Source organism: Musa acuminata, chromosome BXJ3-3 (genome assembly GCF_036884655.1).
Source record: "Musa acuminata AAA Group cultivar baxijiao chromosome BXJ3-3, Cavendish_Baxijiao_AAA, whole genome shotgun sequence".
Taxonomy (NCBI): domain Eukaryota; kingdom Viridiplantae; phylum Streptophyta; class Magnoliopsida; order Zingiberales; family Musaceae; genus Musa; species Musa acuminata.
Genome location: NC_088351.1, coordinates 12,301,452 through 12,373,540, shown reverse-complemented (window position 1 = coordinate 12,373,540; position 72,089 = coordinate 12,301,452). Strand labels below are relative to the sequence as shown.

General features: G+C 40.0%; 2 protein-coding genes and 1 long non-coding RNA gene across 4 annotated transcripts; 2 read left to right on the top strand and 1 right to left on the bottom strand.

Annotated features, from left to right (window-relative positions):
* The first annotated feature begins 37,875 nt into the window (after window positions 1–37,875).
* Window positions 37,876–47,337, top strand: LOC135633078 (SPX domain-containing membrane protein OsI_17046-like). 2 transcript variants are annotated; one of them, XM_065142151.1, is made up of 11 exons: window positions 37,876–37,928; window positions 38,792–38,912; window positions 39,383–39,694; window positions 39,855–39,959; window positions 41,365–41,819; window positions 43,002–43,307; window positions 44,468–44,481; window positions 44,702–44,865; window positions 45,005–45,195; window positions 45,500–45,633; window positions 47,089–47,337. In XM_065142151.1, exons 1-11 carry the CDS (start codon window positions 37,876–37,878, stop codon window positions 47,325–47,327), a joined length of 2,094 nt encoding a protein of 697 aa, XP_064998223.1. In that variant the 3' UTR covers window positions 47,328–47,337. The 2 variants fall into 2 exon arrangements, with proteins under 2 accessions (XP_064998223.1, XP_064998222.1); XM_065142150.1 differs by lacking the exon at window positions 44,468–44,481 and having other exon boundaries at window positions 43,002–43,303; window positions 44,684–44,865.
* A 3,375-nt stretch (window positions 47,338–50,712) lies between these two features.
* LOC135632829 (alpha-L-fucosidase 1-like) lies at window positions 50,713–52,648 on the top strand. Its single transcript, XM_065141639.1, has 3 exons — window positions 50,713–51,360; window positions 51,428–51,667; window positions 51,781–52,648. The coding sequence occupies exons 1-3, from the start codon at window positions 50,834–50,836 to the stop codon at window positions 52,481–52,483; spliced, it is 1,470 nt and encodes a 489-aa protein (XP_064997711.1). The 5' UTR covers window positions 50,713–50,833; the 3' UTR covers window positions 52,484–52,648.
* Window positions 51,450–53,129, bottom strand: LOC135632830 (uncharacterized). Its single transcript, XR_010494800.1, has 2 exons — window positions 52,979–53,129; window positions 51,450–51,688 (listed from the first exon to the last, which is right to left on the bottom strand). It is a non-coding gene; the product is annotated as an uncharacterized LOC135632830 (long non-coding RNA).
* Between the last annotated feature and the right edge of the window lie 18,960 nt (window positions 53,130–72,089).

Sequence of the window (72,089 nt, the reverse complement as noted above, 5' to 3'; positions counted from 1 at the left end):
ACCCATTCAGCACTGAAAAGATACAGACCTATACCGAAATTGTGATCTTTTCTGTGATTCTAAAGAGCTCAAAAGTGTTGTAAAGCCTTTAAGTCTCCTCCTTCTGTTCTTCAAGTTTTCAATTGTAAAGTGAGGAGAGAAAGGTCTGTAAAGGTTGTCTCCTAAGCCTGCCAAAAGGAGAGAAACTGTAAGAGGGAAGTTTGGCCTTCGCCCATTGAAGGAAGGCACCTAGTTGACGTCGGCAACCTCATCGGTGGAGGAAGCCAAAAGTGGAGTAGGTCAAGGCTGACCGAACCACTCTAAATCTCTGGTTTGCATTTACTTTCGAGCACTTTATCATTACTGCAAACCTCCCTCATCACTACTGCTCTCTGCGCTTTCACGAACAAGTTCTAAGTGCTGTTCTTCCAAATCTGCATTCAGACGTAAACTCGTATTTTCATACATTACAGTTTACGTTTACGTTTGATTCTGCAGAACTGTTTTCCGTGTTTTTACGAACGAGCTTCCTTGAAGTTTACGCTTACATTTTAATCCTATTGATAACTGCAATCTGTCCTCTACGATTTTACGAACGAGTTTCAACATTTAGACGTAAAACTACATTCAGACGTAAATCGGCTTTCTTCGCTCAATCATCATATTTCAGTTCACGTTTACGTCTTGGTTTGAACTGCATACTGCCTTCTGCGAGTATACAAACGAGTTTCAAAGTTTAGACGTAAATCTGCGTCTAACTGCGTTTAGACGTAAATCTGCGTTTAGACGTAAAACTGCGTTTAGACGTAAAACTGCGTTTAGACGTAAAACTGCGTTTAGACGTAAATCTGCGTTTAGACGCAAAACTGCGCTTAGACGCAAAACTGCGCTTAGACGCAATCTGCGCTTAGACGCAAAACTGCGCTTAGACGCAATCTGCGCTTAGACGCAAACTGCACTTAGATACAAACTGAGAATTTGCTTTTGCATCATAATAGTTTTTGAACGAACGCAGCTTTTGGTTTTTAATTTATTATAAGATTTCCGCTGCACTAATTCACCCCCCCCCCCCCTCTTAGTGCTCTCGATCCTAACAATTGGTATCAGAGCAAGGTTAACTCTCTAAAGGATTAAAACCCAAGAGAGATGGCATACGCCGGAAACCAAGAGGGGCATTCGATTACACGTCCACCCATGTTCAGTGGAACGGACTACACTTACTGGAAGACCCGAATGAGGATCTTTCTTATTTCTATGGATTTTGAACTGTGGAACCTTGTTGAAAATGGATTTTCAAAATCTTCTCTTCCAATGATCGATTGGAACGATTTGGAGAAGAAGGCTTTCGCTCTTAATGCAAAGGCTATGAATGCCTTATTTTGCGCTCTTGATAAAAACGAGTTTAATCGTGTTTCAACTTGCGAAACTGCTTTTGATATTTGGCACACACTTGAAGTGACCCACGAGGGCACAAGTAGAGTGAAAGAGTCAAAAATCAATCTGTTGCTGCATTCTTTTGAACTTTTCCGAATGAAACCGAGTGAAACCATTGGCGACATGTTTACCCGTTTCACGGATGTCGTCAACGGTCTAAAAGGACTCGGAAAGAGCTTTTCGGATTTTGAGCTTGTTAATAAGATACTAAGATCCCTTCCTAAGAGTTGGGATCCTAAAGTCACCGCCATTCAAGAGGCAAAAGATCTGCAAAATTTCCCTCTTGAAGAACTAATCGGGTCATTAATGACCTACGAAATGACCTGCAAAGCTCATGAAGAGCAAGAAGACATCCTTCCAAAGAACAGGAAGGATATGGCACTTAAAACTTCTGAATGCCACTTGAGAGAAAACTCAAGTGATGAGGATTGTGACGATGACTTGGCACTTTTGACAAGAAAGTTTAAGAAATTCTTCAAAAGAAACAAGTTTAAAAACGATATGAAAAATAAACTTGAATCAAAGAAGGACCAAGTGATCTGTTACGAGTGTAAAAAGCCGGGACACTACAAAAGTGATTGTCCCCAAGTCAAGAAAAGAACAACAAAGAAGAAGGCGCTCCAAGCAACATGGGACGATTCGAGCGCATCTGAGGAAGAGGAGTCCAACACCGAGCAAGTTGCTCATTACGCCTTTATGGCCATCGAAGAGGAGGTAACGGATTTATTAGATGCTGATTTATCTTTCGATGAATTACTAAATGCCTTCCATGATTTATTTGATGAATGCAAAGTTATAAATAGAAAATACAAGTTGCTAAAAAAGGTACATGATAATCTTACTTGTGAGTTTGATAAATTAAAAATCGAACATCATGATAGTTTAAAGTCATGTATCAAATGTCATGAGTTAGAAACTATACAAAAAGAGAACTTGCTACTTAAGGACACCTTGAAGAAATTCGAGGTTGGTAGCAAGTCATTAAACATGATCCTTACAAACAAGGGTCATGCTCCCAAAAGAAGTGGGATTGGATTTGTGAGGAGTCCTCACCGAAATCCAACTACCTTTGTAAAAGGCCCCATCTTACATATGCAAAACCAAACCAAGTGCAACTTTTGTTGCAAATCTGGACACAAGACACATTGTTGTCCATTCAAGAAAATAAGTCCAAACAAATTGATTTGGGTTCCTAAAGGAACCATGATAAACTCTATGCAACATGATAGAAAATGTAGATCTATTTATGAGGCACCCAAAAGCAAATGGGCACCTAAACGTCATCCTTTCTTGTAGAAAACTAAACAATCGCAAGCTAGGAGCAAGAAATGGTACCTTGATAGTGGATGCTCAAGGCATATGACCGGAGATCCATCTCAATTCTCTAAGCTCTCTAGCATAGACGAAGGATATGTCACCTTCGGAGACAACAACAAGGGTAAAATCATTGGCAAAGGAACCATAGGTAACAAATCCAACCTCTCTATTGAAGATGTTTTACTAGTTGATGGTTTAAAACATAACCTCTTGAGCATTAGTCAATTATGTGATAAATGATATATTATAAGATTTGAATCTAATGCCTGCATCATTGAAAAACCACACAAAAATGTATCTATGATTGCATTAAAACAAAACAACGTATACACTATTGACATCAATGACTTATGTAATGAAATGTGCTTTGCCATTATGAATGAGGATGCTTGGCTATGGCATAGAAGATTAGGTCATGCTAGCATGAAACTAATCAATCAAGTATCATCTAGAGAACTTGTAAGAGGAATTCCTCATATCAAGTTCATCAAAGATAATGTATGTGATGCTTGCCAATTAGGTAAGCAAATTAGGGGTAGCTTCAAAGCTAAGAATCAAACAAGCACCTCTAGGCCCTTACAATTGATCCATATGGACTTGTTCGGACCAATCTCTACATCGAGTCTAGGAGGTAGCAAATACGCCTTTGTCATTATTGATGACTACAGCAGATATACATGGACCTACTTCTTAAAACAAAAAAATGAATGCTTTAGACATTTTACCAAGTTTTGTAAACTTGTTCAAAATGAGAAGGAATCTATGATTTCGTCAATTAGAAGTGATCACGGTGGAGAATTTCAAAACCAAGACTTCCAAGAATTCTGTGAACTCAACGGATACAACCATAACTTCTCTACTCCAAGAAATCCTCAACAAAATGGGGTAGTAGAAAGAAAAAATCGAAATTTGCAAGAAATGGCAAGAACCATGTTGAATGAACATAGCCTACCCAAATATTTTTGGGCCGAAGCTGTAAACACTGCATGTTATATTTTAAATAGAGTCCTAGTAAGACCCTTACTCACCAAAACTCCTTATGAGTTATGGAATAACAAAAAACCCAATGTCTCATATTTTAAAGTCTTTGGGTGTAAGTGTTTTATCTTGAATGAAAAGGATAACTTAGGAAAATTCGATGCTAAATCTGATGAAGGAATCTTTCTTGGTTATTCTTCGGTTTCTAAAGCTTTTCGCATCTTCAATAAAAGAACCTTAATTATTGAAGAATCCATCCATGTTGTTTTCAATGAGATTTCAGAAATTAAGAAAAATGATCTTGATGATGATATTAATTTTGATTCCTTGAATTTAAATGAAACCCCGTCTCCAACTAGCAACTTGGTTGCATCCACTTCCAAAACATCCTTACCCAAGGATTGGAAGTATATAGATGCTCATCCTAAGGAGCTAATCCTAGGAGACACATCAAAGGGGGTTCAAACACGATCTTCTTTTAAAAACTTTTGTGCCAACGCCGCTTTTCTCTCCCAAATTGAACCCAAATGTGTTGATGAAGCCATGAAAGATGATTCATGGATTATCGCAATGCAAGATGAGTTAAATCAATTTGAGAGAAATGAGGTGTGGACGCTTGTTCCTAGGCCAAATGACCATTTAGTAATTGGTACTAAATGGGTCTTTAGAAACAAGCAAGATGAAAATGGTATCGTGGTTAGAAACAAGGCTAGATTAGTGGCCAAAGGTTTCAACCAAGAAGAAGGTATCGATTACGAAGAAACCTTCGCACCTGTGGCTCGATTGGAAGCCATAAGGATGCTCCTTGCCTACGCTAGTTGCAATAATTTTAAGTTATTTCAAATGGATGTTAAAAGCGCTTTTCTAAATGGTTTCATTTCCGAAGAAGTTTATGTTGAACAACCTCCTGGATTTGAAAATAATGGCTACCCTAATCATGTGTTTAGATTAACTAAAGCTCTCTATGGTTTAAAACAAGCCCCAAGGGCTTGGTATGAGAGACTTAGCTCTTTTCTGATTGAAAATAATTTCATGAAAGGCAAGGTTGATACCACATTGTTTATCAAAAATTTTGAAAATGATTTTCTCATTATTCAGATTTATGTTGATGATATTATCTTTGGTTCTACAAATGAATCTCTTTGTGAATCCTTTGCGAAAACTATGAGTCATGAATTCGAAATGAGTCTAATGGGAGAGTTAACATTCTTCTTAGGCCTACAAATTAAACAACTAAGCAATGGCATCTTTATTAGTCAAACCAAATATGCTGTGAGTTTGCTAAAGAAGTTCAAAATGAATAATTCAAAAGCCATTGACACTCCTATGAGCACCTCCACTAAGTTAGAAATTGATGAGAATGGAGAAAGCTTCGATCAAAAAACCTATAGGGGTATGATAGGAAGTTTACTTTACCTCACTGCCACCAGACCAGACATCATGTTCAGTGTAGGACTTTGTGCTAGATTTCAATCAGACCCTAAGATATCTCATCTCAAAGCAGTAAAAAGAATACTCAGATATCTTAATGGAACTACCAATCTAGGATTATGGTACCCAAAATCAGCAAATTTTGAATTAACAGCCTATGCTGATGCGGACTTCGCTGGCTGTAAACTAGACAGAAAAAGCACATCAGGATCATGTCAATTTTTAGGACATGCCCTTGTATCCTGGTCATCTAAGAAACAAAACTCGGTTGCCCTATCAACAACCGAAGCTGAATACATTGCAGCAAGTGCATGCTGTGCACAAGTTGTATGGATGAAAAACACTTTAGAAGATTACAAAGTGAATCTCAAAGATATTCCCATTAAATGTGATAACACGAGTGCAATATGCTTAACTAAAAATCCTATACAACACTCAAGAACAAAACACATTGATATTAGACATCACTTTATACGAGATCATGTCTCTAATCATGATGTAACCATAGAGTTTATTGATACCAAACATCAACTGGCTGATATCTTCACAAAACCCCTATGTGAAGAACAATTTGATTACATAAGAAGAGAATTAGGAATGTTGAATTGTCCGAATACTTTAACTAGTTAAAATTGTTTTTCGGATGTTATTACTATTACATGCCTTGACAACGCTTGCAAATTATGTAACAAATATTTTTAACCAAATGCATGTAAGAAGTTCATTTTTCGGGTTGTATGCTAAAAATGGGATGTTCCCGTACACTCTTATGAAAACTCTTTGGAAAATGACTTTCCTCCGTCAAGCAAAAACAATAAAGTGATATATGTGTCATGACTTCCTTTATATGCTTGATAATGCTATCATGCTTTTTGTTGATGACAAAGGGGGAGAAAAATATGAATTGATAAACACTATGTCATAGCTGAACTGCCATAATCATATCTATGTCATAGTTACAAATACTTGAGTGATGCCATAAACAATGTTATGCCATCCTTGCATCACCAAGAGATATGTGAACATGTACTATAGTTTGCATCATATCTTGATTTGATATTGTGAAGAAAATGCAAACTTACTAGAAAATCTCAAATGTGAGCATCATGTAAAAAGTCCTTCGTAGCTTTATATGATTACATGATGAATGGTTACAAACACTATCATACAAACTTGATGATGTATGTCATGCCTTGACATAATTCTTGAAGAGATACATCATGATAGGCATCATGATGGGAGCATTGATAAGTTTAACTGATCTAACTTATCAATACGTCACTTGAATTCTTAGGTCTTGAATTCAAGGTTGACTTATCTCAACTATGGCATATAGATAGGGGGAGTTAAGGATAACTCCTTTATCAATTGATTGTCATCATCAAAAAGGGGGAGATTGTTGAATCTCGGATTTTGATGATGAAGTCAATTGTCATTTGTTATCTAATCTATGTGTTGAGATAAGTGTGAAGGATTAACTACGATGAGAGTAAGACAAGCAGCAGGAGTTGCGCCGGAGTCAAGATCATGATCACGTTGGGAGTTCGAGAGTTCGACGGAAGTTCGGACGGTCGTCGGAGGTTCAGAGAGAACAGATCCGAGAAGTCCAGAAGCTTGCCAAGCGAAGCTCGTCGGAACTCGCCAAGTGGATCGTCGCAAAGTCCAGGAGTATGCCGGATGTCCGCAGAAGGATCACCGAGGGTTATCGGTTGATCGACGGAAGTTGGCAGGAAACTCGCCGGAAGAAGCGATTGACGCATCGGAGCAAGCTGCAGAAGTTGTCTTAGAGATAATCGTAGTTAGCACGATGATTAAGCATGAAAATGGGAGGTGATCCCATTAGCTTAATCTTGGGGCAATTGGGCCCCTGAAAAGATTCAAAGTGGGTCGAATGGAGTGAACCATTCGGACCCTGATTGCACCAGGAGGTGCAACCGCCCCAGCCAGGAGGTGCAACCGCCTGGGCTGTGGGGTTGAGAGGTGCAACCGCCCCAGCCAGGAGGTGCAACCGCCTGGGCTGTGGGGCTGGGAGGTGCAACCGCCCCAGCCAGGAGGTGCAACCGCCAGGGCTGCACGGCTGGGAGGTGCAACCGCCCCAGCCAAGAGGTTGCACCGCTAGAGCTCAAGTTCCGAGCTCTGCCAGGCGATGCAACCACCAAGCTCAGTCTTCGAGCTTTGGCAGAGAGGTGCATCAGCCTGAGCTCAGTCTCGAGCTCTGCCAGGTGATGCATTCACCAAGCTCAGTCTTCGAGCTCTGGCAGAGAGGTGGATCAGCCTGAGCTCAGCTTGGAGCTCTGCCAGGTGATGCAACCACCGAGCTCTGTTTCGAGCTCTGCCAGGTGATGCAATCACCAAGCTCAGTCTTCAAGCTCTGCCAGGTGATGCAACCATCGAGCTCAGTCTTCGAGCTCTGGCAGAGAGGAGCAATCGGCAGAGCTCAGTCTTCGAGCTCTGCCAGGCGGTGCCACCTCTCCAGTCGAGAGGTGCAACCGCCTGATCCCAGAAATTCTGGGATTTGATCGATTTGATCGTTTTGAGCTCGAATTTTGAATTGGGTTGGGGCCTATAAATACCCCACCCATTCAGCACTGAAAAGATACAGACCTATACCGAAATTGTGATCTTTTCTGTGATTCTAAAGAGCTCAAAAGTGTTGTAAAGCCTTTAAGTCTCCTCCTTCTGTTCTTCAAGTTTTCAATTATAAAGTGAGGAGAGAAAGGTCTGTAAAGGTTGTCTCCTAAGCCTGCCAAAAGGAGAGAAACTGTAAGAGGGAAGTTTGGTCTTCGCCCATTGAAGGAAGGCACCTAGTTGACGTCGGCAACCTCATCGGTGGAGGAAGCCAAAAGTGGAGTAGGTCAAGGCTGACCGAACCACTCTAAATCTCTGGTTTGCATTTACTTTCGAGCACTTTATCATTACTGCAAACCTCCCTCATCACTACTGCTCTCTGCGCTTTCACGAACAAGTTCTAAGTGCTGTTCTTCCAAATCTGCATTCAGACGTAAACTCGTATTTTCATACATTACAGTTTACGTTTACGTTTGATTCTGCAGAACTGTTTTCCGTGTTTTTACGAACGAGCTTCCTTGAAGTTTACGCTTACATTTTAATCCTATTGATAACTGCAATCTGTCCTCTACGATTTTACGAACGAGTTTCAACATTTAGACGTAAAACTACATTCAGACGTAAATCGGCTTTCTTCGCTCAATCATCATATTTCAGTTCACGTTTACGTCTTGGTTTGAACTGCATACTGCCTTCTGCGAGTATACAAACGAGTTTCAAAGTTTAGACGTAAATCTGCGTCTAACTGCGTTTAGACGTAAATCTGCGTTTAGACGTAAAACTGCGTTTAGACGTAAAACTGCGTTTAGACGTAAAACTGCGTTTAGACGTAAATCTGCGTTTAGACGCAAAACTGCGCTTAGACGCAAAACTGCGCTTAGACGCAATCTGCGCTTAGACGCAAAACTGCGCTTAGACGCAATCTGCGCTTAGACGCAAACTGCACTTAGATACAAACTGAGAATTTGCTTTTGCATCATAATAGTTTTTGAACGAACGCAGCTTTTGGTTTTTAATTTATTATAAGATTTCCGCTGCACTAATTCACCCCCCCCCCTCTTAGTGCTCTCGATCCTAACACAAGTTGTATGGATGAAAAACACTTTAGAATATTACAAAGTTAATCTTAAAGATATTCCCATTAAATGTGATAACACGAGTGCAATATGCTTAACTAAGAATCCTATACAACACTCAAGAACAAAATATATTGATATTAGACATCACTTTATACGAGATCATGTCACTAATCATGACGTAACCATAGAGTTCATTGATACTAAACATTAACTAGCTGACATTTTTACAAAACCTCTAAGTGAAGAACAATTTGATTTTATTCGAAGAGAATTAGAAATGTTGATGTGTCCGAATAGATAAATTTGTTAAAATTATTTTTCGGACTATATTGAATGATCAAATCACTTGATTGTCATGTTTCTATGATTATATGTGAAAATCTGCAACAAAATCTTGTCCGAATTTATTCGAATGCTATAAAACAGATTTTCTCGTACACTTTCATGAAAAATAAGTTTCTAAAATAGATTTGATGAAGTGATTCATGTGTATGTATTCCATCCTGCAAAATCTTTACATAGACAATGGATTATAACAAAAAGGGGAAGACGTATTTAAAGCAATCTATGTAAAATTCCTCTATAAGCTTGCTATTTTCCTGGTATCATAATTACTATGCTTTTTGTTGATGACAAAGGGGAAGATATATGAATTGATAAACATTGCCATGATTAGAAATACTATGAGTGATGCTATAAACACTGCTATGATTATGTCATCCTTGCATCACCAAGAGATATATTAACATGTGCTAAAGTTTGCCTTATGCCCTGAGTTGATATCTTATCATGTGAAGAAAATGCAAAACTTGCTAGAATATTTCAAATGTGTGCATCATGTAATAGTGCTTCACAGCTTTATATGATAATGTTCAAACTACATGATGAATAGTTACAAACACAATCATACAAACTTGATGATGTATGTCAAGCCTTGACATCATCTTTGAAGAGATACATCATGATGAGTATCATGATGGGAGTATTGATAAGTTTAACTGATCTAACTTATCAATACGTCACTTGAATTCTTAGGTCTTGAATTCAAGGTTGACTTATCTCAACTATGGCATATAGACAGGGGGAGTTAAAGATAACTCCATTATCAATTGATTGTCATCATCAAAAAGGGGGAGATTGTTGAATCTCGGATTTTGATAATGAAGTCAATTGTCATTTGTTGTCTAATCTATGTGTTGAGATAAGTGTGCAGGATTAACTACGATAAAAGTTAGACAAGCAGCAGGAGTTGCGCCGGAGTCAAGTTCATGATCACGTTGGGAGTTCGAGAGTTCGACGGAAGTTCGGACGGTCGTCGGAGGTTCTACGAGAACAGATCCGAGAAGTCCAGAAGCTTGCCAAGCGAAGCTCATCGGAACTCGCCAAGTGGATCGTCGCAAAGTCCAGGAGTTTGCCAGAAGTCCGCAGGAGCATCACCGAGGGTTCATCGGATGATCGACGGAAGTTCGCCGGAAACTCGCCGGAAGAAGCGATTGACGCACCGAAGCAAAGCTGCAGAAATTGTCTTAGATCTAATCGTAGTTAGCACGTTGATTAAGCTAGAAAATGGGAGGTGATCCCATTAGCTTAATCTTGGGGCAATTGGGCCCCTGAAAGACTGAAATTGGGCCGAATGGAGCTAACCATTCGGACCCTGATTGCATCAGGAGGTGCAACTGCCTAGGCCAGGAGGTGGCACCGCCTGGGCTAAGTCTCCCAGCGAGACTGGGCGGTGCAACCACCCCAGCCAGGAGGTGGCATCGCCTGAGCTCAGTCTTCGAGCTAGACTGGGCGGTGCAACCTCCCTGACAGAGAGGTGGCACCGCCTGAGCTCGGTCTTCGAGCTCTGGCAGAGAGGTGCAACCGCCCCTAACACAGAGGTGCAACCGCCTGGGCTCAGTCTTCGAGCTCTACTAGGCGGTGCAACCTCTCCAGTCAGGAGGTGCAACCGCCTGGTCCCGGAATTTCGGGATTTGATCGTTTTGAGCTCCAAATTTGAATTGGGTTGGGGCCTATAAATACCCCACCCATTCAACACTGAAAAGATACAGATCTACACCGAATTCTTGATCTTTTCTGTGATTCTAAGAGCTCAAATTTGTGTAAAGTCCTAAAGTTCTCCTCTTTCTGTTCTTCAAGTCTTGAGTTGTAAAGAGAGGAGAGAAAGGTCCTGTAAGCGTTGTCTCCTGAGCCCATCAAAAGGAGTGAATCTGTAAAAGGGCAGTTGGCCTTCGCCTATTGAAGGAAGGCCTCTAGTTGACGTCAGTGACCTCGTCGGTGGAGGAAGCCAAAAGTGGAGTAGGTCAAGACTGACCGAACCACTCTAAATCTCTGGTTTGCGTTTATTTTGAGCACTTTATCATTACTGCAAACCTCCTACATAGCTACTGCTCTCTGCACCTTTACGAACAAGTTTCTAAGTGCTGATCTTTTCGAATCTGCATTCAGACGTAAATCGGTGTTTTCATACATTACAGTTTACGTTTACGTTTTGATTTTGCAAAACTGTCTTCTGCGCTTTTACGAACAAGTTTCTAAGTGCTGATCTTTCCGAATCTGTATTCAGACGCAAATCGATGTTTTCATACATTACAGTTTACGTTTACGTTTTGATTCTGCAAAACTGTCTTCTAAGCTTTTACGAACGAAGTTTCTAAGTTCATATCCCTTTAAAACTGCGTTTAGACGTAAACTATGCAAACTGTGTTTAGACGTAAAACTATGTTTTAGACGTAAACTACTTTTAAACGCAAAACTATGTTTAGACGTAAAATTGCGTTTAGACGCAAACTGCGTTTAGACGTAAAACTACGTTTAGACGTAAAACTATGTTTAGACGTAAAACTGCGTTTAGACGCAAACTGCACTGCGCTTAGATGCAATCTGATCTTAGACGCAAACTGCGCTTAGATGCAAACTGCGCTTAGACGCAATCTGCGTTTAGACGCAAACTGCACTGCGCTTAGACGCAATCTGATCTTAGACGCAAACTGCGCTTAGACGCAAACTGTGCTTAGACGCAATCTGCATTTAGACGTAAACTACATTTAGACGCAAACTATGTAAACTAGGCTTAGACGCAAATTGTGTTTTGACGTAAACTGCACTTAATCATAAGTATTCTTAGAATCGACTTTTGCATCAAAATAGTTTTATCAAACGAACGCAGCTTTCGTTTTTAATCGCTGAAAGATTTCCGCTGCACTAATTCACCCCCCCCCCCCTCTTAGTGCTCTCGATCCTAACACAACAAGCATCCACCCAGTTCAACAGCATGAGGCATTTGAGAGACTGGCACAGTAAGGATGGTCTTTTCCTTCATTTGGAGGATCCACAGGAATCAACAAGGATCAACACAACTCAGCCAACCCCACACTAGAGTCAAAGTCATTGGTGAGTTGAAGCAGCATGGCGGATCAAAGGTTCAACTACTAAAAAATAACAACGGAGAGCAGTTGGGAGCCAAGAGACGCATTGCAGCTGGAGCAGAAGATTGAAGACTCAGCAAAGGCGAGGAGTTGCAGTGTTGACAAAGGCTTTGACGAGGACGTCGAAGGAATAAGTGGGGGAGAATGTCACGGACAAACTTCTAAACAAGATGTTTGATGTAATGCTTATGTATGTCTGTGTCTTTTGGTATGTTCATGCCTTGTACAGCATGTAGAGGGATGACTAAAGGTTTAATAGTCTCATTTTAGTTGGGTTGGTGGCCTCTTCAGGCTTGTAAATAAAGGTTGTGTCATGTGGACACGTGTGAGAGATTTTCGATCTATAATGGACCATTTTACCCTTTGTTGTGCAATTGTTCAAAGCTTGTAAAGTCTGTTTGTAATTTGCATTGTCTATGAAGTGTTTTTCGGAGATGTTTGCTTGTGGATCCCGATTGAGGCATTTTCTCTAACCCGTTCTCTCTTTCATGGGTCCTAAGGGACATAGGAGGCTTCGGGGAGGTTGACCTTTATGGACGGACACGCAAGGGTGCCGCACGACTTAGGCAAAACCAGCTAAGTCCGTGACACCGCGGGGGCGCCCAGTTGCAGGGGCAGCGTCGCTAGTGGGCATGCTGCCTGCAGGCGAGGGCAGCGACCCCGCCCTCCGCCGCACAGCCCGCCATCGGCAGGATGGCGGCGGTGGCGGCAATGGCAATAGCAGGAGAGGGAGAGGGGCTTAGGGCTTTTTTGCAAAATGATAGTTTTACCCTTGTGAATTTGAGAAATTCTAGTTTCTGTCTTTTATCTAAATTATAAAAATACCCCCTAGGAATTATGAAATTCTCTATATGTCCCTGATTTCATAAATTACTAATTAATTAAAAATTTTAGTTTATTATTATTTTTATTATTATCTAGTAGTCTTACATGATGATGATTATTTATACATGTGATGTGCGGACGGATGATCATGGACCGTGTAATGTGTGTACTTATGATTATTATTATTAAGGTATGCGAGCCTCTATTATATTTCTCGTTTATTGTCGGGCCTGCGTGCCTATGATTAAGTTGTAATCACATGAGGAGGCGTAGCGGGAGAGTGGATACGATAGTGGGACCCACGAGACGGACGATCGCGATGCATGAAGATGCATCAAAATGTCGACGGAACCGAGGAGGACGAGATGGAAGATCACAGGGCATAGAGATGCACCGTTGCACACATAGATCTTGATGTGAGTGATTAGGCCTACTAGCTCGGGCCTAATCACATTAGATTGTGGTCCATGATCATCTGATGTGATTTCTTATACACATACTAGATATGTATATATATTTGTATGCGATGTAGATATATATTAAATATGTATATGTGTGACATGTTATATTAGGAGACCAAATCATAGAAACATCTCTCTCAATAATATTAAGTCGGTAAACGTGAGGCAATTAGATTGACCCACGTGGCCTTCCATCGTTATAAGTAGGAACCGATTTCTAGTGTAGGTTGAGTTGGTCGAGTCCCTCGAGACTCACTTATATCGCGATTCGCTATCTTGCTTATGACATAGAGATGTCACCGGTGACCTGAGGACATGGTTGTTGAATCTCGGATTTTGATGATGAAGTCAATTGTCATTTGTTATCTAATCTATGTGTTGAGATAAGTGTGCAGGATTAACTACGATGAGAGTAAGACAAGCAGCAGGTGTTGCGCCGGAGTCAAGATCATGATCACGTTGGGAGTTCGAGAGTTCGACGGAAGTTCGGACGGTCGTCGGAGGTTCAGCGAGAACAGATCCGAGAAGTCCAGAAGCTTGCCAAGCGAAGCTCGTCGGAACTCGCCAAGTGGATCGTCGCAAAGTCCAGGAGTATGCCAGATGTCCGCAGAAGGATCACCGAGGGTTTATCGGATGATCGACGGAAGTTCGCCGGAAACTCGCCGGAAGAAGCGATTGACACATCGGAGCAAAGCTGCAGAAGTTGTCTTAGAGTTAATCGTAGTTAGCACGATGATTAAGCTTGAAAATGGGAGGTGATCCCATTAGCTTAATCTTGGGGCAATTGGGCCCCTGAAAAGATTCAAATTGGGCCGAATGAAGCGAACCATTCGGACCCTGATTGCACCAGGAGGTGCAACCGCCAGGGCTGGGAGGCTGGGCGGTGCAACCGCCCCAGCCAGGAGGTGCAACCGCCAGGGCTGCGAGGCCGGGCGGTGCAACCGCCCCAGCCAAGAGGTGCAACCGCCCAGAGCTCAGTCTTCGAGCTAGACTGGGCGGTGCAACCTCCTCTGTCAAGAGGTAGCACCGCTAGAGCTCAAGTTTCGAGCTCTGCCAGGCGGTGCAACCACCGAGCTCAGTCTTCGAGCTCTGGCAGAGAGGTGCATCAGCCTGAGCTCAGTCTCGAGCTCTGCCAGGTGATGCAACCACCGAGCTCAGTCTTCGAGCTCTGGCAGAGAGGTGCATCAGCCTGAGCTCAGTTTCGAGCTCTGCCAGGTGATGCAACCACCGAGCTCAGACTTCGAGCTCTGCCAGGCGGTGCAACCACCGAGCTCAGTCTTCGAGCTCTGCCAGGCGATGCAACCATCGAGCTCAGTCTTCGAGCTCTGGCAGAGAGGTGCAATCGCCTGAGCTCAGTCGTCGAGCTCTGCCAGGCGGTGCCACCTCTCCAGTCAAGAGGTGCAACCGCCTGATCCCAGAATTCTGGGATTTGATCGATTTGATCGTTTTGAGCTCCAAATTTGAACTGGGTTGGGGCCTATAAATACCCCACCCATTCAGCACTGAAAAGATACAGATCCACACCGAATTCTTGATCTTTTCAGTGATTCTAAGAGCTCAAATTTGTGTAAAGTCCTAAAGTTCTCCTCCTTCTGTTCTTCAAGTCTTGAGTTGTAAAGAGAGGAGAGAAAGGATCTATAAAGGTTGTCTCCTGAGCCTGTCAAAAGGAGAGAAACTGTAAAAGGGCAGTTAGCCTTCGCCCATTGAAGGAAGGCAGCTAGTTGACGTCGGTGACCTCGTCGGAGGAGGAAGCCAAAAGTGGAGTAGGTCAAGACTGACCGAACCACTCTAAATCTCTGGTTTGCTTTTACCTTGAGCACTTTATCATTACTGCAAACCTCCTACATTGCTACTGCCCTCTGCGCCTTTACGAACGAGTTTCTAAGCTCTGATCTTTCAGAATCTGCATTCAAACGTAAATCGTGTTTTCGTACGATCTTCACACTGCAGTTTACGCTTACATTCGGATTCCATTTATAACTACAAATTGCTTTCTACGTAAAACGCTTTTCAAGGTTCAAAACTGCTTTTAGACGCAGAACTACATTTAGACGTAAAATTACGTTTAGACGTAAAACTGCGTTTAGACGCAAAACTGCGTTTAGACGTAAAACTGCGTTTAGACGTAAAACTGCGTTTAGACGCAAAACTGCGTTTAGACGCAAAACTGAGTTTAGACGTAAAACTACGTTTAGACGTAAAACTGCGTTTAGACGTAAAACTGCGTTTTAACGTAAAACTGCGTTTGAACGTAAAACTGTGTTTAGACGCAAAACTGCGTTTAGACGCAAACTGCGCTTAGACGCAAACTGTGCTTAGACGCAAACTGCGCTTAGACGCAAACTGTGTTTAGACGCAAACTGTGTTTAGACGCAAACTGTGTTTAGACGCAAACTGCGCTTAGACGCAAACTGTGCTTAGACGCAAACTGCGCTTAGACGCAAACTGTGTTTAGACGCAAACTGTGTTTAGACGCAAACTGCGCTTAGACGCAAAACTGCGCTTAGACGCAAACTGCACTGTGATTCTACTTTTATATCGAAATCACTTTTTATTGGACGAACGCAGCTTTAGCTTTTAAATTACTGTAAGATTTCCGCTGCACTAATTCACCCCCCCCCTCTTAGTGCTCTTGATCCTAACAATGGTATGCTTCGTCGAGTCCCTCGAGCGTATATCATCAAATCAGACTCATCTTGTAACGAAGGTGTTGATTTAACCGAGCATCATGGTTGGTCGAGTCCCTCGAGACCATGGTGATTCGGAGGCTAGACAGGACGGGAATCACAAGGAGTTGTGATCGGCAAGAGTTGCCTACCTTTTTGGCTTAGTGTGATTGGTCGAGTCCCTTGAGGTTACACTAAGACGTTGATTGGATCCTGATCCCCACTAGAAGTCTGTCGGAAACTTTCGTTTCACATGCTGAGGGTGTCGCATGACTCGTTAGTAAAATAATGGGTGCATATTAAGATAGAAGTCCATATCTTGATAGTTTATTTCTTGCAAAATCTGCATGTTATTCATTTCTGCTGCATCTTTATTTTAGAAAATGTCGCTTTCAAATCCTTTACGTGGCATACTTGATGTCAACCGCCTCACTGGTCCAAATTATATGGATTAGCTCCGTAACTTGAGAATTGTTCTCACGGCGGAGAAAATCATATACGTCCTTGATACAGTGATGCCTATGCCCAAAGAAGAGGCAAGCGAGGATGAGATGGCTCGCTACGTGAAGTACATTGATGACTCCACTCTTGCTCAGTGATATATGTTGGGCTCTATGACTCCTGAGTTACAGAGACAACATGAAAAGATGGATGTCAAATCCATTCTCCTACATGTCCGCAAATTGTTTGAGGAATAGGGAAGGACTCAGCGATATGAGATATCCAAGAGCCTCTTCCGTGCTAGGATGACTGAGGGGACACCGGTTCAGAACCATGTCCTAAAGATGATTGAGTGGATAGAGAAACTCACAGGTCTAGGAATGGTCTTAGAGGATAACTTGTGTGTGGACATTGTGCTTCAGTCCCTACTAGATTCCTTGTCACAGTTCATAATAAATTTTAATATAAACAAGCTTGAGGTGACTCTCCCAGAGCTCCTCAATATGTTGAGGGAGGTAGAGAGTACTATTAAGAAAGAGAAGCCAGTTCTCTATACTGGTGAGACCAGAAAGAAAAGGAAAGCAGAAAAGTCCCTTAAGAAGGGAAAGGGCAAGGGCAAACTAGGTAAAGCAAAGATTGCTAAGAAAGACACAGCAAAGGACAAAGGCCAGTGCTTCCACTATGGTAAAGATGGGCACTAGAAGAGGAACTGCAAAGAGTACCTTGCAGAAAGAGCGAAACAAAAGCTTGATGAAGCTTCAGGTATATTCATGAATGTAAATGTCTCCAAGAGGAAACGAGATGAGATGAACAGTGCATACCTATGGCATTGTAGACTAGGTCACATCCATGAAAGAAGGATTCAAAAGTTGCTAAATGATGGATATCTAGATCCGTTCGACTATGTGTCATATGCAACTTGCGAGCCTTGCATTCGTAGAAAACTGACTAACTCTCCATTTAGTGGAACTAGAGAGAGAGCCACTGAGCTGTTGGAACTCATACATAGTGATGTATATGGACCCATGTCAACTCATGCCATTGGTGGTTACTCCTACTTCATTACCTTTACTAATGATTTCTCAAGGTATGGATATGTGTACTTAATGAAGTACAAGTCCGAGGCCTTTGAGAAATTCAGAGAGTATAAAAATGAGGTGGAGAATCAGACTGGAAAGAGTATCAAAACTCTTCGATCAGATCGAGGAGGTGAGTACTTAAGTACAGAGTTTACTCAGTTCCTCAAGGACCATGGGATATTATCCCAATGGACACCTCCTTATACACCTCAGCTCAATATTGTCTGTGAAAGGAGAAATCATATGCTATTAGACATGGTACGGTCCATGATGAGTTTCGCTGACCTACCCATCTCATTCTGGGGATATGCCCTAGAGACCGCAGCTTACCTTCTGAATAGAGTTCCAACTAAGTCGGTAGTGTCTATACCATATGAGATATGGAAAGGGAAGAAGCCTGATCTTAAGGTTGTTAAGATTTGGGGCTGCCCTGCCCACGTTAAAAGACACAACCCTGATAAGTTAGAATTAAGGACAGAGCGATGCAAATTTGTGGGATACCCCAAGGAAACTTGTGGGTATTATTTCTATCATCTCGAGGACCAAAAGGTCTTTGTAGCTAAGAGAGCAGTGTTCCTTGAGAAGGAACATTCTTGGCAGAGATAGTGGGAGAATGATAGAGTTGAGCAAGGTTGGAGAACCAAGCTCAAGTACCACTCTATAGCCCGAGTCTGTTCAGGTACCTAATACACAAGTTTTAACTTTACGTAGGTCTGATAGAGTATCTCATCCTCCTGAGAGATATGTGGGACATATTAGAGGAGAGGATGTTGAGGATATTGATCCTCAGACCTACGATGAGGCTATTATGAGTATAGACTCCGGGAAGTGGCAAGAAGCCATGAATTCTAAGATGGATTCTATATACTCCAACAAGGTTTGGAACCTAGTTGATGCGCCCGAAGGTATTGTACCCATCGGTTGCAAGTGGATCTTTAAGAAAAAGATCGGAGTAGATGGAAAGGTAGAGACCTATAAAGAAGGCTAGTGGCTAAGGGGTATCGTCAAAGGCAAGGTGTTGACTACGACGAAACCTTCTCACCCGTAGCAATGCTAAAATCCATCAGAATTCTATTGGCTATTGCAGCACACTATGATTATGAGATCTGGCAGATAGATGTGAAAACTGCATTCCTCAATGGGAACTTCGAGGAGGAGGTGTATATGATGCAACTTGAGGGATTCGTGTCCAATAACTGCCCATATAAGGTGTGTAGGTTGCTTAGATCCATTTATGGACTAAAGCAAGCTTCCCGAAGTTGGAACATAAGATTTGATAAGGCAATCAGATCTTATGACTTCGTTAAGAATGAAGATGAGCCTTGTGTGTACAGGAAGGTAAGTGGGAGCGCTATCACCTTTTTGGTGTTATATGTGGATGACATCCTGATCATTGGGAATGACGTAGGAATGCTATCCATAGTAAAGGCTTGGTTATCTAGACACTTCTCCATGAAGGACTTAGGGGAAGCATCCTATATCTTGGGGATTAGAATCTATAGAGATAGATCCAAGAGGATGCTTGGCTTGTCCTAGTCCAGGTATATAGAAACCATTATCAAAAGGTTTGGCATGGAAAATTCCAAGAGAGGTCTCATACCGATGAGACATGGGATATCGCTTTCTACGAGTATGTCCCCAAAGACTCTAGAAGAAAGGGCGAACATGGATATGATACCTTATGCCTCAGCAATAGGGTATATCATATATGTCATGCTATGTACTAGGCCTGATATAGCGCATGCTCTGAGTGTCACGAGTAAGTATCAGGCGGATCCAGGCTTGGAGCACTGGAAAGTAGTAAAGTGTATCCTTAAGTACTTGAGAAAGACTAAGGATCTTTTACTAGTATATGGAGGTAATAGCCTTAAGGTTGAAGGCTACACAGACTCAAGTTTTCAATCTGATGTCGATGATAGCAAGTCGAATTCAGGGTATGTGTACACCTTGAATGAAGGAGTAGTGTGCTGGAAGAGTTCCAAGCAAGATACTACTGCTGACTTGACCACAGAGGTGGAGTATATTGCTACATCAGATGCAGCGAAGGAGGGAGTCTGGTTGAAGAAATTCATCACAGATTTGGGAGTCATGCCGAGTAGCGAGGAGCCAATCTCCTTATATTGCGATAACAACGGGAAGATTGCTCAAGCAAAGGAACCTAGGTCTCATCAGAAATCTAAGCATATTCTGAGGAGGTTCCACCTTATCAGAGAAATCATAACCCGAGGAGATGTAGTAGTGGAAAGAGTTCCATCCGAAGATAACATTGCAGATACATTGACAAAGCCGTTGTCTCAAATTGTCTTTGAGCGTCACAGGGGTCTGATGGGGATCAGACACATAGGTAATTGGCTTTAGGTCAAGTGGGAGATTGCTAGTCATAGGTGCCCAGCAAGCCGATCACGTGAGTGATGACACGTGTGACTTGATATAGAATCTTTTTGCTTATTATATTTTGACATATATCACTTTATAACTATTACATATATGCATATATACATTGTGATGTCCTTGGATTTGTACAATGGGAATCAGATCGTGATGAGATCACGATAATGAGATCGATTCACCTTTAAACACAGATCCTAAATAATCCCGGTCATAGGTTACTCGAGAGGGACATCGTGATAACCGAATAGTCTAGTGTGCTGTATACCCATCTATATGATGGTTGTAGCTGGTCTCATAGCTGCTCGTGTAGGGACACTAGGGATACAGTATAGGTGCTCATTGGAGAATGAATTCATTGATTGATCCACTTATGGAATGCTGGATGGTTGATGATGACTATTGTCAAACAGTGATTCCATAGTCCTAGTGGTGTATCTGATCCTTAGACTTGAGACACCAAGGATGTCCTGTATGAGTGCTCCACTCTTTGATACCAGACTTATAGGTTTGACTGTCCCAGATCTAGTACAACTAGTCATTGGGAGTGGTAGTCGACCTTACGAGGGCTATTAAGTGTTGATAGAGGATCATCCACTCTCAGCGTCATGAGAGGAATATCCATGTGTTCTTGCTTAGACAAATCCTAGGCCAGGGTCATTCGGGTTGAGAGAGAAAGGTTTCTCCGGGAGAATCCGAATAGAGCGAGACTCGAGTAGAAACTGTATGGGTCTGACAGCACCATTCTCGATATACGGTCTTTGGGATATTAGATAGATGAGGGACTATAGATACATGGTAATTGAGGACAGACAGGTCCAATGGATTGGATTCCCTTGTATCGTTTGGGGACTATGGCGTAGTGGCCTAGTACGTCCATAGTCGATGAGTCGAGTGAATTATTACAGAGATAATAATTCACTAAGTTAGAAGGAGTTCTGACAGGTATGAGTCATGGCCAACTCGATATTGGGCCTAGAGGGTCACACATATATGGTAGGCATTACGATGAGTAGAGGTTCAGATATGAAATATCCGACGGAGCCCTTATCTTATTGGATGCAGATCCAATACCTACTAGGGGAGGATCCATTAGGGTTTGACAGGGGATTTCTATAAATAGGAGGGATTCAGAGCCTCATAGCCTAGAGCCTTTGCTTGCCTCTCCTATTCTCATTCCCCTCTCCACCTCAAAGCAGGCTTGGAGTTTTGAGGAGCGTCGTCGCAGCCCTGCTATGTGGATCACTGCTAGAGAGGAGGATGCTTGACCTCCTTCACCCTCTCCTAAAGATCTGCAAGGAAACAGGAATATACGATCTCCCTAGGTAACACAATCTACTCTATACACATTTTTAAGTTTTACGGATTTTGCGCACCAATCTTCGCACGACGACGAACATTTCTTTGGGAATCAGGGATTTTGTTTTCTTGTTCTTCCACTGCGCATATGATATGGCCCCCAAGATTACCAACAGATGCCCCCAAGATTTCCCAACACAACTATATCCCATAGGATTGGCAATAGGCTTTGAACTTGGTGTTGTTAAACTGGGCTTCGTTGTCGGTGATGATGGCCTTCGGGATCCCGAACCGGGTGATGATGTTCCTCCATGTGAAGCCTTAGACTTGTTTTTCCGTAATGGATGCTAGGGGTTCAGTCTCGACCCACTTCTTGAAGTAGTCGACCCTGACGATGAGGAAGCGTCGTTGCCCCGAAGTTGGGGGGAAGGGCCTGAGGAGGTCAAGACCCCATTGGGCAAAGGGCCAGGCTGCGTCCATCGGAGTGAGGGGGACCGCGGGCTAGTGCTGTAGCCGAGCATGTCTTTGACATTGTTGGCAGTGCTGCATGTACGATAGGGCGTCTTGGCGCATGGTTGGCCAATAGTATCCTTGTTTGAGGATCTTGAAGGCTAATGTTCGGTCACCGATGTGTTCCCCACAGATTCCCTCGTAGAGCTCAGTGAGGACCGTCTTGGCCTCAGGCAATGCGAGGCAATGTATGAGGGGTTGAGAGAAAGCTCTTCGGTACAACTTTACACCAATCTCGCAGTACTAGGCTTGGGTACGTCTTAATCGTCATGCGACTATCGGGTCGTCAGGTTGTGTCCCATCCCTCTTGAAGTGGAGGATTTCCTCCATCCAATTTGGCAAGACCTCGATCCGGCGACGTTGGGGTCGGTACTATCGGCGTCATGATAGATTTGACTACTAGGGCTCCTTCCGGGTTGCAGGCGGAGGCCAGCCTGGCCAAGGCATCTGCTTGCGCGTTCTGGGCATGAGGTATCCTCGTAACCGAGAGGCGATTGAAGCGGCAGGCGAGTCATCTTACTTCTGCTAGGTATAGCACCATGGTTGGGTCTCGAGCTTTGTAGCTTTCGTTGACGTGTTCCACCACTAGTTGAGAGTCGCTGAAGGCCTCGAGGTCGCCCACATGCATTTCTAGGGCAAGGCGTAGTTCATGGAGCAGCGCCTCGTATTCGACTTCGTTGTTGGTGGCCCTGAATCGTAGCCAAAATGCCTATTCATGAGTTTCTCCGGTCGGGCTCTTGAGGATGAGCCCGACCCCTACTCCCTTGGCGGTTACTGACTCGTCCACATATAGGGTCCATGTGCACTTGTTATGTCCTTGTCCAATAGCATGATCTTCAGGGGTTAGTACGGAGATGAAGTCGGCCAATACCTTGGCTTTTTTGGCCGTCCTAGGGGTGTATCGGATGTCAAACTCGTCGAGCTCGACTGACCACCACAGCATCCGACCTGATGCATCGAACTTCAAGAGGATTTGCCGCTGGGGTTAATCAGTTATCACCTTGATTATGTGGGCTTGGAAGTATGGTCGCAGCTTTCGGGCCATCTTTATTAGTGCAAGGACCAACTTCTCGATCGGGAGCTACCGCACCTCGGGTCCGACGAGAATGTGACTGACATAATAGATGAGTTACTATGCCAATGGCACCTCTTGGGTTAACACCGAGCTGACCGCTTGTGCTGAGGCTGCGAGGTAAAGATTGAGGACCTCGCTCGGCTCGGGTGATGTGAGTCAGGGCAATTGGGCGAGGTACGCCTTTAGCTTTTCGAAGGCTGCCTCGTATTCCGAGGTCCAAACGAAGCTGTCGGTCTGCCGGAGAGCTCGGAAGAAGGGAAGGCACTTATCTCCTGAGCGTTGCCAGTTTCTAACAAGGCACTGCACTTCCTTGATCGAGCGGGGAGGCTGCATCTCTATTATGGCCCGAACCTTTTTCGGGTTGGCATCTATTCCTCTCTGGTGGATGACGAACCAAAGGAACTTCCCCAAACAGACCCCGAAGACACACTTCGAAGGGTTTAGGTGCATACCTAACCGCTTGAGGGTCCGTAAGGTGTCTACTAGATCGGTCATATGTGTTCTTGCCAACTTGCTCTTTACGATCATGTCATCGACGTATACCTCCATGTTCCTCCCGAGTTGTTGTTTGAACAACTCATTGACCATTCTTTGGTACGTTGCCCCAACATTTTTCAGGCCGAAAGGCATTACTTTGTAATAATACACTCCCCTATCGGTAATGAAGGCGATGTGCTCTTGGTCTTGTGGTGCCATCCGGATCTGATTATAGCCTGAGAACACATCCATGAATGTGAGAAGTTCATAACCTACTATGGCATCTACCAGCTGATCTATTCTCGGGAGTGGATAGCAGTATTTGGGGCATGCTCAGTTGAGATCAGTATAGTCAACACACATCCTCTAGCTTCCGTTGTGTTTCTTAACAAGGACTACAATTGACAACCACCAAGGGTATTTCACCTCGATTATTAATCCAGCATTTCTAAGGCGGTCTACTTCAGCACCGATTGCCTTTTGCTGGTCGGGGGCAATTTTTCTCGATTTTTGCTTCACAGGTCGTGTCTCGGGGTGGACGTTGAGGTGGTGTTGGGCCACCACTAGATTGATTATGGGCATATCTTTTGAGGACCATGCGAATACTTCAGTGTTTCTCTTTAGGAAATCGATGAGCTAGAGCTGGTTTACTTCAGGGAGTGTCATTCCGACTTTCACGGTCATGTTGGGTCGATCCCTCTTCAAGGGTACTTTGGCGAGTTGTTCATGTGGTTCTAGGTATGTCAGTATCCTAGCTTCCTCTCGTGGATCCGGGGCTTGCTGGGGCCATGACTTCTCTGGAAGAGTGATCGCTATCAGATACCATCGCCTTGATTCTCTACGGTCACTTCGAGATACCCCAACTCCCACTGAGGTCGGAAATTTGATGGCTCAGTGGTAGGTGGAGACCATCGCTTTTAGTTTATTGAGTGTTGGGTGGCTGAGGATGATGTTGTAGGCTAAGGGGAGGTCAACTACCATGAAGGTGGTCATCGTTGTCATGGCCCTCGGTTCCTCCTCGATGGTAATGGGGAGGATGGTGGTCCCAAGCGGGGAGATGGAATCCCCCATGAATCCGGTGAGCGCCAATGCCATAGGGGTGAGGTCCTCATTAGTGAGGCCGAGCTTCCTGAACACGTTGAGGTACAACACATTGGCGAAGCTCCCAGTGTCAACCGTCACTCTCTTCACCTAAACATTGGTGATCCGGATGGAGATCACCAAAGTGTCGTTGTGGTGGGAGCTTTCGACCTCTTCGGCTTCGAAGGTGATTTCGGGATCAAACTTGGGTCTGGGATGCTTCTCCACCATGCTGTCGGTGTAGGCCTTTCTTGTTGTCATGCTATTGCCGCCTACAGCTGATCCACCGATGATGACATCGATTTGCTTCTCAACGGGACCCCTAGGGTGCGACGATGCTTCTCTTGGTTCCTTGAGGTAGAGCTTGAGGTGACCTCTTCGGATCAACTCTTCAATTTGATTTCGGAGGTCGTGGCAGTCTTCCGTGTCGTGGCTGTAATCCCAGTGGAACCTACAATATTTAGATCAATCCTTGTGAGTAGCCTTCAAGGGGTTGGGTTGTCGTAAGAGCCCTTTCTCCTTGATATGGAGAAAAATCTCGATATGAGAAGTGTTTAAAGGCAAAGGCGGGGGGCCTCGGGAGTTGTTGCTCGGGTCGGTCAGGTCTCCTGTGGGGTTGCACTACTAGTGGTCCTAAAGTTATTCCTCGGGCCTATTCCATCCTCAGCCTCTTGTTATCCTTGCACCTCCCTGCCATTAGGGCTTCAGCGATAATGTACTGGTTGGCGCGTTAGAGCATCTCGGGGATGGTTGCGGGCGGCTTCTCGATCAATGACCAATAAAACCTCGAGGGTCTCAGGCCCATAAAAAATGCTTGCATGATCAAAGAGGGATGAGCATCCGGGAACCCCCATATTTCAGCAGCAAATCACGCTGCGAATTAGGAAAGTGATTTGTCTTCGCGTTGAGATAATGTGAGCGACATGGCTATGGCGGGCCTGGGTCGCACGCTAGCAGGAAATTTTGTTCAAACTCTCTCCTTGCGAGCTGATCAAAAGAAGAGACTGAAGACGACTATAATCGTTGGAGCATCGAGGTCGTAAAGGGCCATTTGAGGGACTCTCGGGCTTCTCTTGTCCTGACTTGTTCCTTGTTTGGCCTTTGCGGTGTCGAGTTGGTCGGGGGAACTACTAACTGCACTATCTACGGGATGAGCGGGATGATTGTTTGCATCATTCCCGCCAAGGTTTATACTTGCCTGGCCAGGCTGAGGAATACCTCGGGCGAATCGGTCGGGGGAGCTACTAATTGCACTATATGTGGGATGTCAGCTGGTAGTTCTCCCTCGGGGTGAGCTCCTGCGACATCGACCCTCCTTCTAGCGCTAATATGATAAGGGACAATTTGGTCGGCCGGCCATTGATATGGCCCGTAGCCTTGCGAGGAATTATACGCTTTAGGCGATGGGTGTACCCGTACGGTTTTGTCCTTTTCGGAGCATGTGAGCTCCAAAAAGCACCTTTAAGGGTAAGGGAGACTTGGTGGACTTATAAGCCCTAGGTTCCAATACTCCTCAACCAATGTGGGACTAAATGACTGTTAGGATCGAGAGCACTAAGAGGGGGGGTGAATTAGTGCAGCGGAAATCTTTCAGCGATTTAAAAACGAAAGCTGTGTTCGTCCAATAAAAACGATTTCGATGTAAAAGACGATTCTAAGATTACTTAAGATTAAGCGCAGTTTACGCCTAAGCACAGTTTACGTCTAAACTGAGTTTGCGTCTAAATACAGTTTGCGTCTAAACGCAGTTTTGCGTCTAAACACAGTTTTACGTCTAAACGCAGTTTTGCGTCTAAACTCAGTTTACGTCTAAACGCAGTTTTACGTCTAAACGTAGTTTGCGTCTAAAAGTAGTTTACGTCTAAAACACAGTTTTATGTCTACACACAGTTTACGTAGTTTGCGTCCAAACACAGTTTTGCGTCTAAACTCAGTTTACGTCTAAACGCAGTTTTATGTCTAAACGCAGTTTGCGTCTAAACGCAGTTTTACGTCTAAACGTAGTTTTACGTTTAAAAGAAGTTTACGTCTAAAACACAGTTTTATGTTTAAACATAGTTTACGCAATTTACATTTAAACGCAGTTTTACGTCCAAACGCAGTTTGCGTCTAAACGCAGTTTGCATCTAAACGCAGTTTTACGTCTAAACGTAGTTTGCATCTAAAACAGTTTCAAAGGGATCTAAACTTAGAAGCTAGTTCATAAAAAGTGCAGAAGACAGTTTTGCAGAATCAAAACACAAACGTAAGCTGATCGTACGAAAAACACAGATTTACGTCTGAATGCAGATTCGAAAAGATCAGCACTTAGGACTTGTTCATAAAGGCACAGAGAGCAGTAGTTATGTAGGAGGTTTGTAGTAATGAAAAGGTACTCGAAATAAAAGCAAACCAGAGATTTAGAGTGGTTCGGTCAGTCTTGACCTACTCCACTTTTGGCTTCCTCCTCCGACGAGGTCACCGACGTCAACTAGCTGCCTTCCTTCAATGGGTGAAGGCCAACTGCCCTTTTACAGTTTCACTCCTTTTGATGGGCTCAGGAGACAACCCTTACATAACCTTTCTCTCCTCACTTTTACAATTCAGAAGCTTAAAGAACAGAAGGAGGAGACTTAAAGGCTTTACAAGAATTTTGAGCTCTTAGAATCACAGAAAGAATAAAGATTTTGGTGTCTATCTCTTGCTCTTTCTGTGCTGAATGGGTGGGTATTTATAGGCCCCAACCTAGTTTAAATTTGGAGCTCAAAACGATCAAATCCCGGAATTCTGGGATCAGGCGGTTGCACCTCCTGACTAAAGAGGTTGCACCGCCTGGCAGAGCTCGGAGACTGAGCCCAGGCGGTTGCACCTCTCTGTTAGGGGCGGTTGCACCGCATGAGTCTGGCTCAGAGACTGAGCCCCAGGCGGTGCCACCTCCTGACTGAGGCGGTTGCACCTCTCCTACCAGAGCTCGAAGGCCGAGCCCAGGCGGTGCTACCTCTGTCAGGGGAGGTTGCACCGCCCAATCTCGCTCAGAGACTGAGCCCAGGCGGTGCTACCTCCTGGCTGGAGCGGTTGCACCGCCCAGTCTCCCTGGGAGACTTAACCCAGGTGGTGCCACCTCCTGGTTTGGGCGGTTGCACCTCCTGGTGCAATCAGGGTCCGAATGGTTAGCTCCATTCGGCCCAATTTCAGTTTTTCAAGGGCCCAATTGCCCCTGGATTAAGCTAATGGGATCACCTCCCATTTCTAACTTAATCAATGTGCTAACTATGATTAAATCTAAGACAATTTCTACAGCTTTGCTTCGGTGCGTCAATCGCTTCTTCCGGCGAGTTTCCGGCGAACTTCCGTCGATCATCCGATGAACCCTCGGTGATCCTCCTGCGGACTTCCGGCAAACTCCTGGACTTGCGACGATCCACTTGGTGAGTTCCGACGAGCTTCGCTTGGCAAGCTTTTGGACTTCTCGGATCTGTTCCCGCAGAACCTCCGACGACCGTCCGAACTTTCGTCGAACTCTCTAACTCCCAACGTGATCATGAACTTGACTCCGACGCAACTTCTGCTGCTTGTCTAACTTTCATCGTAGTTAATCCTGCACACTTAAAACAAAACTTCGATCGAGACAATTAATCCTAAGCATTTTAACCAAGTTGTCCGGCATGTCATTAGTCTCTCGACGCTTCGTCCGATTCTTCGGCGCATCGTCCTCTCCTGCAGCCTATTGCCCAATCGGCCAGTTGACTCCGCAACTCCAATATCCTTGGCACAATACCCGCTCTTCTTGGCCCGATGCCCGAGTCCACGGCCCGAAGCCTTCTGTCGATACGTCGACCGATCCACCGGCCCGACGTCCAATCTTCTGACATGTTCCTTCGGCACAACATGATTTTCCTACTTTAATTGTCTCATCCTGATCGAAGCATCCTGCATCACTCAAAACGCAGATTAAATCATATATCAAGTAGTTTCATCATCAAAATACGAGATTCAACAATCTCCCCCTTTTTTTATGATGACAACCACTTGATGACGGAGTTAAACTTAACTCCCGGAGTTTAAACAAAACTCCCCCTATCAATATGCCATATTGATAGAACCTTGAATTCAAACTGAATTCAAGTCATTGCAATATTCATCATGAATACTTGCAACACGTCAACATGAACATATGCATAAACTTATGCATCACATGTCATGTCATCAACATACTTTCATCAACATACTTCTCCCCCTTTGTCATCAACAAAAAGGAGAAGTATCACAATCAATCGTTTGTGATATTGATTCACCTCATTGCATGAAAAACATAGTATCAAGTTTTATCATCATGCAATCTTGGAGCTAGAAGATTTAGCAAGTGTTACATCATGCTTAGAACATTCATGCTTTCAAGTTTTAGATATGCAAGTTTTATATCATTTAAGATAGCACTTTTGGTAATGTTCAAGATAGCAAGTTCTACATCATGCAAGCTAGCAAATTAGAGATGTTCAAGAAGGCAACTCTTGCTTCTTGAAAATTTTGTTCACTTTGCTAGATGCGCAAGTTAGCATTTTTGCCTCTTGAGATAGGCAAGATAGCACATTTGCTTCTTTTGAGATAGCAACTTTTTGCTTCTCTTTAGACCAACAAGCTAGCAATTTTTACGATATACAAGTTTCACAATATATAAGCTAGCAAAAGTTTCGAAAGCAAATGCAAGATAGCTTTCTTGTGTAAGCTCATGATTCTTGCTTCCTATTGCAATGTGCAAATTGCAAGTCTTGCTTCTTGAGATATTCAAGATAGTGATGTTCAAGAAGACAATTTTTCTTCTTGAAATAAGCAAGTTAGCAATCTTTGCTACTTAAGATCGGCAAGCTAGCAATCAAGTTTTTGCATCTTCTTGACTTGTACAAGCTAGCTATCTCCCCCTTTGTCATTGTAAAAAAGAAAGGAAGAATACAGTTTTGTAGTTCTTTTTCCTTTTACAATGATTTCAAAATCATGACAAACGATGAATAATCAAGTCATGAATGTCAAGACAATTTTTCATCATGAATATCATTGCATGCATCGTTATCATAGGTTGAAGTATTACATGCATAATTTCATATCATCATTCATAATTACATTAATGTTTCAATATAGCAATTTTTTCTCAAAGTGTGTAACTTAGCACTCATAGCATTTTAAATCATGATTTACATCATATGCAATACATCATATCATAATTAGAAAGCACAAGTATTGCATGCATAATTGCACATCATAAATGTTTCATATCATGATGGTATCAATTTTGTCAAATTATATCCTACCATGCATGATCAAAACTTCTCCATATTTTATCATTGAAAACAAGAAGAAAGTAGGGGGAAGAGCATAAAAGTGTTAAATATTTCAATCATTTCAAGGCATTTACATCATAGATCAAGTCATGATTTGTGATTCATCATAAAGCAAGTTAGTTTTTAATCATCACATAAGGCATTTAAGGAATTTTTGAAATATAGGAGAATGATTAATTTAAGCATACAATGTTTTAATCCAATTCAAGTCATGAATATCAATGCTTTCATATTGTGAGTATCAATTCATGAATACCACAAGATATTATTTGTGACTTCAATTTTGCAAGATCAAGATTATGATTTAGATAAAACTTATTCAAATCAAATCATTAACTTGAAATTCATAATCAAGTCATTAAAATTAATTTCGAGATTCACAAAATATCATGAAATCATTAATCTCGATCAGATGGGAAAAGCATTTTTTAAGAGATTCTTTTTCATCTAAGCATGCCTTAGTCTTTATATGCCAAATTAAGATAAGCATGAAAGTTCAAGACATAAGGCAAAGAAATCTTGTATTATGAAATATATGATATCAAGGCTCATGATTCATTCGAAAAGATATAGTACAAAGAGCAACTTGAAACATTCTTATCAAGATCACATTTTAAAATATTCCAAGTTTCAAGATATCAATATGACACTTCATTGAATTGCATTTCATTTGAAGAACTCCTTTTTGATAAATGTAGGGAGCATAATGAACGATCTTGATTTATAAAGAGCTTCATGTTATAATTATCAAGATCATGATTATGATTATTCTCTTAAGCAAAGAATCACAAAAGCACTTTATTTTTGCATAAGAAATCTCATTGTATTATGATTTATAAATTCTTTTTCTGCACATGAATCATAGGAGATATGAATGTGAAACAAATCTTCGCAAGCAAAAACACTATCATTCATATTTCAAGATGGAATTTATAAGCAGGAATCATTTCATCAAATCCATTTTAGAAAAATATTTTTCATTAGTGTATGAGAAAATCTGATTGTTAGGATACCAATTGTTAAGTGAATCCGAAAATGAAATTAACACTTTCATATATTCAGACATGATTTTTGCTATAGATCTTGAAATTAAATCAAGAAGATCAAACAAGCTCATGATCATGGATAACTTAAAATCTCATGCATAAAATTGTTAATAACCATTTAATATTACATCTTTATGCATTACTTTAAATCAAACGTGATTTCATTCAACAATGTTAATCAAACATGATACACGTTATTACTTCTTAACCATGATCAAAGTCATTTTGTTTGTTTATCATGCAATATTATCATTTTCGAAATTATCAGCATGATCATAATTTTTGTATTTTTATTTTTAAACATGTAATTTTCAAGAAAATTAATTCTAAACTAAAAAAGAAAATATATCATGAAAGCATCAAGTAATTTTAAAATAAACCAAAGGCATTTTAATTACCTCAATGTCGTAGGCTAGTAAGGCGTAGTTTGCCGCCTCGCTTTTGTTGACTTTCTCGTCTTCAGAGGAGCTCGATTCATCCCAATTTTTGTTCTTCTTCTTGCGTTTAAAGCAAGTAGTTCTATTCTTTTTATTTTTTAATTTTCGTTTCATTTGTAGTTTAAGTTCACCATCACTTGAGCTTATGCTCGAGTGGTCTTCAAATGTTCTATGTCCCAAATCTTTCCTGTTCTTTGGAAGGTTGGTTTGTTCATCATTGTCCTCATCACTTGAGTCATCGCTCAAGTGGCATTCATTTGTTCAGAGTTCCAAATCCTTCCTGTTCTTTGGAAGGTGATTGTGTTCAACATGTTCATCATGTGCATTGTGCACCATTTCATATGTCATCAATGAACCAATTAGTTCTTCAAGTGGTAAGTTGTTTATATTTTTAGCTTCTTATATTGCAGTTACTTTTGAATCCCACTTTTTAGAAAGAGAATGCAAAATTTTGTTTACGAGTTCAAAATCTGAAAAACATTTTCCAAGAGCTCTTAAACTATTGACGACATCCGTGAAACGGGTGTACATGTCGCCTATAGTCTCGCTTGGTTGCATTTGAAAAAGCTCGAAATCATGCAATAAAAAGTTAACTTTCGAGTCTTTGACTCTACTAGTTCCCTCGTGCGTGATTTCAAGTGTTCGCCAAATGTCAAAAGCCGTTTTGCACGTGGAAATCCGATTGAACTCATTTTTGTCCAAAGCGCAAAATAAGACATTCATAGCCTTTGCGTTTAAAGAAAAATACTTCTTCTCCAAATCCGACCATTCGTTCATCGGTTTAGCTGGAAGTTGAAAACCGTTTTCAATGATATTCCATAAATCTAAATTCATAGAAATCAAGAAAACTCTCATTCGAGTTTTCCAATATGTGTAGTCCAATCCGTTAAACAACGGTGGACGAAAGACCAAAAAGCCCTCTTGAAAACCATGAAGAGCCATTTCTCTCGGGTGTAAATCCGAAATGAGAAAAACCGGGCTCTGATACCAATTGTTAGGATCGAGAGCACTAAGAGGGGGGGGTGAATTAGTGCAGCAAAAATCTTTCAGCGATTTAAAAATGAAAGCTGCGTTCGTCCGATAAAAACGATTTCGATGTAAAAGTCGATTCTAAGATTACTTAAGATTAAGCGCAGTTTATGTCTAAGCACAGTTTACATCTAAACTGAGTTTGCATCTAAACACAGTTTTACGTCTAAACGTAATTTTACGTCTAAACTCAGTTTACGTCTAAACGTAATTTGCGTCTAAAAGTAGTTTACGTCTAAAACACAGTTTTATGTCTAAACACAGTTTGCGCAGTTTGCGTCTAAACACAGTTTTGCGTCTAAACTCAGTTTACGTCTAAACGCAGTTTTACGTCTAAACGCAATTTGCGTCTAAACGCAGTTTTACGTCTAAACGTAGTTTTACATTTAAAAGAAGTTTACGTCTAAAACACAGTTTTATGTTTAAGCACAGTTTGCGCAGTTTACGTTTAAACGTAATTTTACGTCTAAACGCAGTTTGCGTCTAAACGCAGTTTTATGTCTAAACGTAGTTTGCGTCTAAAACAATTTCAAAGGGATCTAAACTTAGAAGCTAGTTCATAAAAAGTGCAGAAGACAGTTTTGCATAATCAAAACACAAACGTAAGCTGATCGTACGAAAAACACAGATTTACGTCTGAATGCAGATTCAAAAAGATCAGCACTTAGAACTTGTTCGTAAAGGCGCAGAGAGCAGTAGTTATGTAGGAGGTTTGCAGTAATGATAAGGTACTTGAAATAAAAGCAAACCAGAGATTTAGAGTGGTTCGGTCAGTCTTGACCTACTCCACTTTTGGCTTCCTCCTCCGACGAGGTCACCGACGTCAACTAGCTGCCTTCCTTCAATGGGCGAAGGCCAACTGCCCTTTTACAGTTTCACTCCTTTTGATGGGCTCAGGAGACAACCCTTACATAACCTTTCTCTCCTCACTTTTACAATTCAGAAGCTTAAAGAACAGAAGGAGGAGACTTAAAGGCTTTACAAGAATTTTGAGCTCTTAGAATCACAGAAAGAATCAAGATTTCGGTGTCTATCTCTTGCTCTTTCTGTGCTGAATGGGTGGGTATTTATAGGCCCCAACCCAGTTCAAATTTGGAGCTCAAAACGATCAAATCCTGGAATTCCGGGATCAGGCGGTTGCACCTCCTGACTGGAGAGGTTGCACCGCCTGGCAGAGCTCGGAGACTGAGCCCAAGCGGTTGCACCTCTCTATCAGGGGCGGTTGCACCGCTTGAGTCTGGCTCGGAGACTGAGCCCCAGGCGGTGCCACCTCCTGACTGAGGCGGTTGCACCTCTCCTGCCAAAGCTCGAAGACCGAGCCCAGGCGGTGCTACCTCTGTCAGGGGAGGTTACACCGCCCAGTCTCGCTCGGAGACTGAGCCCAGGCGGTGCTACCTCCTGGTTGGAGCGGTTGCACCGCCCAGTCTCCCTGGGAGACTTAGCCCAGGTGGTGCCACCTCCTGGCTTGGGCGGTTGCACCTCCTGGTGCAATCAGGGTCCGAATGGTTAGCTCCATTCGGCCCAATTTCAGTTTTTCAAGGGCCCAATTGCCCCTGGATTAAGCTAATGGGATCACCTCCCATTTCCAACTTAATCAATGTGCTAACTATGATTAAATCTAAGACAATTTCTACAGCTTTGCTTCGGTGCGTCAATCGCTTCTTCCGGCGAGTTTCCGGCGAACTTCCGTCGATCATCCGATGAACCCTCGGTGATCCTCCTGCGGACTTTCGGCAAACTCCTGGACTTGCGACGATCCACTTGGCGAGTTCCGACGAGCTTCGCTTGGCAAGCTTCTGGACTTCTCGGATCTGTTCCCGTAGAACCTCCGACGACCATCCGAACTTCCGTCGAACTCTCGAACTCCCAACGTGATCATGAACTTGACTCCGGCGCAACTCCTGCTGCTTGTCTAACTTTCATCGTAGTTAATCCTGCACACTTAAAACAAAACTTCGATCGAGACAATTAATCCTAAGCAATTTAACCAAGTTGTCCGGCATGTCATTGGTCTCTCGACGCTTCGTCCGATTCTTCGGCGCATCGTCCTCTCCTGCAGCCTATTGCCCAATCGGCCAGTTGACTCCGCAACTCCGATATCCTTGGCACAATACCCACTCTTCTTGGCCCGATGCCCGAGTCCACGGCCCGAAGCCTTCTGTCGATACGTCGACCGATCCACTAGCCCGACGTCCAATCTTCTGACATGTTCCTTCGGCACAACATGATTTTCCTGCTTTAATTGTCTCATCCTGATCGAAGCATCCTGCGTCACTCAAAACGCAGATTAAATCATATATCAAGTAGTTTCATCATCAAAATACGAGATTCAACAATGACCTTATCAGTGCTCCCTCCCGTAGGAGAGCCAAGGGCTCATAGCCAAGGTGCACGGTTCGGGAGCAAGTTTGCTCGATCGAGGTGCAAGCCTCGGGGCCTCCTTCTAGCACCAAAATGTTGGTGAACTGATGCACCATGACCGATGAGTTAGCACGGCTTGGTCCACGGGACGATGGCGGGAGCTCACGATCGGTTGGAAAAAGTGCTAAAGCTGACTTGTATTGGGAAGGTCGGGATGCTGGCGCCGTTTGAGGGAAGGCGTCTCTAGGTCGGGACACTGACACCATCTTCCGGGAGGGTGTCTCTTGGTCAAGACGCTGATACTATCTTCCGGGAGAGCGTCTCTTGGTCGAGACGCTGACACCGTCTTTGGAGAAGGTGTCTCTTGGTCGGGGCGGTCACGCCTCCAGGGGTGGCTGAGCTCCTACACAGAAGACCCTCATCGGGGGGGTTCCCGACTTTGGTCCCTCGTAGATTAAGTCAGTAGTTGCCTCTTTTCCTCCTCTCTTCTTTTCTCCCCCTAGCCAAATATCGTTCAGGCGCTTTTATACTATTGCACGAGGATCGGTTGTACTCGGATTTGGCACGACGACCGATCCCCGAGTGGCGAGGTGGTACCTTTGTGCGGTCGTCGCCCGAAATGCACGGAATGGTGCCATGCGATGCCGTCCCGAGCTTTCCAAGATAGGACTTGCCAAGGGGTGCCTCGGTATGGATTTTGGCTCGACGCGAGGAAGTACCCCTCATGCTGACTTAGTAGGGGTGTGATGCAATGTGGGTTGTGACGTGGTTGGAGTCCAAAATATGGCTTATCAACTCGTTCTATTCTTAGTTGTGAAATTATTCTTATTCCTCTCTTAATTTTCATCATATATGAGTATTTTCTTAATAGAATCATTCAATTTTAATGTAATAGTGAGTTTGCTAGGAGCACCAGTTAGAACCCTTGCAGATTCTAAACTTAGGGTTGATCTCTTTAAGGGATCGGTCTCCTTGGAACTCTATAGGGGTTTCTCCCTCCAAGTTGCTGCTCAAAGGCTGCAGAAAAGATTCATCTATTGCTTATAAAAAAGAGGAGGAATACATGACTATTTATAGGGCTTCTAAACCCTAACTCCTAATAGGACTCCTACTCAAGATTCCTACTTCTAACCAACTCCTAATATGACTCCTACTCAAGACTTCTATTCCTTTACAACTCCTTATTCTTCTCTAAGAAACAACCTCCTAACCCTAGCCGGCCTCTTCACCTCTTTAAAAGGAGTCGGCTTAGGTAGGTTTTACATGAATGTCCCTCTCAATTATGACTCTCCTAGCTAGAGTCCTAACAGCACCATTGATCATTCCAACATCCATATTAACAGAAGCCTGATTTCAAGATCGTTTTGGGAGTTGAGCGTTCGATTGCATGGATCTCAAAGTCAAATCAAACGGGAGAAGAAAAACCTCAAAGTCAACGGAAAAATCTCTACTAATAATCATGATCAGTTCCTCTATTTCTGAGTCAGCTTCTCATAACCTATCATGTTGGGATCATGGCATGGACCAATTAAGCAGGCATTCGCAAGTGAGCAAAGTTCTTCTACAGTTCATTAATAATCATTTATTTCTTCATGACTAAACTATTCACTCATGTCATCCAAAAGGAAAGTCAAGAAAACAACGGTGAACTATTCTATATTGAAAGATGACTAAATAATCCAACAACAATGATAGTAAGCGTTGACATCAATCATAGTCAACTTCCTTTTAGCTGGGAGGAAAACAACTTGGATTATTGATCAGGTTGACAAGCCACATTTGCCAGATTCGGCATGCTACATCACCCGGTCAAGCATCCAAAAAAACCCTGATGGGAAAGTTGATTGTTGATATTTATATATCTTTTATATTTTGGAGGAGTAGCATAGAAGAGAACAAAATCTGACCACATCAAATAATAACAACAATATAGTTTGACCGACCAAATCAAAGAATTAGATTACCAATTCAAATAAACAACATATTGACTTGCAATTAGATTTGGTAATATAATTACGTGCCCAGATGTTGTGTATAAGAATAGAAGAAGATGTTGAAGTCAAATACATTATAATTTGTGTTGCAAGCAATTCCATATGACGAGAACTGCGTCCGCTCCCTCTCTCCCGCTCTCTATAAATACATATCTCTATAACCCTCGACGAATCATCGACAAATCGTATTCGTCGCATCTCCCCGCTTGATCTTGGCCGCATTGTGGTACGGGAAAGCATCGGCGCGATTGGATTACGCGCCTTTTCTTTCGTTAGGTACTTGGGCTGATATCCTCTTCGTGGATCAGGGCTTGGGTTCCGCGAAGTTTGGGGTCGTTCGCGGATTGCTCTGTTTCGGTCTCTCGGTCGCCTTTTTGGTACGTGGTGTTTTGTTCTTGGTTCTACTGCTTGTCGCTAAAAGGATCTTTTTGCTTCTTATTTTTAGAATTCCTTTGTGATCTGCAGGAATGCTCTTTTGGTCTCCTGTCATGTGTAGTCCGTAACTGAATGTCTAATTCTTGATGACATTTCCATTTAGGAATTGTTTTAGAAACACGATCAGGTAGGTGTTGGGTTCACTTGGTGGGTGACATTCACAACGAGTCCTGTGGCAGCCGTAGAAAGATTATAAGCATCAGATTTTTTTACTGATGAGTGGAAGCAGAATGTAGTGCATAAACCTTCTTATATTCAGATTTCTTGTGGTTTTGAGTGACCATGTGTGCTGCCAAATGAATCTCAGAGAGTAACTGTAGAGAGACAGATGGATTGAAGGAGCTAGCTATTTAGTATTTAGGCTTCCTCTTGTGGAGTAAGAAGAAAAGTTGTCGACTTATTTGGGCTGAGAGAGTGGTTTTCTCTTCTTTATATGGCTCGGTTGGGAATGTTGTCTGCATCGTGTTCTTCCACATTTTCATTCTCTTTAATTGAAATCATCTCTTTTAGCATGTAGGAACTGCTGATTCTAGCAGCAAGATTGGTTTGGCTACAGAGAATCACTGAGTGAATGTGATCCAAATAGAATGATTCTATGATCTATGCTAGTTGTGTAATTTGAATGACCCTGTAGATCTTTTGCTTGATTTAGTTGTTTTTTATGGTCTAAAGTTATATTTTAGTCTGATTCCTTTTTTATCTTGTAGAATTGCAGTGTAGATTCATTTGCGCTTTTTGTCAAAATGGTTAATTTTGGGAAGAAATTGATGGCTAATCAAGTTCAAGAGTGGGAAAGGTATGCTTTCTTTTGTAAGTTCTACATTAAGTTGCACTCCTTTCCAAATGAGACTCTTACTTTTGTCTGCTCTCGGTAGCAAGAAACCATATATCAGCTTGGGTGCATTCTCACTTCTTACTCATCAAGTTGTGGTCTACTATGGCCATAACAGTTGTTCTATTATCCTTACAGACAGTTGTCAATCTACACCTACTTGATCTATGGGTTGATTATTTGCTAGAAATCACATCAACATAGACACATGATGATATGCCACCAACTTAAACATACAACATAATGAATAAATATTGACTGCAAATGGCAGCACATAAGTATGTAAATACAATGTTTCCAGACTTTTCTGATTCTCCTGTTAGCCTTCTCTTGGTCTTGAGGCTAGCAGAGAGCACTGTCATTTTATTTGTTTTCATTGTTCTAATACTTTTTTCCTTGTTAGTATCATTAAATATTATCTGGACTCCTGGAATTTCCTCATGGTGCATTATTGTTCTGATAGTTTTATTTCTTGGAGATTTCAATTTTTATAATCATACATGACAATTTGTGTTTGGTATCAGAAATTTTCTTGTATTAGTGTAATACTTGTTGGTTTCTTGTACTTAAAGGAGAAGCATTCTAATTTTTCTTGCTGGGTTGGACCATTGATGCTTGATATGAGTAACAGAGAAGAATGCAGAATTAGCTATCACATGTTTATGGTCCTAGTTCTTTAGTTAATTACTTACAGTTGACTGGAATTTTTCTTGTTTATGTTTTTCTAGTCTCATTTGATTTGTCAGATGTTGTTGTTTACTGATGCTAAGCTTTGTTTTCAATACTTAACTGTTTCACCTGGACTAATCATTTAATACTATTTCCAGATATTATATTAATTATAATTTGATGAAGAAAATGGTTGAGCAGTTTGTTCAACAAATGCAGCAAGGTAGAAAAGATCGTCACCATGTTCTAAAAGAATTTTCAAAGATGCTAGATGACCAAGTATGTATAGCTTCCATCAGGTTGTCTTTTTAGTTTATTTTGGACAAAATTAATTTTTATTTATCTGTGGTTGGTGAATCTTGGCTGAATTCTCAAATTTATGTTATATTTGGTTCAGACCTTACAGTGTCAAAGCCCATGGACATTGAAGTTTTGAGTCATGCACATGTGTTTGCCTGAAGATTACCAGTGTTTTGAGTCATATTCCTCTGACTTAAATTATGATGTTCAAAGTTGCTGTTGTTTTATTAAAACCAAATGTGGTTGATAGAAAAAGTTGTTCTCTTTATAATGATAATACGGTTGAAAAAGTACTTTTGAGTTTCTTTAGTTATGAATACTTGGTTTTAGCATTCCTATTGTTATCTTCTATAGATCTTAAAGAGTATGTTCAGTAGGAAACTATGAATCCATTTTTTCACCCATGTGAACTTGCATTTCTTATCGGGTCTCTTCATTATTATGTCCAGATTGAGAAGACTGTCCTCTTTTTTCTGGAACAACAAGGGATTCTTGCATGTAGGATTCAAGAGTTGGACGAGCAGCAGACAAAACTTCTTGAGCATCCAGATATATCTGAGATATCTGAACTACGTGAAGCATATGCAGCAGTTGGACATGATCTTCTAAGACTTCTCAGATTCTTAGATTTGAATGCTACTGGTATTCGTAAAATACTGAAGAAATTTGATAAATGCTTTGGCTACAAATTCACAGATTATTATTTAAGTACTAGATCAAATCATCCTTATTCTCAGTTGCAGCAAGTCTTCAAGCATGTGGTAATCTGTCCAATATTACCTTAATACATTTTGTCAGTATTCTTCAGGAACTTTCATTCTTTTTTTTCAACCTTGACTTCCTTTTAGTTATGATATATTTTCTACTATTAAAACACTATATCACATCAAGTACATTCACTGAAGCATTAATTTGAATTAGGGAATAGCAGCTGTTGTGGGAGCATTGTCTCGCAAACTTGCAGATCTTCAGGAGCATCAGGGAAGCTATCTGTCCATTTATGATCAGCCTTCAACAACTCTGACGGTATGATTTATATTCTACGTAGCATCATTGATGGACTTAGATGCAAGACCAAAATGGTTCATCTGACAATGTGATGTTTAATATACAAAAGCATATTTGGGGTTCTAAAAGAGAGAGTTCTGCTTTCTATCAGCTGAAGGGCATATGGTTTGAAGTTTACCATAAATAAGATTAGTTTTGGCTCTGTTTAGCATCAATGTGAGTAATAAAATTGTATTAAGTCAAGGATACATATGTTATATTTCATATCTAAGAATAAACGAGGACTTAATAGCTGCACATTTAGGCAATATGATCCAATAATAAATAATTGGCAGAGTTCAATTGAGATATAATTTATTGAGAAATCAGCAATTAGCAGATTCATAACAGATATACTACTGAAAGTTAAGAAGAAACAAATTATAAAGGAGATTAATTAATGTTACAAGTAGAAAGCAGAGTTTTGGATAACATCATAGATATAGACACAGTATATCTTAGAAAATCTTATTCTTTTTTAGTATCTCTTTTTCTTTTTTTTATTTTAATCTTTTTTTGGGTTTATTAGTACCTTGCATTCAATTCCATCACCTTATTCATTACCTTCTTTTATATATCTCTTATGAATATGCTATTTGGTGGCAAGATATGCAGTTTCGAATAATACCGCTCGTACCGGGCGGTACGTACCGATCCGTTAGCTGACCGGTACATGGACCGCTCGTTACCGGATGGTATATATGTATGTATATATATATATATATATTAAAGGCAACGTCACCTTTTATAAAAATATTTTATATATAAAACATATTTTAAAAAAATTATATAAAAACTCGACGACGTCGCCCCGCTTAGGGAGAAGTGAGAGGCGATGTCACCGAATTATATATATATATATATATATATATATATATATATATATATATATATATATATATATATATACATATATATACATACATATATACATATATACATACATATATATATATATATATATACTGAGCGGTATATTGCTCGGTATACTGTATCATACCATACCGAGCGAATGTCGAAATGTCGGTACAGTACGATATTTCAAACCTTGCTTGATGGTTCATTTTTTTCTTTTGCTAGAGCTCTTGCTGGTTATTTCTGTATGTTTTTCTTTAATTTCAATTGCTAAATCTTGGTTATTCATATATTTAAAATTTTATAAATTTACCTTAGGATTAGTCATTTTTTATCATGCAAATGATCCTAAAAGCCAGTAAAACCCCAAAATCAAATACAAAGAATCCCTATTGAAATCCAGGCCTTCCCTTGGTCCTGCATCTGCTGTTGATATTGCATCAGCTACATTTAGATTATCTTTCTTTCCATGAACATCTAATTCAAAATATTTGGTCTTGTTCTTTTTTCTTTCTTGCATCAGGTTAAGGATCCTGTGATTCATCTAATACATGCATCAGTACACAAGCTAACCCATTCCACGAATTTCCTTCAATATCTGGGTCAACATGCACTTATTGTTCAAGAAGATGCATCTAGTTCAGAGGAGGACCAAGTTGATCATAAAAGATATAATTTTATGTCTCTTCTCTTGAACTTGGCTAACACCTACCTTTATATGGTTAATACTTATATCATTGTACCAACTGCTGATCACTACTCAATGCACCTTGGAGCTGCTGCAACAGTTTGTGGGGTTATTATTGGTTCTATGGCTGTTGCACAAGTGTTCTCTTCAGTTTATTTTAGTGCATGGTCTAATAGGTCATACTTCAAACCTCTTGTATTTAGCAGCATTGTGCTCTTTTTGGGCAATACTCTATATGCATTGGCTTATGATCTGGACTCCCTAACAATTCTTCTCATCGGCCGTCTCTTGTGTGGGTAAGTAAAATTGTTGACTTTATATTTCATGATGATTATTCTATGGATTTATAATTGTATACTAGTTTCAAGGAGTATGAAACTTACTACAGAAATGTGTGGGTGAATTGTCTGCTCTAAAATCTGAATTTTCTTCTGTTTTATCATATTTTAGCAATGCACTCCTTGACTTTTAGGCACTTGAATGTCAAGGCAGTGTGATTGTTGAAACTTGTATATGTAGTTATTTCAGACACAATAGCTTGATAAGTGTTTGATAGGTGATAGGTAAATATTCTTAGTACTCTATGGTTGCCAAGAACCAGTATATGAAAGAGACAGATAAACATTGACTCCATGCATTCATGTAAACAGCATATAACTATTCTACATTGTGTAACTTGAAGTGGAGTTCGCAGACCTGTCTATGCCAAGTTTCAAATAACCTTGAGGAATAGTCACTATTTAAGTTCATACGTTTAATATTTTCTTTTTCTGCTTGGGCTTGGGATTTATGAAGTTTAAATATATGTTTCTTCACATCTTTGTGCCTCTAAGATGTTTTGTGCTCTTTTTATACTATTCCCTTTGATAGTGTTGTTCAGAATAAATATAAACACAGTAGACAACATTTAGCTTCTCAGTATAATTTAATTGTCCTCTCTAAATGAAACAGCAACTAATTCACCTGATGTAGCCAAGTAAGCTGCAAATATTGCCAAGTAATCAAAATTCACCTGAAATTTTGATTCATTTGGGAAGGCCATCCTATGTCAAAAATCTGCTCTGCTCAACATTTAGGATCAGCTCATGATGTTGTCCTCCTTTATTTTCATTCATTGCAGCATTACATGATGGCAGACACCTCTCTTAAGTTTGATTAGGTAAGGAATTTAGCACCAGCTTTATTTAGGTTTAATATTGGCTTGGTAGTATGGATTTGCCTTCTCAATTTTGGGCTTTCTTTAGAGCCAAGCCCTTGGATGATGTGATAAGCCTTGCATGATGATCTTTTCAGTTTTAGAGGCATGGGTATATACTCAGTAGAACTTTTTACTTGTAGAAGTATCACCATTAATGCTTTTATGTTCAATTATTTTACAGGTAGAAACCTTGGATCAGATTTGAGCATATTGTTTATTACCTAATCTGAAACATGATCTCCATATATCCCTTTCTTATGATGAATGTACTCATGTGCAGGATGGGTTCTGTGAGGGCTGTTAATCGTCGATACATTAGCGATTGTGTTCCTCTTAAAATCCGCATGCAGGCTTCTGCAGGTTTTGTCAGTGCAAGTGCTCTTGGGATGGCATGCGGTCCTGCTCTTGCTGGCTTGCTTCAAACTAATTTCAAAATATATGCGCTAACAATTAATCAAGATACTTTATCTGGTTGGGTTATGTCATTTGCTTGGTTAGCATACTTGATTTGTTTGTGGATTTCATTCAAAGAGCCAATTCATGACTACAAAGTAAAACATTTGTCTCCAGATGTGGATGCTGGTATGTTATATTTGAATCATCTTACTTTGCATGTACTTGCATATGATGCATATACATGAGCATATGCCAACTTCCAAATATGTACATTTACAGAAACTGTACCATTTCAGTCTAAAGAGTCTACTGTACCTTGTTTAAGACCACTCACTAGTACGTGTTAGTTATATACTGATCATATGCATCTCTCAGCAAAAAAACGCAATAGATAATTTGCTTTCTAGGTTCTACTCTTCGAGAAACAGAGTACTAGGAAGAGTGACTAAGATCAGGCAACACTATTCCTCTGACAAAATGGCATACACTGATTTCCATCCCCGAGAAAAGGGTTACCTATCTTAGTTAGATTTTGCCATGACCATATCATTGCTTTTGTACACCTGTGCTGGCTGTAGTTGATGTTTGAATTCATGTCAGCTCGATGAAATTTGCTGGTGGCTGTTGAGAGCATTAATCACACATCTTTACCTCATGACTTTTGTTTGACCTTACATCCTAAGGAACTGCTTCTGAATATAGTTTTTGTTATGACTTGCATTTGTTTACTGTTGTTAGTTGAGGTTTAGTATTAGTTTCATTAATTTTGGTCAGAGATTTTTGGTTATTTATATATGACTGAACAAAATTGATAGATCCAGGATATATTCTTGTGATGAGACTCCTGCAAGTCAAGGAAACACATCTATATTGGTCCAAATTATTTGTGTAAAATGTAAGTCTAGTACTTGTTTCATTAACCTACCTCATCCTTGAAAGCTTCAACAGGTTGACAATAAAGGACCCATCTTTTACATAGGATGACAATGAATTTGCTGATAATTTTGTGGTTTTTCTGAAAGGCTTTGTATTGCTATCACTGTTGATTATGACATCCCTTGATCTTAAAAAATATCATGCAGCTGATCAATGTTATCATGGAAAATTTCATGTACTCGTTGAGTTTTCAATCGTTAACATGATTGGTTCCTTGCATGCAACAATCTTGATAAAAAAAAAAAGAAAACTATGTTGTGACTTGTGACTTGAAGGTCTACACAGCTACTCATTGAAAACACCAGACAGGAATGCAATGCCTGGTTGGATAATTTGGGACCAAATATAAAGATTGATAGGGTACAAAATAGTAAAAAGAAATGATTGAGCCCAATTCATTGAATAATTTGGCAGACAGGGATCTGGTTGTAGCTGATTGTCAGAGTTGTTGTCTCACCTATATTCTAGAGTTCCTTTTTATCAAATAAATTATTTAGAAGGATTCAAGGTTGTTTCATTTTCAGATAAGTATCTTGAACTTTTTGTACCCAAACCAATCTTCTGCTATTCTATTGATAAGTACACTATGCAAGATTAATGATAAAAGTCACTGTTTCTGATCCTGAACAGGAAGCATGGAGGTTGAAGCATTAGAAAGTGGCCTTGTTCATCCTTTGCTACAAAGTTGTGAGCATAAGCAACATGAAGATGGAGATGAAGAATGTAATGATAGGGAAGAAGCTTCAGAAGACTCTCACAAACCTGCAACTTCAGTTGCTTCGGCATATAGATTGCTTACTCCATCAGCAAAGGTTAGGAATTTCATAGCATCATCTTTAACTTGATTCTGGAGATTTTTTGTTTCACTCATTTTATGTCATTGTTTATAAATGAGTGCAACTATCATCCATGATTGAAGAATTAATGAACCAACTTGTTATCCTTATGTAGGTCCTGTTGTTGATATATTTCATGCTCAAATATGTGATAGAGATACTACTCTCGGAGTCAAGTGTCATAACTAGTTGCTACTTTGGGTGGTCTACAAGTTCAGTTGCAGCATTTCTTGCAATCCTGGGGCTTACTGTTCTTCCGGTTAATGCCATTGTTGGATCTTATATAAGTAACATGTTTGAAGACAGGTATGTTTCATGCATAAATTTGCTTTACTAGGCCAGTGTTACAGAATAAACTTCAAGATGTGTTCTATTTGGCCAGCAACTATTGGTGCAAGCTGATCAATCTCATCTTAGATTAAACTTAGGTTCTGCTCTGCATCGAACCCCTTTATTTGCTTTGAGCTATGATACTTGATAGTTTGAACATATAGCAGTTGAATTTTGTCCTTGATATTTATTTGTTAGTCAGTTTACTTTGTAACAGCAATTCAAGGTACTTTTTTTTGTAGTTAACTCGTATTAGATCTTTTTTGTCTTCCTTTTACAGGCAGATCTTGTTAGGGTCTGAAATTTTGGTTTTCTTAGGAGTAATAATGAGCTTCCAATTCACAAACTCTTACGTAGTGCCACAATATGTTTGCTCAGCATTGATTACATTTGTGGCTGCTGAAGTTCTCGAAGGTAATTACTATGCTCACTGATCCAAAAATATTTACCAAACCAACAAGTAATCAGATTCACTATCATGTCTTTAGATAGATATTATGGTTTTTAAGCTTTGGGCATTATTTTGGCTTCTCTGACCATCTTGAGCAAAGTTTGTAGAGGTTTTGATATTAACATTCAATTTTTAAATAACTCAGGTTTCTAAGAATAATAACTTTACTTACTTTATTATCTCTCTCTCTCTCTCTCTCTCTCTCTCTCTCTCTCTATATATATATATATATATATATATATATATATATATATATATATATATATATATATATATGTATACATATATATATATATATATAAATATATGTATATATATATATATATATATGTATACATATATGTATACATATATGTATACATATATGTATACATATATGTATATATATATATATATATGTATACATGTATATATATATACACATACATGTATATATATAAATACATGTATATGTATATACAGAAACCATAGACAAGGAGGAGGAGTAGGGTGTGAAACAAGTAATCAGAATAATCATAACTAGAAATATATTGTCAATAGTTTTGGGATGAGAAAAGTAAGTGATTTACAATTCCAGACAGAGAGAAGGAAGATGTAGAATTAAGTGAGATCAGTTTCAGGAAAACAAAAGTTAACATTGATCCTACGGCTTGGCCCCATTTATCCTATTGTTATTGTTGTAATGGTTTTTATTCACCCCCACCACTTGTTTTGTGAAGGACAACGTACAAATGCAGCTTTAGGATATAAAGAAGAAGACCAATAATTGATCATCATGGTTTACACATAAATTCAATTCAATTAGCACCCGCACCCACAAAGTTCTCAATAGCATTGTATCTAAAAACTAGAAAATAGTTATTAAATAGCCACCAACATGTGCATCGATGGTAGTAGATCTCGTTGTTGGTGAACAATATGTGCATCGGTTGTGACGTGTCTTGGACCCAAAATATACCTTATCACTCGTTCACTCGTGACAGCAAAAAATATCCTACTTGAATTCCAAATTTTAGATGGTTAACAAAGTATAATTTTTTTTCTCTCAGAAATTTATAGTCCATATCTCATCCTTGCATTTTGCACATGCCAAGTGCTTGTAACATATGGGGGTCATTCAGCCTAACTTTTAGATGGATTCTTGCATAAGTATTTATTCCCATCTAGCTTCTCTTTTTTTTTTCCCTTTAATACGAAATTATTTAACGAGTACTTACACAAATATTTTTAAATAAATATTGAGAAAGTGGGGTAGAGCTAAGCGGGAACTCATGACCTAACTTGATAACAACTTAAAAGATATGATTAGGTGATCACAATACTCAAAAGCTTAAACTTTTGACATGCTTGATGATAATTAGCGAGCATGAACAGAAGAATTGGTTCACCTTTTTCGTCAACATTGTCGATGGTTGCAGGTGTCAATCTATCCCTCCTCTCTCGAGTTATGTCATCCCGGCTTGCTCGTGGAACATACAATGGCGGGTTGCTGTCCACAGAAGCGGGAACTTTGGCACGAGTGGTAGCCGATGGAACGATCACACTCGTAGGCTATTTGGGCGAAAGCAAACTCCTCAACGTCACCTTATTCCCTTCTCTATTCATATGTATAGTATCCATCCTTTGTACTTTCGTTACCTACAACTCACTTTTCTAATATTCTAATATGTAAGACTTTGACCTTTGTGCCCGCGAAATCGTTCAATCTTCTTGTTTTTCTAACTTCTTACGTGAATTGTATAGTTGGTTGACCAGCTTCATTTGAATCAAACAATATTGAGAGTAATCCTTGGGTTTTGTCACGCCTATACGAAGAGAGGGGAGATCATATATAAAATAATTGTAATGAAATATTACTAGTCTAAGGATCCACAAAGTAGAAGAAGATATCGAGGTAGAAAAAAAATTTATATTAATTTTAAAAAAAAAAACTTTTGAGACGGATTAATTATATTAGTTCTCTATTCTTGAATATATTAATTTTCTATGCTTGAATACTTGATATTTGGATGACCAGGTAGCTTGAATGTATCTTAAAAATTATATTAGTTTTCTATGCTTGAATGTATCTTTTATATTAATTAATTAATTAATTTTTATTTAATTAATTTGTTAAAAAAAATAAAACACTTAAAATCAGATATAACATCAAATTTTATGGATGGCACATTACTTACTAGGATACAATTAAAAGAGAGAAAAGAAGAGTGAAAATTTGTCGAAATTGTCAAGTATAGATAGTTGTAATATGTGCAGAGAGAATCTTTTATCTACACACCTTGTGCTGCTATTTGAATAGGATGGATTGATCATTTTTAGGGCCATCTTAGAGCAACTCAATCTATTGCTCAATCAAATTGAAGTTAATATGACTTCTGAAGGTACAAGTAAAAAAACACACACGATGATTAGAAAACCTGTGAATTCCTGTCACCACCAAGGAGTGAGAATAAAAACTGCACGCGTCCCAAGTGTCTGATGTCGACAACTCCTCTTGGAGTCGTTTTGTCCTGTTATGGCTGTGTGGTAAGCTCACGTGATCCTCTCACTCGGTGTGAGAATAAAAATACAGAAATCCACACCAAGACCAATTTTTTGGAACATGGTAAGCTCACCGATGGTATCCACAGCTTTTTTTTCGTTTTATATTGGGCGAATTATCAGAAATTTTTCTTAAATTTATTTTTTTTTGAAAATTTTAATACGTAAAAAAAATCATCTTACTCCTGTCTCTATCGAACCCACTGCCATCTCTCGTTATGCATACTCGTCTCTTTTTCCTTAGAGTTACTTTTATCATTGTTTTTATATTTTAATCGGACCCAAAGATATTATAAGCATGATCATTCACGTCAATTCTTGTCGGACCCAAAGATATTATAAGCATAGATAAAACAATCAACGGAATCAACCTATGCACGAAGATATAAGTGATAAGGGGGAGACAATTAACGATGCGAAAAGGCATGATAGACAGGAGGAGAATGATTACTTTAAAAAAATATATTATTTAAAAAATTCTCAAACCTAAAGTTCTTTTTTCAAGAATTTACATGATTTTGCTACAATACCAATTTAGGATATAATAGATTTAGGATCCGAACTCATGAGATGCTACAATACCAATTTTTATGATATAATAGCGTAACCACAAATATCAAAAATTTAAATTATTAGGAAAGAATCCTCATCCTCATGATACTCGGTAAGGTAACCTCACTGCTGATATCTTTTTATCCTTAGAATCTACTTACGATAAAGAGAATAAGGATCCAATATATGTATGCTTTAAGATCTTTTTATATTTAGAATCTACTCATGACGGTGAGATTAATGATACCTAAATCCAATAAATTGACACCCAAAAGTTTTCCCGAGACCATTTTGTTGAGATGCTGCACGGTGGTGACTGCACCAATTTTCTCTCTCTGGATTATATTCACCGAAGAGAATTTTCGGGACCATTTTTTGTTCAAGAATTACTACAAAGTAAGCTCCCCAGCCTTTCTTAGATCCCTAAGATTGTGACACCCACACAAGCAACTTAAAATTCTTACTAAGCGGTGAAAACAAAATTTGATCCTAATATTTTTACTATCAATGATTGATAAGTAAATCTATATATAATCACTCCATCAATGGTTTAGATAAAAAGTTAAGAACCTTAGGTTCCCTTTGGGGTCCAGCCTTACATCAAATCAGACCGCGTTGGACTCGCAATAGCGCCCATCATTTCCTTCTTTCTCTACTTGGTTTTTTTTTTTTTTTTGTATCGGACTTCATATATTGTGTTGTTGCAATAATTTACAGTCACCCAAGTCTCACACACTCCCATCTTTTTTTGTCATACACCTCAATTTGCCTTACATGAAAACTATAATGAGTTTAACCCACACCTACTCAGATCTTTATTTTATTAATTACCAATTATTATATATATATATATATATACCCCTTTATTATCAATTATTAATAAATACCCTTTAATTATCGATCATGCTCTTATTTCTCACAATCTCTCAATTATTATTACTTTATACAGTCCATTCAATCGTCCTTATGAGTGTTGACAGTGGAACTCTGGCTGTCGTCAATGTTGCTCCAACCATCTCTAAAGAAGGATAAAAAAAGAAAAAAATTGATACAAAAGGAGTTAAAGTTTTTTTTATTAAAATTAAGTGATAAATCAAAAATATTTATATCTATTTGCAAAGCAATATCTTAAAACTATTAAAAAAATTTAAAATAAGACTTTAAATAACATAAAGAGATCACGATGTATTATCAACATTACTATCCTTTCTCTATTTAGTCTTTCCTTTACTATGTTTTGACAAAGTAACTAAAGAAGGACAAAAAAAGGAATGAAAAAAAAAAAGTTACAAAAGGAGTAAAAATCTTTCATTAAAATTAAGGATTAAATTAAGAATATTTACATCTATTTACCAAAAAAAACTTTTAAAATTATTAAAAAGTTTTAAATGAAGATTCTAAATAACAAAAGGGGATCCCAATGAAAATCTCCTTTTTATGTTATTAATCTTTCTTTCTATCCTTTCTCTATTTAGTCTTTTTATCACTATCATTTGACAAAGTGCGTGCATTTCCAGCTAATAAACAAAGAGAAACTAATAAGGAAGAAGATATTGATTCGCTTGCGGGATTTGGTGCAACTCTACCTTAATGCTGCAGTTTTATGATTTACCGATTTTATTAGGAAAGATATTATTGAGAAAAAATAAATCATGATAAGATTATCATGATTCTTTTAATATTTTGATATTTATGTTATCATTATTCTGTCAATAACGGTAAGATCATTATCTCAACGTGATCTATTATATTAGGAAATAATTTAGTAAATATTTCATATTCAACGTGATCTATTATATTAGGAAATAATTTAGTGAATATTTTATATTTATTATTGATTGATAAAAATTATGTAATTATCATATTTTATAAAAATTTTAATATAAATTTATATTCGTGCCGTAGAGTGTCACCCCGTGAACTATATTACTCTTCTCGTGCTCTCTCTTCCCCTTTACCGCCATCATCTCTAACCACCTCTGCTACTTGGTCGATAGATACCAAAGTCTCCTTGGACGACACGACCAGCAGAGAGAGAGAGAGAGAGAGAGAGAGAGAGAGAGAGAGAGGATGAGGTGGACGTCGTTTTGGGTAGTGTTGTTGCTTCATCAATGCCAGTACACCTGCTCCAAGGTGGTGGCACCACCGCTGCGGCGGCTGCCGATCCCGTCGGCGTCGCAGCTGAAGTGGCAGCGCCGCGAGGTCATCGTGTTCTTCCACTTCGGGATGAACACGTTCACGGACTCGGAGTGGGGGACGGGCGAGGAAAGCCCGGCGCTGTTCGACCCGGCTGCCCTGGACACGGGTCAGTGGGTCGACGCGGCCGCCGGCGCCGGCGCCTCGCTCGTCATACTCACCGCGAAGCACCACGACGGCTTCTGCTTGTGGCCGTCGCGGTACACCGATCACTCCGTCGCCAGGAGCCCGTGGAAGGGAGGCAGAGGAGACGTCGTCCGGGAACTCGTCGACGCGGCGAGCGCCCGAGGGATCGATGTCGGCCTCTACCTGTCGCCGTGGGACCGCCACGAGAAGAGCTACGGCCTGGAAGTGGAGTACAACGAGTATTACCTCGCCCAGCTACAAGAACTGCTTACCAGGTGAGCGAATCTGCACATTCTTCCGGCCGTGGTTGTTGGATCCGTTTGCTGGATGATGGAACTGCAGGTACGGGAGGATATCGGAGATATGGTTCGACGGCGCCAAGGGGGAGAAGGCGAAGAAGATGAACTACTACTTCAAGGACTGGTTTGAGACGGTGAAGCAGCTGCAGAGCTCCATCAACATCTTTTCCGACGCCGGCCCCGACATCCGCTGGGTCGGCGACGAGTCTGGCTCCGCCGGCTCCACTAGCTGGTCCACCGTCAACCGCACCGTGCTCAGGATCGGAGATGCAAGTCTGGAGAGGTATTTCAGGTTCTCATGTTTCTGAAAGCAGTAAAATCAAAAACATTTTTGGTTTCCGAATAGAGAGAGGTTTTCGATATGGGTAACAGAAAACAAAAGTGTGTTTTCGGCAGCTATTTGAATACGGGGGATCCACGGGGCACGGACTGGGTGCCGCCGGAGTGCGACGTATCGATCCGGCCCGGGTGGTTCTGGCACAAGAACGAGACCGCCAAGCCGGTGAGCCAACTGATGGAGATCTACTACAACTCCGTGGGGCACAACTGCGTGCTGCTGCTCAACGTCCCGCCGAACTCCACCGGGCTCGTGTCCGACGACGACATGCAGAGGCTGAGGGACTTCCGCGCAGCGATCAACAGCGTCTTCTCCACCGACCTCGCGGCGGGAAGCGCCGCCAAGGCCAGCACCCAGAGAGGCGGCGAGGGCGGCGGCTTCGCGCCAGACAACGTGCTCGACTGCGACGACCGGACTTACTGGGCCGCGGAAGACGGCGACCGCGGGCGCGGGCACTGGATCGAGCTGGCCCTGCCGAGGGCGAACGCCAGCTTCAATGTGGTGAGAATCCAGGAGGCGATCGCCATGGGACAGCGGATCATGAAACACGAGGTGTTCGCCGACCGGAAGCTGGTCGCGAAGGGCACGACGGTGGGATACAAGCGGCTCCACCGCCTGCCGTCGCCGGTTAAGGCGCGGCGGGTGAAGATTCGGATCACCAAGTCGCGCGGGCCGCCGCTGCTTTCGGCGGTGGGCCTGCACTACGACCCTTTCAATAAAGGCTTTTCCGTGGGCAAGCATAACATCGGGACCGAAGCCTGAAAGCCAATTCTCGAGTTGACATTTCATCGAACAATTGTCCGTCATCAAGGTCTGAAAGCTTTCAGGATGGCATTGTTTCTTACCAACATCGATCATATTGGCGTACTTGAAAAACTTTTACCATATAAAAGCTTCCACAGAAAGGAGTGCGGGTGGGAAAAATCACTGCTTTTGTTGATAGAGTGGAGTCGAGTTTGATGGATGGAAACAGAGAACGTGGAGGTCATGTCAAGAATTAAAATCGTGTACGTTCTACTGGTGTTGGGATGAAGGTGATGTTGGGGGCCAGCTGCGCCTCAACCACCATGGGCGACAACTCATCGTCTCCATCCCTTCCCCTTAGGTGTGGATTCAGAGCCACGCTAAGGAATCTCGTGCGAAGAAAGATACCTCCTTTTTCCATATCTTAATCCGATGAACTTTATGGAGAGAGGACCTCAATCGAATTGCACTAATTACCATCAGCATGTAAATATATGCTCTGGAAGAACATACCAAATTTCAAGCTTCAGTTCGTGTAGTTGAACCTGTTGGGCCAACCGCCTCGCCCAGCTGATGTTGCCTCCTCCACCACCAGAGAATCTTCTTCCCGGCCGATCTCTGTCTTGTCTTGTGAAGGAGGCAGTTCTTTTAGGATCTCAACGGTGGTAGAGGCGGTCATACAGAATAATAAGATATAAAGAAGAACTAAACTTTTATGTATGAATAAATACTAATATGTTATAATACTGAAATTAAATAAAAATCATAATCAAATATAATACTAAGATTTATGTAAAAAATCTCTCAAACGTAAAGGGTAAGAATCACAAGGCAAACTAGAGATAATCTACTATAAAAATAATGAATATATAAATCTTAATCTTTTGCCTAAAACCCAAACAACAATCTCAAAAGAATAATTGGGATACAAAGATTACATTACTGTTCACAATATTCAAATTCTCTCCGAGTAATCATAATAATAATCTACTATAGATATGATCTAACATGAGATGAGAACACTACCTAGATGATTAAGAACAGTCTTTCTGCGTTGTCCTTGTCTTCTTCTCTTATTTTTCTGTTATTTTCTCATCTTTTTTGAATCAAGATATTGCTACAATTTTATGTCTATAGTTTTTCTCTCATATTTCTGTAGTCATCACACTCCCTTATTAGATCTAGGGTTTGACTTTAAAGGGAGGTGGGTTGTGGGTTGTTAAAACCCACTATGGGCTATGTTAGGATCAAGAGCCCTAAGAGGGGGGGGGGGGTGGGTGAATTAGTGCAGCGAAAAACTTTCGATGATTAAAACTGCATTCGTACGATAAAAGCGATTTTGGTAAGAAAGTCGATTTGTAAATCACTTTAACTTGTGATCAAGCGAGATGTAGTTAAAGCAAAGATATAAAGGTAGTTTGCAGTTATGATGGAAATCAGAATGTAAGCGCAAACTGAAATATAATGTTAGTACGATAAAACCGATTTTCGTCTTAACGTCGATTCGGAAAATACTTAACTATGAAACACGTTCGTAAATGAGCAGAAGGCAGTAAGCTACTAAGGAGGTTTGCAGTAAAGATAAGATGCTCAAAGTAAATGCAAACTGAGATTTAGAGTGGTTCGGTCAATCTTGACCTACATCCACTTTTGGCTTCCTCCATCGACGAGGTCACCGACGTCCACTAGAGGCCTTCCTTCAATAGGCGAAGGCCAACCACCCTTTTATAGTTTCACTCCTTTTGACGGGCTTAGAAGACAACCCTTACAGAATTTTCTTTCCTCTCTTGATAAATCAAAACTTGGAAGAAAAAAGGAAGGAGAACTTTTAACTCATACAACACTTTTGAGCTCTAAAAATCATAGAGTAAGATCAGGATGTCGGTGCTTTTGGGGTGCACTTTCATTGCTGAAAGAGTGGGGTATTTATAGGCCCCAAACCAGTTTGAATTCCGAGCTCAAAACTATCATCTCCCGAAATTCGGGGATCTAGCGGTTGCACCGCCTGACTGGGGTAGTTGCACCGCATGGCAGAGCTCAGAGACTGAGCCTCTAGGCGGTGCCACCTCCTGTCAGGGGCGGTTGCATTGCTTGGTAGAGCTCTGAGACTGAGCCTCTAGGCGGTGCCACCTCCTGTCAGGGGCGGTTGCACCGCTTGCTAGAGCTCGGAGACCGAGCTTAGGCGGTTCCACCACCTGTCAGGGGTGGTTGCACCGCCCAGTCTCGCTTAGAGACTGAGCCCAGACGGTGCCACCTCCTGACTTGGGCGATTGCACCGCCCAATCTCGCTTGGAGACTTAGCCCAAGCGGTGCCACCACTTGACCTAGGTGGTTGCACCGCCCAGCTTTCTTGGGAGACCATCTCCTGGGCGGTGCCACCGTCGACCCTGGCGGTGCCACCGCTTGGCAAGAATTCTGGTCCGAATGGGTTGATCCATTTAGCCCAATTTGGGTCTATGAAGGGTCCAATTGCTCCAAGATTAAGTTAATGGGATCACCTCCCATTTCTAACTTAATCATCGTGCTAACTACAATATTTCTTAAGACATTTACTGCAACTTGCTCCGGTGCGTCAATCGCTTCTTCTAGCGAGCTTCCAGCTAACTTCCGTCGATCATCCGATGAACCTTCGACGATGCTCCACCGGACTTCCGGCAAACTCCTGGACTTGCGACGATCCACTTGGTGAGTTTCGACAAGCTTCTTTGGCAAGCTCCTGGACTTCTCGGATTTGTTCCCACAGAACCTCCGACGACCGTCCGGACTTCCGTTGAACTCTCGAACCCCCAACGTGATCATGGTTTTGACTCTGGCGCAACTCCTACTGCATTTCTTTCTTCCATCGTAGTTAATCCTGCACATGTATAATAAAACTTCGATCGAGATAATTAATCCTAAGCAATTAACCAAGTTGTCCGGCATGTCATTGGTCCCTCGATGCTTCGTCCGATTATTCGGCGTATCATCCTCTCCTGCGGCCTATTGCCCAATCGGCTAGTTGACTTCGCAACTCCGATATCCTTGGCACAATACCCACTTTTCTTGGCCCGATGCCCATGGCCATGGCCCGAAGCCTTCTGTCAATACGTCGACCGATCCATCGGCCCGACGTCCAATCTTCTGACATGTTCCTCCGGCACAACATAATTTTTCCTGCTTTAATTATCTCATCCTGATCGAAGCATCCTACGTCACTCAAAACGCAGATTAAATCATAAACATATATCAAGTGGTTTCATCATCAAAATATGATATTCAACAATCTCCTCATTTTTGATGATGACAACTACTTGATGACGGAGTTAACCTTAACTCCCGGAGTTTAAACAAACTCCCCCTATCAATATGCCATATTGATAGAACCTTGAATTCAAACTGAATTCAAGTCATTGCAATATTTATCATGAATACTTACAATACGTCATCATGAACTTATGCATAAACTTATGCATAACATCAAACTTCTCCTCCTTTGTCATCAACAAAAAGGAGAAGTCCAACTATTCTTGTGTTTGTAGTATTAATTCAACTTATTGCATGAAAAACATAATATCAAGTTTTATTATCATGCAGTTTTGAAGCTAGAAAATTTAGCAAGTGTTACATCATGCTTAGAACATTCAAGCTATCAAGTTTTAGATATGCATGTTTTACAACATACAAGATAGCATTTTTGGTAATGTTCAAGATAGCAAGTTCTATATCATGCAAGCCAGAAATGTTACAACATTTTAGAACTTGCAAGCTAGCAATTTAGAGATGTTCAAGAAAGCAACTCTTGCTTCTTGAAATATGCAAGTTTTACAATATACAAGCTAGCAAATTCAAAGATATGCAAGTTGGCATATTTGCTTTTCTTGAGATAGGCATGATAGCACATTTTTGTATTTTCTTGAGATTTCAAGCTAGCAATTCTCGGTAATGTTCAAGATAGCAATTTCTTCTCTTTTGAGAAGTGCAATTTTTATTTTTTTCTTGAATTGTGCAAGCTAGCTATCTCCGCCTTAGTCATTATCAAAAAGAAAGGAAGACCCTTTCTAAAGAAGGGAAGACCCTTTATGTCAATTTCTAAATCATGACAAAGGTGAGCAATCATTCTTATTTCAAAATTCCATAATTGAGATAAACCTTGAATTCAAATTAAGGTAATTTTAATCATGATTCACATCATATGCAATACATCACATACATCATAATAAAAAGCATAAGTATTGCATGCATCATTTTAGCAACAAATCGTAGCATTTCATCATATGGTAAGATATCAGTAAGTAAAATTACGATGCAAGTTCTTGATATCTTTACATGATGCAAACATGGCATATGGCAATCATAGCATTTCGATCATCAATTTACCATATATTTCGATTCAAGCTTCTTTCAATGAAATGATTGAGTTAGCAAATTTTCCTTCCTTTGAAATATGCAGGTTAGTAAACTAACTCCCCCTTTATCATTATCGAAAAGAATGAAGAATAAAAAATTTAATCATTATACAAGCCATATTATAAAATCATGTCATGATATCAAGAAAATTCAAGAAGGACATGATTCATTCGACAAATCTTTTTAATAGAGCAAAAGAATTATACAACCAAGGATCATGATTAAAATATATCAGTATCATAGATCAAGTCATGATTCGTGATTCATCATAAAGCAAATTAATTTTCAATCATCACATAAGGCATTTAAAGATTTTTTGAAACATACGAGAATAATTAATTTAAGCATGCAATGTTTCAATCAAATTCAAGTTGTGAATACCAATACTTTCATATTGTGAGTATCAATTCATGAATACCAAAAGATATTATTTATGATTCCAATTTTACAAGATCAAGATTATGATTTAGATAAAACTCACTCAAGTCAAATCGTTAACTTGAAACTCATAATCACATCATCAAAATCAATTTCGAGATTCACAAAATATAATGAAATCATTTATCTCGATCAGATAGAAAAGATATTTTTTAAGTGATTCTTTTTCATCTAAGCATGCCTTAGTCTTTATATGCCAAATCAAGATAAGTATGAAAGTTCAAGACGTAAAGGCAAAATCTTATACAACGACTCATCAAGTAAGATTTTAAACATCTATTTTCAAGCCATATAAAGAGTAAGTCAAGGATTCAATTATCTCATGTCATGAATTCCAACAAGCATCTCAAATTATCAACATCACATTAAAAAGATATTTCAAAAAGATATATCGATAAGTGATTCATTTGTATCATTTCATTCATTCGGAAGATTCTCCTCTTTAGTAAATAAATCGAAGAGAACAAAATGAATTAAAGGAGATGTAACATGATTGAAGCATTGAACATGATTCATATTTAAAATGTGTCTCATGTCATAAGTATGAATCAAGCATTTGTGAAATCTGAAATCATCCTCAAAATCACATTCAATAAATTCATATATGATAAGCATAGATTTATTGAAAAGTTGATAAGATAGAGGATCACATTTCGTTTTTATAAATTTCTATTCATGTGATTTGCTTCTTATAAGCATACCTTCACCTTTAATAAAACAAGTGTCAACATTTAAGACGAAAAGGTAAATTTCGTAAAACAAATCATCAAGCATGATTCCATGATAACATCCTTTTAATATCTTGATATTCATCATCAAGTATGATTTCAAAAAGTATGTTAAAGAGAAATCATTAATACCAAATGCATGATACACTCATTTATTTTCAAAATATTCATCATGTTTATTTTCATGAGATTCACAAGATTGGTAAAATAAATTCATTAATCTCAATAGGATAGAAAATTCATTTCCATTTCACACAATTGATTTTATGTGAGGGTATTCAAGTCTTTTGTGAAAATATGTATCATCATTTAAAATCGAAACATAAGTTTTGTCATGAAACCGTCAAGACCAAACACATCATGATATCACATCTATCATCAAAAGACTATCAAGAAATTCATACATAAATGTACATGTACTATGTTATATTAATATGTCATGAGAATGTCATCTTAATTCGTCATAAAAACGATTAGACCAAAAACATGTTAATCTAAAATGAGAGTTTCAAATCAATATTTACTTTAAAAACTCATGCATGACATAAAATCATCAAGATACATATGCATGGATTAATCCTAAGCATTATCACATATCATATAATTATCATCCCTAATGTTGCATACATCATTCAACATTTCAAAACATAACATGCATGAAACCTTAGCAAGATACTTTTCATGATCAAATTTTTAATTTTTCAAAGATGCTAAAAAGAAAAACATGATATAATTTTTGAAAATTTTTTTTATTTCCTATTCCTACTATCTAAATTAAGCACTCATGAAAAACTTCAAGTAATTTCAAAATAATTCAAGAGAGTTGAGTTACTTTAGATTTGTATTCAATAAACTTATTAGATTTAGTGTTCGAAGTTCAAGTTTAAGTTCATCATTGTCCTCATCACTTGAGTCATCGGTCAAGTGGTATTCATTTATCCGGAGTTCCAAATCCTTCCTATTCTTTGGAAGGTGATTCAAGTGCTCATCGGGTTCAAAATATTTCAAAAGTGTCATTTCATAGGTCATTAATGACCCGATTAATTCTTCTAATGGAAAATTATTTAAATTTTTTATCTCTTATATTGCGGTTATTTTAGGATCCCACCTTTTTGGAAGGGATCTTAAGATCTTGCTTACGAGATCAAAATTCGAAAAAGATTTACTAAGAACTCTTGGATTATTGACGACATCCGTGAAATGGGTGTACATGTCGCCTATAGTCTCGCTTGGTTGCATTCGAAAAAGCTCAAAATCATGCAATAAAATGTTAACTTTCGAGTCTTTGACTCTACTAGTTCCCTTGTGCATGATTTCAAGTGTTCGCCAAATATCAAAAGTCGTTTCACACGTAGAAATCTGATTGAACTCATTTTTGTCCAAAGCGCAAAATAAGGCATTCATGGCCTTTGCGTTTAAAGAAAAATACTTCTTCTCCAAATCCGACCATTTGTTCATCGGTTTAGAGGGAAGTTGAAAATCGTTTTCAATAATATTCCATAAATCCAAATTCATAGAAATCAAGAAAATTCTCATTCGAGTTTTCCAATAAGTGTAGTACAATCCGTTAAACAACGGTGGACGAACAACCGATAAGCCCTATTGAAAGCCATGAAGAGTCATTTCTCTCGGGTGTAAATCTGAAATGAGAAAAATCGGGCCCTGATACCAATTGTTAGGATCAAGAGCACTAAGAGTGGGGGGTGAATTAGTGCAGCGGAAAACTTTCGACGATTAAAACTGCATTCATACGATAAAAGCGATTTTGGTAAGAAAGCCGATTCGTAAATCACTTTAACTTGTGATCAAGCGAGATACAGTTAAAGCAAAGATATAAAGGCAGTTTGCAGTTATGATGGAAATTAGAATGTCAACGCAAACTAAAATATGTTGTTCGTACGATAAAATCGATTTCCGTCTTAACGCCGATTTAGAAAATACTTAACTATGAAACACGTTCATAAATGAGCAGAAGGCAGTAAGCTACTGAGGAGGTTTGCAGTAAAGATAATATGCTCAAAGTAAATGCAAACCGAGATTTAGAGTGGTTCGGTCAATCTTGACCTACATCCACTTTTGGCTTCCTCCACCGACGAGGTCACCGACGTCCACTAGAGGCCTTCCTTCAATAGGCGAAGGCCAACCACCCTTTTACAGTTTCACTCCTTTTGACGGGCTTAGGAGACAACCCTTACAGAATTTTCTTTCCTCTCTTGACAGATCAAAACTTGGAAGAAAAGAGGAAGGAGAACTTTTAATTCATACAATACTTTTGAGCTCTAAAAATCATAGAGTAAGATTAGGATGTCAGTGCTTTTGGGGTGCACTTTCATTGCTGAAAGAGTGGGGTATTTATAGGCCCCAAACCAGTTTGAATTCCGAGCTCAAAATTGTCATCTCCCAAAATTTCGAGGTCTGGCGGTTGCACCGCTTAGTAGAGCTCGGAGACTGAGCCTCTAGGCGGTGCCAGCTCCTGTCAGGGGCGGTTGCACCGCTTGGCAGAGCTCGGAGACTGAGCCTCTAGGCGATGCCACCTCCTGTCAGGGGCGGTTGCACTTCTTGGCAAAGCTCGGAGACCGAGCTCAGGCGGTTCCACCGCCTGTCAAGGGCGGTTGCACCGCCTAGTCTCGCTCGGAGATTGAGCCCAAGTAGTGCCATCGCCGACCTTGGCGGTGCCATCGCTTGGTAGGAATTCTGGTCCGAATGGGTTGATCCATTCGGCCCAATTTGGGTATATCAAGGGCCCAATTGCCCCGAGATTAAGTTAATGGGATCACCTCCCATTTCTAACTTAATCATCGTGCTAACTACGATATTTCTTAAGACATTTACTACAACTTGCTCCGGTGCGTCAATCGCTTCTTCCGGCGAGCTTCCGGCGAACTTCCGTCGATCATCCGGTGAACCTTCGGCGATGCTCCGACGGACTTCCGGCAAACTCCTGGACTTGCGACGATCTACTTGGCGAGTTCCGACGAGCTTCTTTGGCAAGCTCTTGGACTTCTCGGATTTGTTCCCGCAAAACCTCCGACGACCGTTCGGACTTCCGTCGAACTCTCGCACCCCCAACGTGATTATGGTCTTGACTCCGGCGCAACTCCTGCTGCATATCTTTCTTCCATCATAGTTAATCCTGCACATGTAAAATAAAACTTTGACCGAAACAATTAATCCTAAGTAATTAACCAAGTTGTCCGGTATGTTATTGGTCCCTCGACGCTTCGTCCGATTATTCGGCGTATCATCCTCTCTTATGGCCTATTGCCTAATCGGTCAGTTGACTCTGCAACTCCAATATCCTTGGCATAATACCCGCTCTTCTTGGCCCGATGCCCGAGTCCATGGCCCGAAGTCTTCTATCGATACGTCGACCGATCTACCAGTCCGACGTCTAATCTTCTGACATGTTTCTCCGGCACAATATGATTTTTCCTGTTTTAATTGTCTCATTCTGATCGAAGCATCATGCGTCACTCAAAATGTAGATTAAATCATAAACATATATCAAGTGGTTTCATTATCGAAATATGAGATTCAATAGGCTAAACTTGTGGATTACCAGCCCAACAGAGAAAGTATCATGTTGACCTGCAAGGCCGAAGAAAAGGATTGACAACAAGGAAACACTTGGGCATTATTCTCGCGTGGCAAGGGCAAAAGATTTGCTCGAGATGATACAATATAGAGCAACAAAAAGAGATGATTGAGCTAGACGAGTCCGCGGACTCAATCCTACGTCAAATACAATTTAACACTGACAGGGGACTGATCCTAACAACATCGTAAATTGTTTGTTTCAGCATGCAAATTCTGTGGATTAAACATAAAGTTCCTAAGCACTTATAAAATTAGCTTTAGATCAGCGCTGCAAGATCTACTCGGCATACCTTCAAGGAATATGCTTCCACGTCCCCCTGCCATTGCAGTGAGAGAAAGGCCTTTGATACCTTCGATCTTCTCACCAGGCCAGAATCTTTCTAAGGACACTAAAAAAAGCAGTCCCGACGAGCAAATGACGAAGAGAAGATGTTTAGAAGATCACGTACAAATGCACATTCAATTAGCAAATCTCCAATGTTCATGACACACATTTATTTGATGGTTAACATGATGAATCCAGAGATGTTACCATCAAAATTTCAAACCAATGGAACTAAGAAGGCCTTTAAAGATTCAAGACCTGGAATAACATGTACAAAATTCTCAGCCCTTTTAACCTTTTACATGGTCTCAGTGGAGGAGACATTGCCATCACTATTTCATATCTATGAATCAAAGAAACGTTTAAAATTTTTTTAATACTCGAAGAGCATATAAGATTTGTAGCACTTACGATGGTGTATATATTTTCTTTCCTGTCTGAAGAAGTAATGTCACATAATTTTCCATACAAGAGAACGGTGGCCTCTTCTTTATATTTGTGAACCCCTGTAATAAGAAATTATAATATGAATTGCAGAAGTACAGGAATCATATAAGCATTACAAGCAAGGCGAGTGACAGGCACATGCTGAAGCCTTGGCAAGGGCTTTTGCTAGTAAATCCCGAGGAGCTTCAAAGCTGCCAAAAATTGGAACGACACTGCACCAAATGTATATTTTTATTCTCGAGGTCAAAGCTATGGAGGCATTTCCTAAGAACAAAATATAGAGGCTAACTCAGCTGCTTCAGCAACATCAGCAGGCTGAGGTGCAGAGATGTGCTGTAACTTCACCTGAGTCGCTTTTCTATTCTCGAAATGCTGCTATATGAATATCTGGGTTCGTTCGTACGTAAAAATAGGATTTGCCTGACTACAAAAATCGATGTGGATATTAGGAAGTTGAAAGGAACACCAGCCCTTCCGGGTGTCCCTCATCGGTGGATGCAAGGTTAGAAATGTGCACTTGTAATAACCTAAATATGCACCTGTATAATCAACTGCATGCCATTTATCAGCGACTCCAGTATAGGCAACACCAAAGCCAACGTTTTACCCGATGGATATGTCCGCATATATCCAAAAAAAACAACACAGCACAATTTATGAAGAGAATCAGCACGATGGAGCAAAATACTAAGTAACGTGCGTTATGAGAGGAACACCTCGAGTAATTACAAAATACAAGTGTGTGCTTTATAAAAGCATAATAAGAAGAAGACTCGCAAAGATACTGGCTGGATGTCCAATTTTTTCTGTTATGTACTAATATAATATATAATAAAAAATTATTTTTTTTAATATTTTTTTTTCCGTTCCATTGGTATGATAGGCCTTATACAATCGATTGAATCATATACGTATCCCTTCAACATAACATAGTGTTGGGATCAAGAGCGGCACTAAGAGGGGGTTTGAATTAGTGTAACGAAAAATTCTTCGATTTCGTAAAATATTCGTCTCAATTCAAATCGTTTCGAAAAGATGTTGAACTTAAAACTTTTGTATAAATGTAAGGAGAAGCTCAAGGAGGTTTGCAGTAAAGTAAATTACACAAAGGAAAAGCAAACTAGAATTTAGAGTGGCTCGGTCAATGAGACCTACATTCACTTTCGGATTCCTACTTCGTTGAGGTCACCGACATCTACTAATGACATTCCTTCAATAGGCGAAGACTAACCACCTTTTACAGCACTTTCTCCTTTTGTCGGGTTTAGGAGATAACTCTTATAAGCCTTACTCCTCTTTCTTGAATGATTACAAAACTAAAAGAGGGAGGAGGAAAACTTTAGCACTTTTACACCCCAAAGATTCAAGATTATAATCACACTTAGGTGTCCTTTCATGCAGAAAAGGGTGGGGTATTTATAGCCCACAGTGACTTCAAAAATAGAGCCAAAAAGTGTCTCATCCTGAATTTTCGGAGTACTGACGATACCACCACCGTTACTAGACGGTACTACCACCTTAGTCTGACACTGGGTAGTACCATCGCTCAGTCTGGGCGGTACCACCACTTGACAGAGCTCGGAGACTAAGCTCTAATGGTACCACCGCTTGACAAGGGCGGTACCACCGCTGGCAGCATTAATTGCCAGCGGTACCATCACCCAGACCACTTAGGAGACTAGGTCTCCCAGGCAGTGCCACCGCCAGTCCTGACGGTGCCATCGCTAACCATGTTTTCAAGGGTTGAATGGGTTATTCAATCCAGCCCAATTCAGTCATGTTTAGGACCCAATTAGCCCCTAACTAAGTTAATGGGATTACCTCCCAATCCTAACTTAATTTATGGACTAACTATAATAATTAAGACAATTTGACAAAGCATCTTGTTCCGGTATGTTAATTGCTCTTCCGACGAGCTTCCGGTGAACTTCCGACGAACTCTCGGTAATGTTCCGGTGGACTCCCGATAAGCTCCCCGACTTTACAACGATCTTCTTGGTGAGTTTCGATGAGCTTTTTGGCAAGCTCTTGGACTTCTCGGTTGGTTCCGGTAGAACTTCCGACGAACGCCTGAACTTTCGACGAACTCTTGAACTCCCAAATAGATCTCGATCTTGACTCCGGCACAACACCTGCTTTATGTCTTACTGCTGTCGTAGTTAATCCTGCACACTTTTCTCAGCATATATATTAGATCAAACAATTTACAATTGATTTCATCATCAAATTTTGAGATTCAACACATAAGTCATCACGAAAGTCAGGATCTTTTAGAAAATAAATTTATATTTAAAGAGTGTATAACCGTACGGATAAGCTCACACTAACCCATCAATTTTGGATTAAATTTAAGATTTTTCTTAGGAGGTATCGGGAAGGAATTGGAATGTAATAATAATGAATACATACATAAGAAAGAAAATTCTCTCTATTAATTCAAACGCTAGGATAGGGATAGAGGAAAAGGAAAAAACCAAAGATTTCACATAATACTTTTTATTATTATTTTTTATTCAAAAATTAATCTGATTTATTTAGTATCCTTCGATCGATGAGAAAATACGTCAGATTCTACGAGTATAACTACTAAATAATTAGAATTTGCTAATAATACCACTGAAACAAATGATGCAGTACTCAAGAAAAAAAGCTTCTTTTATATTAATTGGCTGGGCATTTCGATTATTTGTTCCAAACTTACCATAAGATTGGTCAAGACGTCAAACACTCCCAAAGCTCAATAAGGATATATTTTAAACACACCACTAATCCTAACTTCTCAAACAATCTTTTTTTTCCATCTTTGTCTACCTAAAAGCACTAATCTCGGAGGAAAGAGTTCCAAAAGTTAATAGAAAAGGAAAAAAAAAAGGTAAGAATTCCTGTACCTAATCGGTGCATCCTCGACCAACTAAATCAAACCCATCGAGTATTAGATCAAAAATCATGGCTTGAATGGGGTACAAAGCCTTTATCCCCTTCGAATTCAGTGTCCTTCGATATCTTTAAGATCCTGAAGTTGGACAAGGTATTTGGATCGACGACGCAATCAGCTTCTCCCTCACACGTCCCCTCAACCACCTTTATTAGTTTCCGCTTCTTCACTCCTCTGATTTTGTCAACTTAGATTATATATTTCTATTTAATAAGATAAAATATATTAGGAATATAATTAGATGATTATGATTATGATTATCGATTTAGATAAGATTATTAAGAGATGATTAGGGACTTTACTACTTTTTTATTTTAGATTTTCTACTCTCGCTTATAAATAGATAACCTCCTAAAGAGACTTATTTTTAATCTCTCCAAGTTCATATTTCATTGCTTATAGTGATTTTGTGAATTATAGAAAGAGAAGAGAAGATGAGCCTAATTCCCCTTAGAGATCGAAATCACTGTAGCTTTTAGATCCAACGATGGTGTGTTTGTAGATCAAATAAATATTTTCAAAATGGTATCGAAAGATATATAATCTTGATCTTGATATATTATTATTTGATTTCGATTTTGACATTAAAGTTTATCACATAATAATTACACAATTATAATTTTTATATTTACAATTGGTATCAACACCTGTTTTGAAATAAAATACTTTAGATCATGAAAGTATTAGTTCTATTTTGTATTATCACCTTTTACCTACGAAGAGTGATCCGATCTATTTAGTTTATCTTACTCGTCTTAGTTGCTTGCTTACGGGCGATGGAAGCGTGCTACTTGGTTTTAATCGGTGGGTTGTAGTTAGCACCTTATTATTGGCTACGACATTATGGAGGGTAATGACTTGCTATGATCGATAGTAAATGTTAATACGGTGTTGGTTTTGGTTGCCCGTGGGCCAAGGGGTCATGATAGGAAATAGTTATTATGATAAGGCATTGCAGTAGAAAGGAACGGTTACAATGATGAAACTCAATAAAGGTGTTTGGTGGATGGTTATCACCGACAATCGACATTGTTAATGTGGGACGCAATCGGGTTGCTTTAATTACATATTTTGATCGGACTTGATTCTGATTGTATTTTGACTTCCGAATTGAATTTAGATTCGATCAATCTCATTTTGATTGAATTTGAAAAGTGAAATTGTGACTAATTTTTTACTTTAGTCAATTTTAATTTTGACTGATCTGATTGGGTTGATGTTTAACCAAATTCTCGGTCTACCCATTTAAATAGAATTTACTAGTCTAATTTAGGGTTTCACATAAAATTTAAAAAATATAAAATATAAATTTCATTTATAATTTTCTCATATGACATATTCATAATTTTTTTTTGCTTATGATGATTAAATTCTAATTATTATTTTGAATATTTATTTAGTTATTCACATGCATATGTTTAAAATTATGAAATAATAGTTAATTTTTTCATAAAGACATGATTTTTGTTTTATCATGATTATAGTCATCATATGAGTTTTCCTTTATGTTGATTAATATTTAATAATTATTATTACTATTATTTTAATATTATTAAATTATTTATATTTAAATTAAATTAAATAATATTTAGTGAATATTATTTATAACTTATATTCTCAAGTTTTATCAGTTGTCAAAGTAACCTAAGATAATAGGCTTATCAGATATAAATTATAATAAATATTTAATTATTTATAAAAAAATTAATTATATTTTATATTGTCATATTGGTTTTGTAGTTGCCAAAGTGGCCTAGACCAATAATTTATAAAATTATATTTAAAAATTAATCTTAAATGATATTAAGAAAAAATATTCATAATGATATACATAATTAAGATAATACAAAATAGAATCTACTTTGAATAAATATGTGATGAGTTAGGATGATATTATTTTAGATATCCTTATAGTTTAGGATTGTATACCTAAGGTAGTATTATATAAGAATGATATTAGTCCTCTATAAAAAATTTGAAGTGAATACTAGATATATCAATATTTCACTCAAAGGAAAAATATAGATGATATTAATAGTTCATCATATTTTGATAACTCAAAGTATTAATATTTTTTTTAATTTTATAATTAGACTTCCTTTTATACATTCTTATTCTTCTAGTGTTCCTATACTTTCTAATTCAAATTATTCAGAATAGTTAGATTATATGCAGTTCACACTAGGTATATCGGATCTTGGCCTAACATTGTTTGTTGAAAGGTCTATAAATTTGATTAATGAAAGCACCGTGAAATAAATTGTTGAATCTTGAATTTTGATTTGATAGTGTTTATGATTTGATATGCATTTTGAGTAACACAGGTAGCTTTGATCAGGAAGAAACAATTAAAGTAGGAAGAATCATATTGGGCCAGAGAAAAATATGTCAGAAGATTGGATGTCGAGCCGAAGGATCGGCCGACATATCGACAGAAGGCTTCGGTTCATAGGTTCAGGCATCGGGCCAAGAAGAGCGGATATTGCATTAAGAATATCAGAGTTGTGGTGGTCAACTAGCCAATTGAGTAATAGGCCGCAAGAGAGGACGATGCGCCAAAGAATCGGATGAAGCGTCGATGGACCAATGACATACCGGACAACATGATTCATGCTTAGTAATAATTGTATAGATCAAAGTATGTTTTATGTATACAGGATTAACTACAATAGCAAGGCATAAAGCAAAATGAAGTCTTGGAGTCAAGGATGCAATTTCATTGGGAGTTCGAAAGTTCGTTAGAAGTCCGAATATTCGTCGGAAGTTCTGTCAGAACTAACTGAGAAGTCCAGGAGCTTGCTAAAGAAGCTTGTCAGAACTCGCCAAGAAGATCGTCGTGAAGTCCAGGAGCTTGCCGGGACTCCATTAGAACATTGCCGAGAGATCATCGGAAGTTCGCCGGAAGCTCGTCCGAAGAAACTAGACTTATTTAGCTTATTACGTGCTTTAAATTTCATAGTTAGCATATAATGTTAGGATTGGAGCGGCACTAAGAGGGGGGGGGGGGTGAATTAGTGCAGCCAGCGGATTAAAACTTGTAAGTTTGAAACCGAATTCGTAAATGCGAGGATAATTCGATTCGACAATAACTTGAGTAAAGTGAGAAGATGAAAACAAAAGCTTGCTGCAGTGTAAATAACAATTTCAGAAGGTAAGTTCTCACACATTCATTTTAAAAAACAGAGGGAAAGACCCATGTTATAGGAATGCCATTTGGTCACTAATCCTTGTAAAAAATGATAAATAACAATCACCATGAAAGAACTCTAGGATCACAAAAAAATGGTAGCTTTGCATTTAATATTCTTTTTAAAACCACAAAAATATATAAAAATATATATTTTTCTTTAGAATTTTTGACTTCTTTATAATCTCGAGCTCAAAGCAACATTAACATAACCAATGAATCCGATAGCACCTAAACTTATTCAGATAGCAAGCAACTATGATTGTGAGTGTTTGAATTTAAGTCACAAACATTGAAAAGTTCAACATTATATGACCCTAATAAATATAACCAATCATACAACATTTCTAATCTTCACCTGTTGTTTTGTTGTTGGCAACACTTTATGAATTTTGAAGGAGACAAATACAACAGGATGTATAAGTTACTAAATATGACATGTCATGTAAGACTAGGCAAGTGACATCAATGAAATATTTTCTATGTAACATTAGAGGATGGAATTCATGCCAAAAAAACCCTCAAAAAGATATATTTTTGAATTTCATCATTCAATGACCCAAAGCAATAATATACTCTTAAATTCTGGACCTCTAGAAATGCACACTTAGAGAAACCATAGGACTATTCACTATATCATGTTCAACCGAGAGAATAAGAAACATACTTTTGATCAAGATTCACAATTTTGGTTTGTACTGGCTCGGTACGGTACATTTCGAGGCATACCATATCGAGAAGTACATCTAAAATAGGATACAAGTCGTACACCAATTTAAAGTGGTTCGGTCAAATGACCTATATCCACTTGTGAAGCCTTCTTCGATGAGGCTCCTAACTTCCACTAGCAAATTACTTTGAAGGGGAAGGACAAATACCCCTCTTACTGTTAGGATCAGAGCGGCACTAAGAGGGGGGGGGGGGGTGAATTAGTGCAGCGGATTAAAACTTATAAATTCGAAAACGATTCCGTAAAATGCAAGGAGATTTCATTTTGATAGTAGCTTGAGTAAAGTAAAAATCGAAAACTCACTACTGTGTAGATAACGATTGTAGAAAGGTAAGTACTCACACATTCAATGAACACGTCAATTTAAAGTGGTTCGGTCAAATGATCTACATCCATCTTCAATGAGGCTTCCTACTTCCACTAGCAAATCTCTTTGAAGGGGAAGGACAAATACCCCTCTTACAACCTTTTACAAGTGGTTCACACTCTTATAAATTTTTGAAGAGAAAGAAGGAGGTGAACACTCAAACAATTGAAATCAAGACTTGCTAAAGACTTTTCTAAGACTTTTATCTCAATCTATTGCTTTCACAAAAGTTGTAATCTCAACTGAGAATTGAGGGGTATTTATAGGCCCCAAGAGGATTCAAAATTTGGGCTCCAAATTTTGAATTCTCTTGGGTTTCCGAGGCTGGCGGTGCTACCACCTGTCGGTGCCACCGCCCAGTCTAGCGGTGCCACCGCCCGACCTCTTGGGCTTTGGGCGGTGCCACCACCCAGTCTGGCGGTTCCACCGCCCGACCTTATGGGTCACTAGTTGGGCTTCAAGTTTAGCCCAAACCGAGTCACATTCGTGCCCAGTTGGCCCCTAACTAGGACATAGGATTATTCCTTAATCCTAACCCTAATTACATGCAAACTACGTAACTGAAAACATAGTCCTAAGCAATTTTTAAACGGCAAGCGTCGAGTCTCGTTCCGACGAGCATTCCGGCGATCTTCCGGCGAACTTCCGATGTACCTTCGGATTTCTTCCGGCAGACTCCCAACAGGCTCCCGATCTTGTGGCGAGTTTAGTGAGTAGCGAAGCCTTCTCGGTGATCTCCACGAACCTCTAATGATCTCTTTCGCGGACTTCCAAAAACTCCGACACGTCCCCGATTTCTTCTCAGTTGGCTCCGGCAGCATCTCCGACGAATCTTCAGACTCTCAAATGCCCATCGAACTTGACTATGGTTTCCTTGTTTTATGTTTTCAGGCTATCGTAGTTAATCCTGCACACTTAACTCAATAATATGGATTAGATCAATTAACTCATCAATTAATTTCATCATCAAAATCCAAGATTCAACACTTACAACTTTTACAAGTGGTTCACACTCTTATAAATTTTCAACGAAAAGGAAGGAGGTGAATACTCAAGCAATTCAAAATAAGGCTTGCTAAAAACTTTACAAAGGCTTTTGTCTTAATCTATTGCTACTCAAAAAGTTGTATTCTCTATTGAGAATTGAGGGGTATTTATAGGCCCCAAGAGGATTCAAATTTGGGCTCCAAATTTTGAATTCTCTTGGGTTCCCGATGCTGGCGGTGCCACCACCTGTTAGTGGCGGTGCCACCGCTTGTCAGTGTTTGACACTGACAGTGTATTGGCAGTGCCACCGTCGGACCTCTCGGGTGCTGGGCCATACCACCGCCCAGTCCGACGGTTCCACCGCCTGACCTTACCGGTCATTGGTTGGGCTTCAAATCCAGCCCAAACCAAGTCATATTTGGGCCCAATTGGCCCCTAACCAGGATATAGGATTATCCCTTAATCCTAACCCTAATTACATGCAAACTATACAACTAAAAACATAGTCCTAAGCATGTTTTTAACCGACAAACGTCGAGTCTCCTTCCGGCGAGCTTTCCGGCGATCTTTCGGCGGACTTCCGATACACCTTTGGATTTCTTCCGACGGACTCCCAGCGGGCTCCCGATCTTGTTGCGAGTTTAGCGAGTAGTTGAGCCTTCTTGGTGATCTCTGCAAACCTCCGACGATTTCTTCGGCGGACTTCCGAAAGTCCCCGATTTCTTCTTGGTTGGTTCCGGCAGCATCTCCGATGAATCTTCGGATTCTCGAACACCCATTGAACTTGACTCTGGTAGACTTGCTTTATGTCTTTAAGCTATCATAGTTAATCCTGCACATGTAAAACAAAAGTTTGATCTAGACAATTACTCCTAAGCAATTAATCAAGTTGTCCGGCAAGTCATTGGTCCCTCGACGCTTCGTCCGATTATTCAGCGCATCATCCTCTCTTGTGGCATATTGCCCAATCGGCCAGTTGACTCCGTAACTCCAATATCCTTGGCACAATACTCACTCTTCTTGGTCCGATGCCCAAATCCATGGCTCGAAGCCTTTTGTCGATACGTCGACCGATCCACTGACCTAACGTCTAATCTTCTAACATGTTCCTCTGGCACAACATGATTTTCCTGCTTTAATTGTCTCATCCTGATCGAAGCATCCTGTGTCACTCAGAACACAGATTAAATCATAAACACATAGCAAGTGGTTTCATTATCAAAATACGAGATTCAACACATAATTGGAGTTAAGATTGGGAGGTAATCCCATCAACTCTGTTAGGGGCCAACTAGGCTCAAAGTTAGGCTGGTTTGGGCCGGATTCAAGGCTCAACTAGGATGTTGAAAGCCTAGTTGGCGGTGGCACCGCTTGGGAAATATCACCCTAGGAATTCTAGGCAGTGGTATCGCCTAGTGGTAGGGTTCCAAGCGGTGCCACCGCCCCTGTCAGGTGGTGGTACCACCTAGTATCAGACTAACACTAGCGGTGGTACCA

What these genes read in the sequence shown, in the direction of transcription:
- LOC135633078 (XM_065142150.1), top strand. Translation starts at nt 37,876, where the DNA reads ATGGTTAATTTTGGGAAGAAATTGATGGCTAATCAAGTTCAAGAGTGG. An exon ending in AGCCTTCAACAACTCTGACG is followed by an intron (nt 39,960 to 41,364) that starts GTATGATTTATA and finishes CATCAGGTTAAG; the next exon opens with GATCCTGTGATTCATCTAAT. An exon ending in GGCTGCTGAAGTTCTCGAAG is followed by an intron (nt 45,634 to 47,088) that starts GTAATTACTATG and finishes CGATGGTTGCAG; the next exon opens with GTGTCAATCTATCCCTCCTC.
- LOC135632829 (XM_065141639.1), top strand. Translation starts at nt 50,834, where the DNA reads ATGAGGTGGACGTCGTTTTGGGTAGTGTTGTTGCTTCATCAATGCCAG. An exon ending in CTACAAGAACTGCTTACCAG is followed by an intron (nt 51,361 to 51,427) that starts GTGAGCGAATCT and finishes ATGGAACTGCAG; the next exon opens with GTACGGGAGGATATCGGAGA. An exon ending in GGAGATGCAAGTCTGGAGAG is followed by an intron (nt 51,668 to 51,780) that starts GTATTTCAGGTT and finishes TGTTTTCGGCAG; the next exon opens with CTATTTGAATACGGGGGATC.